The sequence below is a fragment of the Aphelocoma coerulescens genome, chromosome 1, assembly GCF_041296385.1.
Source record: "Aphelocoma coerulescens isolate FSJ_1873_10779 chromosome 1, UR_Acoe_1.0, whole genome shotgun sequence".
NCBI classification, from domain to species: Eukaryota; Metazoa; Chordata; class Aves; order Passeriformes; family Corvidae; genus Aphelocoma; species Aphelocoma coerulescens.
Window position 1 is genome coordinate 12,803,324 of NC_091013.1, and position 72,089 is coordinate 12,875,412.

Below are 72,089 nucleotides of genomic sequence, written 5' to 3' on the forward strand. Positions count from 1 at the left end.
TATTTACTTCCTTTCTTCCAATGTCTTTTATTCAATGAAAAGAAAGGGAAAGCTAAGGAGATAGTCTTAATCTTCTGCATATGAATAGCCTTATGCTTGTAAATAAGATAATTAGTGTTTGCTTTTCATATGTTTTACAATGCAAAAAGAACTATTAATGTTTAGAAAATAGTGTATTTAAAATCATTGGTTATTTCCTGTACAGATACTATTGATACTAATATTTGACATTACATTCATTCCCATGGCAATCAGTTGTTACAGCAATATATGTAGGCAACATAATCTCACCGAGAGAGAACTGGCAGAAATCCAATCAGCTCCTCTGCAAAGTGCAGAAATTGGTGAAGAAAAATAGCAATTCACCTTCTTGAATTTTTAGTTATGGAGTGCTATATGCCCTAAATCTTATCAGAAGATATTGATAAATATATATATATATATATCTGTGTACAACTGAACCATCAGATTTATACATACAACTGCTCGAATAACATAGCCAACAAGTGGCTTCAATTCATTTAACTGTGGCAGTGTCAAAAACAGGATCCTAAAGTATAAATTAGTTTGAAGACCTAGAAGAAGTGTTATGTTTTATTTAAATGGGAGCAGAATGTGGTGGCCAGTGGGCCTGTGGTACAAGGGACAAAGAGAGTCCACTGGTGGGACAGTCTCTAGTACCAAAAGATCCTCCCCAGGTTAGGGTGACAAAAGAGGCTTCCCCCAGAATGTTTTGTTTCGTAATGTTAATGTACCCCAGTTCCGCTTCCTTGGTTGGCCCGCTGACCTCCCTGCCCCTTGTTACCTTTTATGTCCCTGCCCTAGAAGGTTCTCCACTCCCTGTTCCCCCATTGGCCCTCACCCATCGCCACTCCCTCAGAGTTTCACCATTGGCTCCCATTCCCTAGTCCTGCCTGTGTACCGCCCCCGTGCCCTCAGATCACTGCTCTCTGATGCTCCTTCCGCTCCCGTATTTAAACCTGGACCCTCCAATGTTTTTTGTCTTCGTCCCTGGAACCCTTCATGCGTGTGGCTGCAATAAACCTCTCCCATGGAACTCTGTACGAAGACTCTTCCTGCATCTTTGCTGTCGACCCATTTTAAGGAGCTATCCGTGTGTGTGTGCATGTACGCGTGTGTGAGTGTGTGGTGGTTCTGATGGAGCGACTTCGCCTTGGAGACCCTTTTAGGAAGGACGTGGCACCTCACCATCCGGCACTGCCAAGCTGGAGACTGCAACAGCAGAACACAGAGATATACCCTCAAAACCAATTTTTAATCTGTTTTCAGGTGCCCAAGTGTAGTAAGCAAACAGTCGTAAACGGTCACATATCATTTGCTGAAAGTAATTTTCACCAACTCTTTGTACTTGAGACATTTTGTTCTGCTGTCATTGACGTGCTCATTCATACAGACTTTCGGCATCCAGACTACATGTGCACAGTAAGTTTATATGTGAAGTTATAAACCCTTGTAAAACTCTAAGAAATACAGATTTCTTCAAAACAGTGCAGATAGGAGGCAGATCACCAGCTGTTGTCACTGGATCAAGGTTTAAGACATCAGTCTTGACTTTCAAAGAATGAAACATCATTATAGCTGGATATCTATAAAACTCATCTAAAGTTTTAGGAACCAGGTCCTGACTTCTAACTCCCAAGCATTAAAAAGTTTATGGTGTTTAAATGGTATAAATGCTACTGCTCTGCTCCAAAATGGAGCAAAGATGTTTAAACAAGTTAATTACATTTCTTGGATTTGATTTGATTCTCTTTTAGAATTTCATTTCTATATGAAGCTGAAATTTAGTTTCAACATTCTGTTGGTTAACTTATTTATTTGAAGTATGGTGAGTCCACAATGATCTTAAAGTAGGGAATGAATAATGAATGAATGCAGATCAGTCTAATGTATTCTCTCAGTGGTATTGATGGAGGTAGCGAAACATTTATACCTTTGCAGGCATAAAATTCTTTTAGAGAACTGTTAATTCTTGCAGATTCTCTTTTTTTAAAAGTGCAGGTAATTTTAGGTATAACTGCTTTACACACATCTAGTTTTATCAAATGCCCTCCTATCTACTCCTGAAGGTGAGGGATTTATATTTTCATGCTGTAAAGCTGAACAATCTGCCAGCAATGGTGGAGATAATCAGCTGCTTCTCTGATAGCCACTGACATGCACTGAATTTTATTAATATGCCAAAGAAAAGGTATCTCCCTGTTCTGAGGAAAAGAGGTGAGTCTACTGATAAGTTAAATATGACTCCTTGAGCCTAATCTCTTTTACATAGAACTGTAGCCTAATATTGTAGTATAAAAAAAATCTCCCTTTCAAAATAGAAAATTTTGTTGGACTGGGAAATCATGGCAATGCACATTAGATTTTACAGCAGCGACTCCATGTCATGGGTTAGCAAAGCATAGTCTCGGAAGTGATGTCCTTGCAAAGGGGTGCTTACAGCTTCCTCTGTGACCTAACAGAACCTATCAGCTGGCCAGTTTGAATATGGACAATTCTTTCAGCCACTTAAAGTTGTGACCGCCTCTGTGATCCACACTTAAGAATAGACAAACCCCGGGCAGAGTCTCTCTCTCATTTCCAGCACTGGGACAGGTGGCTGCAGGCCCCATACGGGGGCCAGCGGGCCCAGCCCAGGCCCTGCTCGGGCCAGGCTGGGCTGGGCCACGGCCATCCTGGAGCTGATGGACCTGTTCCACCCACGGAACCCCTCCCACAGCCCTGCTCTGTGCACACAGAGTGGCCCAGCTCCCCCTCTCCAGTGTGGCTGAAGATTCAGCTGAAGCTGCACCACTGTCTGGCAAAAGATCATGTGACCAACAGCGATAAGCGACATTCCAGCTGCAAGGCCTGGGTGAGATTAACCCTTTTAGTGCTATGAAGAGCTGAAAACCTGAGGGAAGAGAGAGAGGAGATGCTTAAAGCTGAAATTCTGTTGTAAAGCTATGATGTATCAGAGTATCCCGTTGTAATTTCATGAAGGCATGGGGGGTGGAGCATTCAAACTGTACTTGAGAGCAAAAGAACCTGCGCTGAAATAGGCAGATGCTGAAGCAGCTGTAATTTCATGAGAAGTTTGAACAGGGAGAGATGGAACCGATGAGGACTTTTGCTCCAAATGGAAAAGGACAAAACCTCAGTTCCTAGAGATGCTCCCAGAGATAGTCCTAAAGATGAAGATGAGGAGGACCCTTTTGCTCCCAGGGAAGGAGAAGGGCCTCTGTTCTTAGAGATTAAATGTTCCCAGAGATGGGTGAAGAGAAATTTGTTTCTGAACGGCTCAACCTTAAAATTGTACCCCAGTAATTCAGGAGTGGACCCTTGAAAGCAGTTGTGGGGAAAGCTGCAAGTCGGGGAAGGGACTCGCATGCGAGCAGAGAACCAACCTGGGCGGCTGTCTCGTTGTGATAATGTTTTCATAGCATGGGCAAGAGAGACTCCTCTTCCTAAATGAACTGAACAAGGTTATTATGGAAGTGGTAAACAGACTTAACATCTCAAGGGTTGTATTTTTCCATTGTCAGTGGGAGAAGGGAGAAAGGTGGGGGGAGGAGAAGTGTTCTGAAGATGTGGTATGATTTTTTTTTTTTCCCCCTTTTCTTTTTCCTTATTTTAGGTCTGTTAATAAACTTCTGTATATTTTTTCAAGTTTGGTGCCTACTTTGCTTTTCTCCTAATTCATATCTCACAGAAGGTAAACAGTAATGAGTATTTTAGACCAAACCACTACAGTCCAGCATGCCAATGTTTTTTTGGAGGAAAGACAAGTAGCCATTGAATTTAATAATCACACCATCTGGAATCACATAGTCATGGAATATTCTGAGTTGGAAGAGATCCACAATGATCCTTGAAGTTCAAGTCCTGGCCCTGCACAAGATGATCCCCAAGAATCACACCATGTGCTAGAGAGCACTGCCCAAATATTTCTAGAACTCTGTCAGGCTTGGTCCTGTGACCACTTCCCTGGGGAGCCTGTTCCAGTGCCCAGCCACCCTCTGGGTGAAGAACCTCATAAGTGACCTAAACCTCCCCTGACACAACTTTGGGCCATTCCCTTGGGTCCTGTCACTGGTTATCACAGAGAAGAGATCAGTGCCTGCCCCTTCTCTTCCCCTACAAGGAAGTTGTAACTGCAATGAGGTTGTAATTCCCCTCAGTCTTCTCTTCTCCAGGAAGAATAGACCAGGTGACTTCAACAGCTCCTCAAACAGCTTCCCCTCCAGACCCTTCAGCATCACTATAAAATGAAATGAAGATGTACAGCAAAGAAGAGTGAATGGCACGAAAGACTACAAAAAGGGCAGATCTCATATTGTATATTAACACAATAAAGTCAATAAAAACAAAAACTTTTGGTTTCAATAGCAAATTATTATATCACATAAGACATCTATTTCCTCATGCTAGTTTATAACCTCTGTAAATATTTTCTTGCTTTTTTGTTTCATTTTTTTAACTATCCAAATAACCAATTATTGTCAAGAGGCCAGTTTAAGAAAAATTTACTTTTCAGTGTTCCTTAAGTTTCTTTTCATATTCAAACCCCTTCGTCCAGCTGAGGAAACACCACCTCTGTGTTCCTTCCACGTACTCAGAAAAGAATTTTGTCCAAATCAAAAATGGGTGCAGACTGACATAGCAGTATGGCACTTCACATAAATCTTTTAATTACATTTTTTTTTATTTATTCAGATTCATTGACTGAGTTTCTGCCTGATATCAGGTTTCCTGGTTTTCATTTAGAAATTCTTTCTCCAATACAGGAATTCAGTCTTCACCAAACCATCTAAGTGTTTTTCTCAAAGAAAATGTCATTATAAACATTTGTACCTGTGTTTTATAGACTACACACAAAGCTGGTGGTAACTCTTACTAAACATTTCTACTTGTAGAGCAGTACAAAGCCTGACAGATTCCCTTCACTGGGGTATACGAATATGGTATTTAGTTGTGATCCAGATAGGATGGCATCCCCAGAGCTTTACTACACTTCCTGGATTCAATAGAATGAAAGATATTATTGATCTGGAAATCTGTGCTTCCTGAGAACCTTGAATTTGTCCTGTCCAGGGAGAGCCTCAAGCATTTAAAGAGCTTCAGGACAAGATCTACAAATGTCATAATATAAGCACAACAGGATGAGTTATGTTATGCACAAATTTAGATGCTGCATTTTCAAGGATATGATGGTGACAATTTCTTCCATACCACAACACTACTCAGAAAGAATGTTTTTTCTTTATTGTTTTGTAAGAGTGGTAAAAGAAGGATTTTTTTTTTCATTTGTATAAGAGTCTTCTTTAATAATGAGCCTGTTTTCCTAAGTTCACTGATCTAATAAATCATGGTTAGAGAAAGAACTAAGTTCTAATCAACGAGAAACAATTTAGAAATACGAAATTATCATGTGATCCACCATTTAGAAAAAAACACACAGGTAAGCCACTAAGTAAGCAGTACAAATAGGAATGTTGGTCTTTTCACCAGCAGAGAGTACTACAGAACAGTGTGTACGATTCTGATATCATCAAAGGATACATGAACTCTCACAGTGATGTACTTCTAACTCTGCTAGCATGTTAAAATTTGGTGATCTCCATGTCTCTCCTCTTTTGCATACTTTGGACACATGCATATCCTTCAGAATTGAACTGTTCCCTATAGTGGCATAACATTGATCAGTACTCAAGCAAAACACATGCAGATAAGACACCCGCTTGTTTAGTATGTTTCAAGCAGTGCAAAACTGACTGCATCTGGATGAAGATGCTATACAAATATTTAAGCACACCCATTGAAAGAAATATATCTGTGAGTTCCCAGATTAAAACTGTTTAACCTTACTCCATTGAGTCTATTCAGAATAAAACTTGGTTCACACTCTTCCCCTCTTCTATTTCCTTGTTGTGCTGTCACCCACAACTAATGACAATGTGCCAGTCACAAATGAGACAAGGTTTGTGCCCAAACCAGGGCATTGTCTTTGCATTCCGCACAACAGCACTTGGAGGGTTATGTAATTATTAGGATGTTATCAAAAATTATCCCGTTACGTGTTACCTGTTACGTGGCTGAGAAAACTGCTGCCAGCCTGTCACAACACAGAGGCAGTCAATGACATGCACATTAATGTGAGTGCTGCACATCACAGATCTTCCTATCAGCCTAACATGGGAAAGGCAAAAGCAGAGAGTATTTGCTCCTTGGAGGATGGCAAGTCTAAGAGGAATTTTAAATCCAAGACAAACTTTTCCACATACTTCAAAGACGCTTACAGTTCATTTCAAATGCCACTTATGGGCATCTGAATTATACATCTATTATGCATAATTATTGCATGGGATATGCTATAGTTCCATTTATCTTTTAGCTACATTCAATTTTAAATCAGGTCATCTTATTTATTAATTTGTCAAAAGAATAATAATATTTTGTAAAGTAGTATGCACTGAATTAATTTTCTGCCATCATTTCTGTGCTCATATTTGGCCTTTCCTAGCTCTGTTCTAGACTCCACACTGGTGTGTAAGTGTCTTTTTTTGAAAGGTTGGAAGTTGCAGGATCTCTTAATTTTTAGGACCCTATCAAGGATTTTAAATTACAAAATCACTAAAGAGTGTACAGTTTCTTCTGAAGTCTTTGGATATCTTAATGTTCCATAGCTAGAATTGTATTAATGTTTTAAGAAAACCAAACTTTGGAAATGTCTATTAACTGGTTTTTTCTACTTTTGAGCCTTATATTTAATAAGCTTCAGCTTATTTTTCAGCAGCTAATAAGTATCTTGTTAAACCTGTGAGAACAAGAAATTTATAACAAATGTTTATTCTAAATAAAATAAGATGGTCACTGGTAAGGCAAATCTAATGAATGGTTGAAGCACAAACCACTTTCTGTGCTACATGTTCTTTGGATTGCTTCAGAGCCTCCCCACCAGTGTAAGGTGGAAACCCTCCCTTCTGCCAGGCAGGGTGAGTTGTGAAAGAATGTCACCTAAACCTGGGCTGAAGCAGTAGCTTGGTGAACTATATCCCCACTTTCTCCTAAACTCTCTCTGAGGTCTGTTTGACGGACACAGAAGTCAGGATGGTGTCTAAACTTACCCCATCTTGATAACCAAGGTGGGGGGAGGTATTTGGCAGCTGGAACTTCTCCCTCTGACAAAGATCATAGCTTGAAAAATTTGTTTCAGATGCCAAGTGATATACACCATGGTGTCATATCTTTTTATTGAGAGATGAGGTAATTTTACATACCGAGATAGTAATAAGGTTCAGTAAAAGCATCATTTCTTTTACACTCTGTCCCTCATAAGATTGGTAACTAGTTTATTTGACATTGCTGTTATGATGTCAGAGAACTAGATTCCATGACTCAGGAGATCCATTCCAGGCCTGTCTCCACTGATACAGATAGACTGTAACTGACTTTCAAACAGTAGGGTCACTACCTATTTATATTCTCCAGACCTCCTATTGCTTTAATTACATATGTGCTTAAAACATTAGCTCTCTTACCCACACATTGTCAGTATGCAGTTCAGAATCTACATATGAACAGGTTCAGTGACACAATCCCTCATTTCAAAGAAGAAATTTAACTTATTTTTTTGTGAATTCTGTATCTTTACAATATTTTAATAATACTTAAAAGCTCACGCAAATAGAATCATAGTCTTATCAGTATCAAATCTATAAAGTTATTTATACATTTGGTACTGGGATAGACAGACTGAATGCAGGCAGTTCACAGAAAATGAAACTCTTTTCTCCATCCACCCACTCACACCAACTATAATAAAATAAATAAAATGTTTTAAAAGAAAGAAAGGTACATAGTTTGCAACTCCTGAAACTTAATAGACAGACAGCTCTAGCAGCATATTAGTATTAGCTTCTTGTGGCAGTAGGATCCCTGGTATTATCAAACTGAGAAGCTGATAAATTTATGGGCCTCTGCATGTTTACTCTTTTATCTTATTCCATTACTACCTATTTGCTTTTATAACATGCACATACTCAGTTTTCCTCAGAGCAAGTAGGAATCCTACAGAGCTGTAACACAAAATTACAAAAAAAAATGCATCAAGAACCATTTAGAAGAGGCAAACATTTTGCTGCAGTCTGACAGGCAAGTGACCATACACAGCAAAGAGCTGGAGGTTTTCATGCCTGAATACCTGCTACCTAGAGCACTGCATGCTATCACGTACCACACAGTACGATTGCCATGCTGGTTTTAGGCTTTTATGAAAGAAGATGTTGCATTTGACATTGTACATTTAAACATGTCCAGAATACACAGTTTTTAACCTGTGTTGGGAATTAATTTTTCTACTTATTCCTACTGACAGGGAGCCACAGGCTGCTTTGTTGGGGAAGTGGAACAAGGGAGCAGGAGTAAGAGCAGGTACACTGGCCGCACTTCCATCCACCAGAGCTCAGCAAAGCCTGCACAGATTGGGGCTGCTGGGGCCAGCCCAGAGCCCAGAGCAAGTCCACAATGATGAGGCACATCCCAGGTCAGGCCAGGATGGCACATCTGTAGGTCACTTCAAAATCAACAGCATACCTGGCTAAGAATGACACAGTTGCACCACAGTTGCAATGTAGCTCTGGTGGGACTTGGGGGGAGGAGACGCTCCTTAAAAGTAGTTCCTAAGTGGAGATGGAGAGTTCCTGCTGAGACCTTACCAGCAGAATTTTCTTGAAGAGCGCTTTTCACAAATGGGACTCCCACACTATCATTTAAGTCTGCCCTGAAACTCCTGGAGGGGGCATGTGCTCAGGGCCCTGACATCTCTCTCTGCTCTGCACAGTTGCAAAAGACAGAAATTCAATGAGTGCTTCTTATTTCTTTCCGCTTTCCAATTCTTTGTGCTTTCCACACAACAGAGCATGGACTTCGGAAGATGTTGGTTTTCAGTCTCCTGAAATATAGTGAAGAAGATGCAACAAATTCTTCATCCTATCTATCCACTACTAGTTTAGATGTGGTGTTGCATTTCGCACTGATTCATTTATTAAATGCCTTTCACATTGTAACCTCCCCCCCCTTGCCCCTAACCCTGGCCACTCCCTTGGGTTCTCCCTATTGGTTCCTGTAGCCCAACTCCGCCCATGGACCGCCCCTGCGATCTGACAAAACCCCGGATGCCATCCGGATCACGAGGGCTCTCTGCCTCTGGGGATCACTGGGACAAGATATAAGATTAAAGATCCTCTTAAGCCCTTATGGAGATACCCTTCTCACCTCCTTTGCCATCACTGCTGTAAAGCTGATAGCTACCAGAGGCAAGAGTGCGGAGCCATCCAAAATGGACTACGGGAGGGCGAAAATGGTCGCACTGCCATAAGCAGCTCCTCTGAGCTCTCAGGGAAAGCTGCAGCTTGCTAAACTAAACCTAGCATTACAACAGTTTTTATCACACATATTTTTACATATCAGTTCACTAAAACAGGACATTCAGAAGTATTTCATGAAAAGATCTGGCACCTTCCCACTTTGAGGGAAATCTTTCTGATTAGGCTTATGAAACAGTCAGAAAGGAGATAACAGAGCAACAGATTTTTGGGAGAGATGGTTTAGAAAATTCATTTTCTAAACTAGAAAAGTTTATCAGTAGATTAGATTAGTTCGGCAAAGGCAAAGAATGGAATAAATGTTTGAGGTGTAACTAAAATGGTCTACAGGAACTCTTTGAAGTAAAACAGTAAAAATTGCAAAGTAAGCAACAAAGGCCATAGAAGCACATGGGTTGTTGACACTGTTGGGGCTGCCCGAGGCAGCACAGCATCCAGCTGCAGACGTCCTTGCCTTCTGCTGCTGCAGGCAGGGGTCAGCTACAGCAAGCAGGGAAAGCTGTGAGCTGCAGCAAGCAGGGAAAGCTGTGAGCTGCAGCCTGCAGGGAAAGCTGTCAGCTGCAGCCTGCAGGGAAAGCTGGCTCCTTCGCAAGGAGCGAGGCCCAAACAAAGGTGGTGTAAAAGCGTCGGCAGAGGCAAAGAGTGAGAGAGAAGTCTCTGTGTAGCTTCCGGCTGGTTTATTGCCAGTAGACAAAGACCAGGAACGAGGCGAAAGCACAGCCTTTTATACAGGGGTGGAACAAAGGGAAACAACCAATGGGGATAGACTGAGGAGGAGGAGATAACAGGGGAATAACCAATGGGGATAACCTAAGGGAGGGAATTCCATGAGTAGACCAATGGGGCATCGAAGAAGGGAGAACTTTCCAGAACTAATACATAGGCAACTAGGGGAAATACATAAACATTAACTTATACATAAAACTGGGTGGAGAACTCCTGAACCAATAAACTTAAAACATGTAAACTAAGAACCACTAGGAGCATGGGGATTCACCGTAACCACGGGGTGAGGATCAGACCTCTGTGTTCTGGAGGCCTGTCCACTCTGAATGGTCTGCTGCAGTGGCCACTGCCATCTGCACTGCAACAGGTTGTTACTCTGCTTCCTTGTGTCACAGCGGGAAAACTGGCTCAGGAGGAGGAATGACAAGAAGCAATGTGACTCTTTAGTGGTGAATTACCAGATCCTACAGCGCAATGCAAGGACTGTGTTTGCACACAGACACGCTTGCAGCTGTTCCTCTCCCACAGATAAAAAACTCACACACCTTCAAGTGAAGGAAGATGTCTGCAGACAATGCAGAACTTTGAACAATGGCAGTAGGGAAAAACAGCCAAATACTTGAACTATAACAGTAATAATAATGGGTCTGTAGGTTGGTTCTGACCCTCTTAAATCACTCTTGCGTCAGCAGGATCTGTAGGTTGATTTTTTTATATGGAACTCCTTCAAGAAGCTTTATTGTGGACTACAGCCTATCAGGTCCTGTGACTCTTAGTTGGAAAGTTTATTGTCCAGCCTTTAAGTAGATCAATTGCTTTTGGAAAGCTTTTCAAGACGTACGAACACAGGCCTCAGGAATCTTTTTTCCCTCAAATCCAGGAACTTCATTTCTGATTCATACAGTTTGTAAAGAGCAGCATAGCTTCTGATCTTACTTCTTATACAACTTAAAGTAACTCCAGACTCTTTAATGGGGTTACTTCAGATAGAAATTGCTGGCAGTAAGACTGAAAGGAAAATGTGTTATTATATTTCTTCCTTCATAAGGCAAAAGGAAAATACAAAACTGAACTTACACTGAAGTTTGCAGGTTCTGTTAAAAGTCCCTCAAGACAAGACTGTGTGTCCATTATTCCAGTTAAAAGTATTATCTATCTTACCATTGGGGGGAGGAAGTTCAGAAGGAAGCTAGACACTATGTGATCATGAAATGAACGTCTTCATCATTTTCTTCAGTTATATTGAAAAACTGTAAAGAGTTTATCTTTATAATAGTACATTCCTATACAGGAAATTAAGAACTTTTCTCTCCAGATTTTGCGTGAACATCTTCATTAAGGTAATTTTCAGAGAACTCAGCAGGCAGTCTATTTTAATGAGAGGGGGTCTAAAATAATGTTAACAGAATTAGTATAGCTACAAGACTAGTTATTAAAGTGCCTAAAACATATAAGATTTATGTAATATTTTAAGGTATTTTAAATATCAAAACAATAAAATACATTAAAAAAAGATTTTTTTCCTCTATATAGATAGTTATGCTGAAGTCTATAAAAACTCCTAATCCAAACCTCCAGAAACGGTGTCAGTAGCAATTTTTCAAGGAAAAGGTAGGATAAGGGTGTTATACACAGAATTACTAGCAAGAAACTATTTTAAAACTCTTTTGTCCTATGTCGCTGTGCATCACAGCTTTCTGTAAGCATCAGATTCATTATTTTACAGTAGCAGATGAGGTTCTCCTTTCTCATTTTGGGACACTTCAGTGGTCAGGTCTTGTGACTTTTCTCATTGTGACATGAAGTAGTACAAGAGTGTGCATCGGTTGTGTCAGCCAGAGACTCACTGCTGTGCATTCCCAGCAATTTCGTCCAACAGGTCTGCCTGAGAAGGACACCTGTGGTTCTTCCATCATAGGAGATATGCTCAGTTGCACACATACATCATACACCCAAAATACTTGAATGGAGAGTATTTTGGTTATTTCAAACTTAGTTTAGATAGCAATTTACTGACCATAGCACCTTGCTTTTGGGGGTTTTGGCTATGCAGTGCCCTTTCTTGAATGGTAAAATTATGGGCAAATTTTTTATAAAGATTATTCTTGCAGTTATTGAAAAATATCTGCAAGACAATGCAGTCATCAGTCACAGCCATCAAAGTCTGTCAAACAAAGCTATGAGGATGATGAAGGGCCTTTAGGGGGAGCCATATGAGCAGTGGCTGCGGTTACTTAGCCTGGAGGAGACTGAAGGAAGACCTCATTGCAGTTACAGCTTCCTCATGAGGGGAAGCAAAGGGACAGGCACCAATCTCTTCTCTCTGTGACCAGTGACAGGTGACAGGATCAGAGAGAATGGCATTAAGCTGTGTCTGGAAAGGTTGAGGTCAGAGAGTAGGAAAAGGTTCCTCTCCCAGAGGGTGGTTGGGCACTAGAACAGGCTCCCCAGGGAAGTGGTCACAGCACCAGCCCGACAGAGCTCAGGAAGTGTTTGGACACTGCTCTCTAGCACATGGTGTGACTCTTGGGGAGTTCTTGAGCAGGCCCAGAACTTGAACTTCAACGATCCTTGTGGGTCCCTTCAAACTCAGGACATCCTATGATTCAATTATTCTTTCCGCCAAACCATGAAGGATTTTAGCTTTTCACTTTTCACTGTAATTGAACCTGACAAAAAGCTATATGCTGTGTAGAAAACATTCAATTTGAAGCATAGGGGCCAGAATCAATAACACCAGATTACTGAACACAAAATACATAGAACAAATTCAGATTTTTTTCCAACCCTCTTTTGGTCAATGACTTTAAATAGATGAGGAGGCATTCTTGAACCACTGCATGGATCCTTACAGCTGGGTATTCATGCATTGTATCAGCTCTCTTCCCACATAATAACTAATCTTCAGTAATTGTAAATGCATGGAAAGAAGAAAATCCACAGATTATCAGGAAGAGGGCTTCTTCAGGGATAGAAAAACAAGAGAATTTATGTCTGAACATTCCATACTTCTTTCTATCAAGAATAGTATTTGCATTAATGAAATATTTTACCATCAGCAAAAGAGCTTCAGTTTTTGCCCCCTCAGCCTATCTTTTCCAGCTCCAAGGGCAGGCCAGACTTTCCTATTACTTCTCTGTGTCTGTCTCTGGCACTGTGCATCCCAGCTAACACAGAAGGAGATGCAGCAAATGCTCACTGTGCCAGAAGCCTCTCTGCTTGTGCCTTAATGTAAGGGTAAAATGAACTATGATTACCATGTGGGAATCCTTTGGCTAATGGACTCAGATAATGCTTAACCAGAATAAAACTAAGTAGTTATAAGGGACAAACAAGGAAAATAACAGAAAATTATGTGATATGTACAGATATTTTACTTTCTTTAGAAATTGCATGATGTGGATAGGAAGACCAGTGGGATCCACGAAATCCATTTCTTGTTTAAAAGTAAGCCTGTGTTACTTTGATTTATTATAGCACAGCAAACATCAACTAACTCAAAAAAAGGATGGATATTCTAGGAAAATCACTTATCATGCAAAGGAGTTAAGTACATAATAAGCTGTATGTCACGGGCATAAATATAACACCCCCACTGAAAAGTGAGCTTTATGGCTTGACTCTGCAAACACACTCATGATAACCTCATAGATATGCACAAATGTCAGCTTGTGACATATGGATTTATACATTCTGATTTACACAAGAATGGTGTAATTCCTCTATATAATTCCTCTATAACTGAGGAATCAAAAGTCAACTTTTGCAAGATGTGGTATCATGTATGTTGAAAAGTTTATCCATAGCTTTGATTAAAAACCTGTTTTCTAGAAAAATCAGAAACCAAGTTGTTACTTTGGAACAATTTCTCTCCTCTTTCCCAGCCTTCCCCCACAAATAAAGTGTCAGAAGAATTATTTAAATTCTTAGCCACCAAGCAGGAATTACAATTTCATCACAGTACCTCAGTAGTAGGCACAGCAGTTTTTCAGATGAACTCTGACTAGGGGAATCAGAATAGGTGTAGCATCCAAATTAATTTTGTTGATGCAGAAGTCCTTAATAAGTATGTCCAACTTGACTGAGATACCATATAATCAAGATAAAAAAAAAAAAAAATGTAAATCTACATTCACATATTGCTAGTCTGTTGTAATATATTTTCAGATTTCACTCAGTGAAAATCAGTGGGGTACTGGAGAAATTTTCTTGATCTGATGCCCAGTATTAAATTAGATCGAATACTCACTATCTAAATTTATTGCAACAGAAGACATTGTCAGCTATCCAATTATTTAGTATTATTTGGCACAATGTAATTTATAAAAAAACCATTGTATGCAGACAAAGCAGTTAATAATTCCCCATCAAATTAATCCTTTTGATGCAATACTCAAAGGCATGAGTATAGAAAAAAGCATCCTCTTTCAGATCAGCATGACATTGCAGCAAGTACCAAGTATTCTTTGCCCTGTTGATACCAGTGACTTCTTTTTTCTTGACATTCACCTTACTGCATACAAAATGGATTACATTGCTTCTGTACAATGCTGTTGGTAATGCTTAACATCAGCTGTTTGAAAGACCAGGCCCCACTTTTCTGTTAAAAACATATATTTAAGCTACCCAGCTTCCTGCACAGTAAGAGGGAAGTCCAGGAGACACTTAGAAAGCTCATGCTAACATGGCCAATATCTGTACAACTTGCCATGCTCCTCGTGCAGCAGGAAGTGAAGTGGCCAAGGCAGCATTTTTTTGGTAAATCTTAAAAGCCGTGCAGCCTACATAAAAAGCTTTATGAACCTGAGAAGCTAAGAGGGGAAAACGTAGACTATAACAGCCCCCACAGAAAAATTCGTGTTTGAAAAACATTGAGTCAGAGCTGGCAAAGCCTTCTTAAGCTACCATAAAAGTAATCAAATGCCTAGCAAGGATAATAAATGGAAGAAAAACTGACTGTCCTGGGATTTCTATTAAAACAGATCAATATAGCATATGGACATAAAATAAGTCTTTTATATTTCAGGATGAAAGCAGAGATTTCTCAGAAGCCTTCTGAATAAGAGAGCAAGCCTGTCCAGTACCAGAAATCATTCTGCCTGAAGATGTCTGCATGTTTAAAGACATAAGCCATAAATAATTAGGAAAGTGTCTGTGCAAATGACCAAATTTCATAATCTAAAAAATAGACTCAGTAATATTTAGAACACCTGCAGTTGTGACCTCTGCTGTGGATGCAGGGTGTGATTCTCCTACAGGATGTCCAAATTGAGATGACTCAGCTCTAAGAAAGCATGAAGATGACATCCAAAGGATAGACATCAAAAGATGGTGTACAGTGGTGCATTAAAAATATACCTCTAAAACTTGTGATTAATTATTTATTTCAGTCTACAAGAGTTCCACCATGAATTTGGGGTGGGAAATATAATTCATCAGTCATGTCCTGTAGTTGAGTTATATTTGCTATATCAGCTCTAACTGGGAACTACAGATAAAGCTAAAAGTTTGTGGTGAAAATTAATAACTGGTGATAAGCATCACAGGCTTCTCCTCTTGGGTAATAACCCAATTAGTTTCTTAATCACTTCCTAACAGTAATTCCGCTGGAAGGTGCAAATATGCATGCATGCTTACAGATAGCCACTGAAGCACGTGAGTGACACCTGACCGGCCCTAGGCAGCATGTCAAGAAAGATGTAGTTAGAAGAAGGCTGAAAATTATTATATGTTGTATTGTCAAAGTAGGAGTATTTGTGTTTATGTCCCATGGTGTTGTGACTCAAACTCGCCAGGAATTTAGGAATTTATCTTTAGTTCCTGCATTTAGTAGAGAGGGAAATTCATATCATCAATTTTGTTGCACGCCCCGCCGGTTATCTATAGAGAAGCAAACATTCAAAAGGATCAGGGAGGTTCTGAGTATGCTGCAGTTACTCCATGATTTTCTGTCCCCTTTTCTTTCCACCACCTTTACTACTGAAGGGTGTGAACACCATTTACACCATCCAAACTCAGTACTGATCTCTTTCATATAAACACCCCCACAGCTGGATTACATATCTCTGTTCTGTGAGAACCAGATTACCGCCCAAATGGCCCTGTGCTGGGCCATCCAAGTGCTCTGGGTTTGTATCAGGTCACTGTCATTTCTCTTTTTCATTGTCATTGCCACTGCCATGACACATCACAGATACTAACTTTAAGGAATCAAATTTCTCCTTAGTGTAACATTAATAACAATCCTAAATCCCTCTTTTTTCTGCAAGTGTTTTGTGACTGTGACTGCTTACAAGGGGTAAATCAAACAACATTTTACCAGAGTCTCTTTCCTTTAGTTAAGTGTCAGAATTCCTCAGGAGGAATCTCAGTTTAAAATGTAGTTACCCATTTTGTTTTACAGTTTGATTGTTCTCCCAGGGGAAAACTAGAAAGTAAAAGTAAAGCACTAGAAAGACTTAACTTCACCTTAGTGAAATTTCAAATGGCACTAAATTAGTGGGAGTTGGAAAAAGCAATGAAAACTGACAAATAGCAAGGTAGGTATTACTGAAACTAAGTACATTATTCTTTTTTGAATTATATTTGGTTTGGCTAAATGTGAGCTACATCAATGTGGCATGAATACTTTCCACTGCTTTTACTGTATTGTTATATTTTATCACAGATAAATGTTGTACCATATATTGCACCGCAGCACAGAAATTGCTGATCTATGCATGCTACATACAATAATTTTAAATACTTAGAACAAAGAAATTTTGAAAGCTGCTGGATTGAAGGGGACCTAGGAATGAGATTGGACAAAAAATTAGGCATTAGTTTTCAATGAACTATGGCTGCCAGAGAAGCCACTTTGGGGCCACTTATGTTTCATGCTAGAAACAATGGAAAGGAAATTCTCTTTCTAAATGACTCTCTTATTTGGATTTTCAGCCTGATGGTTGTGAACAGACCTAAGACTCATGGCCTCTTTAACCTTCCCTTTATCATAAATAAGCAGGAGGTAGCACCTAGATGCACATATACGTGAGGGGGGTTCAGTATGGAAAGGAAAATAGTGATAAAGGAAAGAAAAGGAGCATTGTTGTACATATTTATATGGACTATCTGCAAAGTAACATTGCCCAAACAAGAAAATAAATGCAAAGAGTCAAAGTAACTGCAGATATGCTAAAATTTACTCTATTATGGAATAATCATTTGACAAAAGTTAAAACTGAACCAATCTACTGAGGGGAACACTACTGTTCTAGGATTTCTGAAGAGAAGGCTGAGTTCAAAGTGTTATTCAGTGCTGGCCATGGCTGTCCAAGTGGGATGTTAGCATGTGGCTCTGATGCCAGAGACATCACACAGAACAAGTCACGGAGCAGTGTCACCACATGCCCCATCTGGCAGTGCTGGCTCGGACCAGCAGTGAGTGGGGCAGGCAGGGGGAAGGCTGGACTGAGTGAGGGCCAGGCCAGAAGTTCTGTGGGTGTTTCTTAGGTTGAGGGGAGGGTGAGAGGCTCTGGGGAGTACCCTGGTCAGGGCAGGTATTGCCCTCAGAGCTGCGTGGAAAGGTGCCTGGAGCTCTCAGCCATGGCAAGTGTCCAAGGGACTGTGGGGATGTGGTCCCATCCCCACAGGGCTCACCAACCTTGCCCTTGATATCTCTGACCTCCCTCATCCTCTCTCCCACACACTCCCAGGTATCTGTGTCTCCAGCCCCTACTGTCCCAGCTGCCTTCTCCCTGCCACCCAGCTCTGCTCCTCCTCCTCCTCCAGGCCATGGCTGGGAGCATCACCCAAATCCTGATGGTGCTGAGCATCCTGCATCAACTACTGGGGGTGGGTGACCAGAAAGAAGATGTCACGCAAGAGCTCTTGCAGTAGCATGAGCAGCAAACCCAGGAGATGGCTTGGCTCCTGGAGGAGCAGAGGAGCCAGGAGCCACCTGGACTCAGCCAGGGAAGCGTGCTTCTCTCTGCCTGCCAGCATTGGTGGTTCTGGGCCTCTGCTGAAATCCTCCTCGTGCTCTTTGGGCTCTACTGGCTGCCCAGGCAGTGCAGAGCTGATTCTGACAGCGGCAGCCAGGGGGGACCTTCCAGCAGAGCTGAGGAGGAGAGGGAGGGGGAAGGAAATGAGCAGCAGGGCACTGTCAGCTGGACAGTGGAATGGATCTGCTGAGGAGACGCTCCTACATCCATGCTGGAGAACATGCTGTGATTCCTCCTCTCTCATGTGACAAACTCAACAGAAGTCAGATCCCTGCTTCCTGCACAGTGCTCCCAGCTGTGATGTTCCTCCTGCCAGTAGGTGCAGGAGGGATCTACCCCTTTGTAAATACATTAATATAAATATGCTTGGTTTTAAAAATACTGCTTCTGTGAGTGTTTAGGCAAGACTTTATTGGGAAACCATCTCCCTCTGTCACAAAGAGATGAAGCTTGTGCTCAAATTTATATTGGCAGTGGTTACACTGATGCTAAGATATTCAGCACCTCCTCCTTATGTTCTCTCTTTTCCCCATTTTTCATGGAAAGTGATATTCCTGGAATGAGGATCTTTGTTGAAGTAAAAGTGAATTTTCACTTTCTTGACCTTCTCATGCTTTATCATCATGAGTAGCTGTTAAATTTTATAATGTGTGCAGTATAAATTTAGAACTATTTGCAATTACAAAATCCAGAAGTTTTGCAGTCCTTGGAAATCATCAAGAGTCTCTTCATTCGTGCTCAGATTTCCATACAGGTGAGCGGAACCCTTCTTTGCCTACAGAACAGCTATCACTTTTGTGTAAAAGAGATGATGATGCAGCATCTCTACAGAGCATAGGCAAGAAAACCAGTAAAGAGATGATGTTTCCTCAGGAGAAAACTGTTTTCTTCAAAGCGGCAGGAGTGGTATCTTTCCCGGTGAGGAGTTTCAGTGCACTGCTCCTGCTGGGTGCAGGGAGAATGGCCCAGCCCCAAGAGCCTCAGGGCTGCAGCCAGGTCACCAGACTGTTCTCACTGCCCCCTGCCCCTCCTGTCACTGCCCTTTAGGCAGCATCACCACCGGGTCTGGCTGCCATCCCCAGCAGCAGTCACAGCCTTCAGGCTCCATCCCAAGGATCCAGTAGTAGACTGGAGGAGACAGCATCCCCTGGGCTTGGGCCAGCCTGCTGCCCTCCTGTTGAACTAGGCTGGTTAAGGAATAATAAATAGCAAGGCTAAAAAAAAAAAAAAAATTAAACCAACTTCAAATATTGTGTCCTGTTTTTTGTGGAATCTCTCCAAGCTAGAGAGGAAGAAAAAGGTGCTTGATAGGCAGTGCATTCTGTTCATAGGGAACTTCTGACCACAAATTGTCTATTAGGGCAAGAGACCTTTGCTTTCCTGAAGTCATTCTGAATTGGGTTTGGAGACCTATCTAGTCAAGCATTATTTTTCTGCCTGGTTTAAGTAGCCAAGGATGATTACCGTCCTGCTGCTATTTACCTGACTTTTTTGAGGTTGTACTTCTGTGTCAAAGGTTATCTCAGCTTATTTCTTCTGCTGACTGCTTTTACTGAGGACTACGTCTCATGACATTAAGTGAAAAGCCATGCAGTAGAAGGAACATCAGCAATTGCAGAGTATTAACTTCTAATATGGCACTGAGCAGCTTTTATGAAATATGGGCAGCTGATTCCAGTGTTAATTATTCTTGTTTCAGATAAAATTAAAGCTAACAAAGTAACAATGCTATTTTATGGCTGTTACAAGTAGCATGAAAAGATCATTCTTTCATAAAAGATAACAGATAAATAAAATGAACATGTGCAGCAGGCAAACAACACTGTTGAAGGAAACCTATTTAACCTAATTTTCTTTAAAAGTCACCTTTCATCTACTCCCAATCCACAGTACTTAGATTTTTTTTTTTAATCCATCATGTATGTGCTATTTTGATTTTCTGTACATTCTCCTTTCCTGTTGCCTCAAGTTCATCATTAGTAAAGTCACCTCTCTGTAGAAAATCTGCTTTTGTGGGGTTATAGCATAAATCCTGTCCTATTCAAGTATAAAATAGCCTTGCATCTCACAGGATCAGTAGTCACTGAAATATTATCTGAACATGGTCTAAAAATTATGCTACATGGAGCAAGAGGAGTGGGAGAAAGAAAAGAAAACAAAACAGGATGGCACCTGAAAAAATTTACAGAAAAAATGCTTTTTTAAACAACTGAAGTCCAGAAAATATTAACTAGAATTAAAGTTTATTGCAGAAAAATAATAGACTACTCAACAATATTTAGTAATTCCTTTGGTTTTCATTACATGGTACTAATTTAATTGGAAATTATTTAAAATAATCTGCTGTAACAAAGCATTTTTGAATATGCCTTGTTGAATGTTAATTTTTGAAAACTATTAATTTGTGATTCTCACAAAAATATATTTAATTCTGAATGTATTCTTATAATGATTTTTTTTTTATTTTCTCCCATTGAAAGCTTTCAAACTAAAAGAAAATATTTTTTCTAAATTGTAAAAATTTGGGGAAAAGTTTGTTTCTCCAAAAAGATATTTTCTCAGTTTTGATGTAACTGAAATATAGTTCCTTGTTCTGAGTGACCACAGACTATAAAACTATAGCTACAATGATAAAGGTGCATATCATGACAACATATAAACATAGGGAATAATAAACATTACTGTTTAATTAAAAAAAAAAAAACCAAAAAACAAATAACAAAGAGAATACTGCAGAAACAGCTATGTACTGCATCAATTGCAATATATTACTTTTTCTTCCAGTTTTTATTGTGCTGTCAGTAGGTACCATGAGTATTTCAGGATTTTCATAAATTAAGTGATTGTGGTTTAGTGACTGACTTTTTAAAAATTCCATTTTGAACACTGGGGTCTGCAGCTTTAAAGCAGATGCCTGCTATCTTTAAGCAGTGTCTTGGGGTGACGTTATGATATGTATCCCATATCGCTGCCTATGCCCAGAAATTAATTTTGTGCCTTTCTATGCCTCTAAACTGAGCCTGAGAGGGAGAAGAAAAAACTGAGCAAAACTTTCTCAAAGCAGTTTGCAGCTTGTTCAAGGTCACATAAAGATAGGAGGTTTTTTTTTTTTTTCCCTTCCCAGCCGCGGCAGGGGAGCGAGGAAGCACCCGGCTTGCTGTGTTCCAGTCAGCTTTTGGCCAGTTGATTCAGTTTCTGGTTCTCCGGAGAGAGACTGAGAGTTGGACTTTGCTTTTTCCCTTCTCTAGAATTCCGGATTTTTTCTCCCTTTGCTACTGGACTGCTTTTCAACCTCAGAGCACATCGGGAGGACTTTTCGTCGGGCACAGAGGGCCTGGCCCTGGGCCAAGCCCCAGCGCCGAGGAGACCAAAGGGAGGACTCTAACGCTTTCCCAGGTTTTTTTCCTCCACAGCAAAAGATTTTACCATTTAACCTCATTTTCCTTTCCCGTGTGTTTGTTAAATAAATTGTTTTATCTTCTTCACTTTCCTTCGAGGAAAATTTATTTTTTTTTTCCCGAACCTGGTGGGGGAGGGGTGGTTGTGCCTTCTCTCAGAGTATATATTTCTAAATTTGGCCAAACCGGTACAAATTTAGTGGCGCCCAACTGTGTGGCTCGAAGGAAAGTGAAAACCTGTGCTAATTACATTTTGGTTTGAATTTACTTATTCTGTGCTGGAGTAAAATAGTCATCATGTTGGTTGAGTTCATAACATTTCTCTGGCTTGATATATTCATGTATTTCTGGTCTGTAGGCTTGTTTAAGGTACTAGTGCCTTTCTGGTCCCTAGGCTTATTTGCCTATCCACAACTTGGTCCGATCTTATCCTTGATAAGGAATTTTTGCAGAGCAGGGACACGAATTCGGATTTCTATTTTGCTGTGCTCGGTGATAATGATTTATAAGAAGTTGACAGAGGTACAGGCCTCTGTTCAAAGTGTGTATGATAAATGGTTTCTCCCTCCTAACCCCAGCCCTAGCTTCAGTAGCCTGTTTTGGGAATTTATTAGTAACTGCACCCAGATTGTTAGAGGAGGAGGAGATGGGGTTTCCCTTCCCTTTAAATTTGATAGGTTTTCTTTTGAGAGTGTTCAGTTTCCCCTGGATATTAAAGAGACCACCCTCCTGGTATTTAACCTGGTAATCTTCCTCTATATGATTCACAACTTCTCTAGAATGAGAGCTCAGATTTCCCGGGTGACTGCCGAGACACCTGACCCAGAGGTGGAACATCCTGAGTGGTGTGGGGAATGGGAGGATATAGGCCAAATCCTGAAGAAATTCTCTGACCCAATGGTTTGCAATTTTTCCCCTGAACAAGTTCAGAAACCAGCTGAGGTGGCGAAATATCTGAAAGAGAAATACAATGACAATTCCAATGAGAACAAGCTCCTTGCAATATGTTGGGTCTTGGCATATGCCTATCGCACACTGCAGCCGGTAAGGGTAGAGAGGCAGGAAGATCAATCAGCAAAGCCTGCAGATATCCCAGTCACTCAGGCTGCAGATAAACCAGACAGCAAGCCCAAGCCAGATGGAGAGTCTAAGCCACTGACAGTGGCTCCTGTTACAAGGAAAAAGCACATAACCAAAACTGATCGCCCAGTGAAAGATGAGGATAATGGAGGGGAAGGAACCTCAAAAGATGCAGGGGAAGGGACCTCAAAACCACCAACTGACTCAGGCACAGAAACCATTACTGAGTCCATGTCCATAAAGGACCTTCACAGCCTAAGAAAGGATTACACCCGACGGTCCGATGAATCCATAATAAGTTGGATGGTCCGTATTTGGGATGCGGCAGGTGATGATGTGATGCTGGACGGTGCTGAAGCGAGGCATTTGGGATCCCTGTCACATGATCCAGTGATCGACCAAGCGATGAAAAGGGGGACTGACTCTACCAGTGTCTGGAGACGAGTTTTGACAGGCGTGATTGAAAGATATATGTGTGGAGATGATCTCTACATGCAGCAAACCCCGTGGAAGACCATAGAACAAGGGATCCAACGCCTGAGAGAACTAGGGGTGGTAGAGGTTGTCTTCGCAAATGACCCAGGATTGAGGAGTCCAGACCGGGCCAGAGTTATTCCATACATGTGGCGAAAACTCATACAACTTGGGCCACCAGAATACGCTTCTGCTTTAGCAATAATGAAACCAGACTACGGTGCAAATGAGACTGTGAAGGATATGGCAGTGAAGCTCCGAGCATATGCAGACTCTGTGCATGGCCCAACACATGCAAGGATCGCAGCTGTGGAAACACATGTGAAGAGAATGGAAGATAAGATGGAGAAGAGTCTCCAGGAGATTAAAGAGTGCCTTCTCCGCGGACGTTCCCCAGAGAGAAGGCACATCCCACGAAGTGAGCTGTGGGATTTCCTGTGTGACAGTGGGGAAAACATGAGGAAGTGGGGTGGACAACCCAATTCTGCTCTGGCAGCACGAGTGCGTGAATTGAAGGAGCGCAAGTCTCAGAAAGGAGGATCTACCAAAAAGGAAGTAGCACCAGTTGCCTGTAGCCAAACTGCCGGAAATGATGGAAAAGAGGATGACATGTCCAATTCCCATGAAGGAACCTCTAAGATACAGGCCCAGGGAAAGAAAGATAACCAGGCATAGAGGGGCCCTGCCTCTAGCCAGGTAGAGGTCAGGGAAAACCGTGTTTTTTGGACTGTGTGGATTCGTTGGCCTGGTACATCAGAACCACAAAAATATGATGCCTTGGTTGACACTGGTGCACAGTGTACAATAATTCCATCGCAGCATGTGGGGGTAGAATCTGTTTCTATTTCTGGTGTAACGGGTGGATCACAAAATTTGACCTTGGTGGAAGCTGAGGTGAGCCTGACTGGAACTGAGTGGAAGAAGCATCTCATTGTGACTGGCCCAGAGGCCCCGTGCATTTTAGGCATAGACTTCCTCCGGAACGGGTATTTTAGAGACCCAAAGGGACTCAAGTGGGCTTTTGGAATAGCTGCTGTGGAGACAGAGGGCAGTAAGCAATTGAACACTTTGCCTGGGCTATCAGAAAACCCGTCTGCAGTCGGCCTTCTGAAGGTGGAAGAACAAAGAGTACCAATTGCTACCTCGACAGTGCATCGCCGACAGTACCGGACAACTCGAGATGCTGTGATTCCCATCCACAAGATGATTCGTGAGCTGGAGAGCCAAGGGGTGGTCAGCAAGACCCACTCACCCTTCAACAGCCCCATTTGGCCTGTGCGCAAATCTGAAGGAGAATGGAGATTGACTGTGGACTATCGTGGCTTGAATGAAGTGACTCCACCACTGAGCGCTGCTGTGCCGGACATGTTGGAGCTCCAGTATGAGCTGGAGTCCAAAGCAGCAAAGTGGTACGCCACTATTGACATTGCTAATGCATTTTTCTCCATCCCCCTGGCAGCAGAGTGCAGGCCTCAGTTTGCTTTCACCTGGAGAGGTGTGCAGTACACCTGGAACCGACTGCCCCAGGGGTGGAAGCACAGTCCCACCATCTGCCATGGACTAATCCAGACTGCACTAGAAAAGGGTGAGGCTCCAGAACATCTGCAGTACATTGATGACATCATTGTGTGGGGGAACACTGCAGCAGAAGTGTTTGAGAAAGGAGAGAAAGTTATCCGGATTCTCCTGGAAGCTGGTTTCGCCATCAAGAAGAGTAAAGTCAAGGGACCTGCCCGAGAGATCCAGTTCCTGGGAGTGAAGTGGCAAGATGGACGACGTCAGATTCCCACTGAGGTCATCAATAAGATCACTGCAATGTCTCCACCAACCAACAAGAAGGAAACACAAGCTTTCCTAGGTGCCATAGGCTTTTGGAGGATGCACATTCCTGAGTACAGCCAGATTGTGAGCCCTCTCTACCTGGTTACCCGCAAGAAGAACGATTTCCATTGGGGCCCCGAACAGCAACAAGCTTTCACCCAAATCAAGCAGGAAATCGCTCATGCGGTAGCCCTTGGCCCAGTTAGGACAGGACCCGAAGTGAAGAACGTGCTCTACTCTGCAGCTGGGAGCCATGGCCTGTCCTGGAGCCTCTGGCAGAAGGTGTCTGGTGAGACTCGTGGTCGACCACTGGGGTTTTGGAGCCGAAGCTACAGAGGGTCTGAAGCTAACTACACTCCCACAGAGAAGGAAATCCTGGCAGCCTATGAAGGAATCAAAGCCGCCTCAGAGGTAATTGGAACTGAGGCACAACTCCTCTTGGCACCCCGACTACCAGTGCTGGGGTGGATGTTCAAAGCAGAGGTTCCCTCTACCCACCACGCCACCAATGCCACATGGAGCAAATGGATTGCTCTCATCACACAGCGCGCCTGTATTGGAAAACTGAATCGCCCTGGGATTTTGGAAATAATCACAAATTGGCCTGAAGGTGAAAACTTTGGTCTCGCTGATGAAGAAGAACAAGTGACACGTGCTGAAGAAGCTCCACCGTACAACCAACTGCCATCAGAAGACACACGCTACGCTCTTTTCACCGACGGTTCTTGTCGCATCGTAGGGATGAAACGAAAGTGGAAAGCAGCCGTATGGAGTCCCACACGACGGGTTGCAGAAGCTACTGAGGGAGAAGGTGGATCAAGCCAACTCGCTGAACTCAAAGCTGTTCAACTAGCCCTGGACATTGCTGAAAGAGAGAAGTGGCCAAAGCTCTACCTCTACACTGATTCATGGATGGTAGCCAATGCTCTGTGGGGATGGTTAGAGAAGTGGGAAAAAGCTAATTGGCAGCGTAGGGGAAAACCAATCTGGGCTGCTGAAGAGTGGAAAAACATCACTGCCCGAGTGAGAAAGCTGGTTGTGAAAGTCCGCCATGTAGATGCCCATGTCCCCAAGAGTAGGGCTAATGAAGAACACCAAAACAACAAGCAGGTAGATCAGGCTGCAAAGATAGAAGTGTCACAGGTAGACTTGGACTGGAAACACAAGGGAGAGTTGTTCCTAGCTCGATGGGCCCATGATGCCTCAGGCCATCAGGGCAGAGATGCCACCTATAAGTGGGCACGAGATCGAGGGGTGGATCTGACCATGGACAGTATCTCCCAGGTGATCCATGACTGTGAGACATGTGCTGCGATCAAGCAAGCCAAGCGGGTGAAGCCCCTGTGGTATGGTGGGCGGTGGTCCAAATACAAGTATGGGGAGGCCTGGCAGGTTGATTACATCACACTGCCTCAAACCCGCCAAGGCAAGCGCCATGTGCTCACAATGGTAGAAGCCACCACAGGATGGTTGGAGACCTACCCCGTGCCTCACGCTACTGCCCGGAACACCATCCTGGGCCTTGAAAAGCAAGTCCTTTGGAGGCATGGTACCCCTGAGAGAATTGAATCTGATAATGGGACTCATTTTAAGAACAGCCTTATTAACACCTGGGCTAGAGAACATGGCATTGAGTGGGTGTACCACATCCCTTACCATGCACCAGCTGCAGGCAAAGTGGAACGGTGTAATGGATTGTTGAAAACCACTTTGAAGGCACTAGGTGGGGGAACTTTCAAAAATTGGGAACAGCATCTAGCAAAGGCCACCTGGTTAGTTAACACCCGAGGTTCCACCAATAGAGCTGGTCCAGCCCAATCTGAATCCCTGCATACAACAGATGGAGATAAGGTCCCAGTAGTGCATGTCAGAGGTCTGTTAGGAAAGACTGTGTGGGTAAAATCTGCCTCGAGTACAGACAAACCCACCCGTGGGGTTGTCTTCGCCCAGGGACCTGGTTGCACATGGTGGGTAATGCAGAAAGATGGAACAACACGTTGTGTACCACAGGGAGATCTGATTGTAGTGTGAAATGCTTGTATACCCCTGCTTGCTGATTGTCACTGTCACTGTTCGTATATAGCTGTGCACATATATATATATATGTATATATATATGTATTAATGTGTGTGTAGAATTAGAATATCTCATTTTGGGCATTGAGCCAACAATATGGGATAAGGGGTGGAATGTCTTGGGGTGACGTTATGATATGTATCCCATATCGCTGCCTATGCCCAGAAATTAATTTTGTGCCTTTCTATGCCTCTAAACTGAGCCTGAGAGGGAGAAGAAAAAACTGAGCAAAACTTTCTCAAAGCAGTTTGCAGCTTGTTCAAGGTCACATAAAGATAGGAGGTTTTTTTTTTTTTTCCCTTCCCAGCCGCGGCAGGGGAGCGAGGAAGCACCCGGCTTGCTGTGTTCCAGTCAGCTTTTGGCCAGTTGATTCAGTTTCTGGTTCTCCGGAGAGAGACTGAGAGTTGGACTTTGCTTTTTCCCTTCTCTAGAATTCCGGATTTTTTCTCCCTTTGCTACTGGACTGCTTTTCAACCTCAGAGCACATCGGGAGGACTTTTCGTCGGGCACAGAGGGCCTGGCCCTGGGCCAAGCCCCAGCGCCGAGGAGACCAAAGGGAGGACTCTAACGCTTTCCCAGGTTTTTTTCCTCCACAGCAAAAGATTTTACCATTTAACCTCATTTTCCTTTCCCGTGTGTTTGTTAAATAAATTGTTTTATCTTCTTCACTTTCCTTCGAGGAAAATTTATTTTTTTTTTCCCGAACCTGGTGGGGGAGGGGTGGTTGTGCCTTCTCTCAGAGTATATATTTCTAAATTTGGCCAAACCGGTACAAGCAGGTAACAAGGGAAAAAATATGTCCAGGTCATTTGATTCAGTGAATTAGGGCAGTATTCTTAATGATAATATATCATGACTTGGAGAGAAACTTTTTTACAAGAGCAGATGGTAATAAGGGTGAATGACTTAAAACTGAAAGAGGGCAGGTTTGGATTAGTCATTGGGAAGAAACTCTTTTCTTTGAGGGTGATGAGGCACATGAACAGGTTGCACAGGGAAGCTGTGGATGCCCCATCCCTGGAAGTGTTCAAGGCCAGGCTGGGTGAAGCTCTGAGCAACCTGCTCTAGTGATAGGTGTCCCTGTTCATGGCAGTGGGGTTGTAACTAAATGGTCTTTAAGGTTCCTTCTAACCCAAATAATTCTATGATTTTATTATTTAATTCATATGAATTTTAAAAATCTTTCTCTGATGGGAAGCATTTAATAGTCTTCAAGAACTAATTCTACAATAAATACAATATACTATAGTCATTGAAATAACAAATCTAACTATGAGTGATGAAATCTGGCACCACTGGACAAAATCCTTGTGGGGGGAAAAAAAAAATAAGAAAATGCCACCTTTAGGAGACCTTATATGATATATAGTACACCACGTAGTAAGTACATGTTAATGTTACTGCTATGGATTTATATTTCTAGTGAGTGCTAAAATGCTGCATGGAGATTTAAAACATCAATACAAAATAAAATGGTTTGTGGAGGAAATTTACAGCTCACTTTAAGATTCAATCCAAATAATTTTTTCAATAATATATTTTCCTGGAGCAAGTGTTCCAGTGTCCCATTAATTTTTATCCTTACATTCTTTCACTTTATAGGATTTTTATCAAAAAGCTTGGTTTGACAATCCAAACATATAATATTTTATTTATGAATAACCATAACATGGAATGAACAAAATATTGATGCAACAGTTTCATTTTAAGATATTTTGACTATGTATTATCTAACTACAGTATATCTTACGGGGTTGAATTTGCTCATTAAATATAAAGCAGGATTTGCCTTGAAAATTAGGGCAAGGAATCCACTTTGCTTGACTTTCTATGATCAGCTGCATCAGATTTTTAGGTATCTAAGACTACCCTGATCTCAGTGAATGTACCATAGGAATGAATTAAGCTTGCAGCCAGGTTTTCTCCACCATGAATCATGAATCTGTAGAAATGGATTGGAAGTGCTTGACAAAGGAAAGTCCAAGAGGGCCATAACATTATCAGCCTCTTTGATACATTAGTTTAACAACAATTTGGAGGGGAAAGGAGGAAGTCAATACAGCTATTGGAGGTTATCAGAAATTACTTAATGTAACTTCACAGAGTAGTAAGGACAGTTCCCATCAGATTTGTTTGGCTTTTTGTTCAGTTCTAGTTTCTAAAAGCTTCAAGATTATGATGTATTAGAAGGCTCAGATAACATTTCTCTCTGTTCTTCTTTTTTTCATAGATGTTTTAATGTAGCTGAGGTTATAGTAGTAGTAGTAGTAGTAGTAGTAGTAGTAGTAGTAGTAGTAGTAGTAGTAGTAGTAATAATAAATGGTGGAATGAAACTTTTATTTAAAAATACTTTTTCAGGGCTTCAGAATTTGAAGGTATACTCTTTTTGCCTGAATACAGTTCATCTCCTCTCAGAAGAGTTTTTCTTCTTTATTTTTTTTTTTAATTAAAATGGTCAGTTCAACCTTTCTTGCCCTGTGTATCTTTTTAAAAAGCAACACAACCCTTCCTTTTTGTGTGTCTGTCAGTAATTATAAAATACAAGTATATGCAATTAATATATATTCTGATGAAATTACACATAATTTCTGTATGCTTTTAGAATATTTTAAGATTCTCTCCTTGTATCCTTCCATGTTTTGAAGAAAATGCAGTAAGTCCCTTACATTATCTTCATGAGTATGACAAGAGGACAACTACTCTGCTGATAAAAGTGAAATTCTCACCATGTCCCCAGTGAGTGTCTATTTGACTCTCAAGCAAAAGGCCAAATCTGCTTCAGAGACAGTAAATCTTCCACACAGAAACCTTGGGCTTTGGGACAAATATAAAGTCTAGGTCCTGAAATGGCAACGCAGACAGCCCAAACATTTGAGTATATATACAAGAGGTTATGATGAGTCAGAGTATTCAGGAACAGAATAACAAACACAGCACAAACACAAAACTAGGTGAGTTCAAATCTGGCTTGTGCCAAAAAAAAAGTGTTCTTGCTATTAATTTTGGTCAGATTCTCTGTCATGTTTCTGTCTCATGGTTGCATCAAATTTAGAACGATTTTTTGCACCAAAGGGTAATGCCATTGATGTTACAAATCTGTCATGAATCACAGTGGCATTATAGTTTCTTCTAGAGCCCTGAAACCCAAGCTTTAAATTTTACTGCCAGAGATCAGTAGGTTATGCAATGCCATGAGTATGTACTTAATGAGCTTCCAATGTCCTTTCTTTTTTCCTTGTGCATGCATTAGGGAATCATTAAACTTCCCATACCATTGGCCCAGAATTGCATATGGAGAAAGCATCCCAGCTTCAAAAACTCTAGAGGCACCTTACAAGCAGTGTACAAGAGAGAAAATCACTGTGAGCTCTGTGTAGACTGTACAAGAAAATCCAGTAAACTTGTGTACAAGCTGTGCACTACCTGGGTTTCTGTTATTTTCATGCTGGTTAAAATGGCTGATTTTACATTGGTATTGCTGTCTATTCAAGGTTCCACTTCCAAAATTTACGTTTCTTCCTTCATGAAACAGTCAGTTGTTAACCTAGGGAAAAAATTGTCACAATTCTTCTCTGTTAGAGAAGTTTTGAATAATTAAAATTTTAATTAGAGGAGTCTCAGGTACTTTAATGTCTTTGCCTCTTTGAGGGGAGAGGGGAGAGAGAGAGAGAGAGAGAGAGAGAGATGTTTCTAATAGTTAAAAATTAAGAAAGTGGGTTTGAGGAAAAGAAACTTCAAAGTGTGCAACCTAGCCCAAAGACCCAGTTCTGATTTGTCAAATCAAAATTAGCAGAGAACATGTTACTTTTACATTTAATACTCTTCGAGGGCAATATTTCCAAGTTTGCCTCTGCAGTGAGAAGGCACCAGTGGCATTCCTATCAGGGCTGAACACTCTGCTCTTTACCCATCCATCTCTCTGGAAATGCTTTCTTCTCGTGAAAGAAAGCTTTAAAATATATTTGCAGTAATACAACCTACACATAATTTTTATGTCTGCAGTTGCCTTTTTTTATAGATTACCAGTCCTTCAGGGCAATCCTTCTACATATTGCAGTCAAATCCAATGCTGTATCTGTAATATCACTGCCTCTTTCACAGCTATTCTAGGTTCTCCTGTGCCCCTTCCATTATTGCTCAGCCTTAAAGCTGCTTCAACACCAGGATGAATTTATCCTTATATTACTAGACAAAACTGCTGCTATTCTTTCCATTATTTGAACAGCTATTCAGCTGCACAAATGTCATCAACTATGGTTCAACCGATAAACCACAAACTTGAAAATATTAAGCACTGCTAAATATACTCTGGTACATTTGAAGGTACTGTTTCAGTAGTTGTGCCTTATTAAGCATGAGAGCACCTTTCTATTGTTGCCTTGAATTTCAGCAAATGTATAATCTCCTCAGTCCATCCAAGACTCTTCACCTGGGATTTATTTCTAGAAAATCTTCAGAGCTGAGTTCATTTATGTGAGAATCTGTGTTTATTTAATTTTGTTGTCCAGTGACTGTTTTAAAACCTAAACTTTCAATTTCTTAAGCATGTTCACAAATACTAAAATAGTTATTTAGAAAGATAAGCCCACAATCTGCTGCTGAAAGGTGACCTTTTCAACATCAGTCCAAATTGTCTACTCTCGTTCATCAGATCCCTGCCTCAGATGAAAAAATTTTAACAAAAGCAGACAAATATGACAGAAACCCTTGGAAGGATTATTCTTGACCTTAGCCTAAATCTGAGAATTTTTATTTAATATTAGTGCCACTCTTAATCCTTTGCTATTTTCCCTGTATTTTTCACTCACTATATTCATTAGAGAAGTTGTTTGGTCTAGGTGTTTCAGAAGCACCAGTGAACATGATATGCCACTTTTCAAAGACCAAATTTATATCTTCTCTTGGGAAAATTCTTACTAAAGGATGCATGAATATTAAGCATCTTAATACAAAAATGGGGGTTCCCTTTTTTACACTTCAGATAAATAAACAAAAAACAAAACAAAACAAAACAAAACAAGAACCAAACAAACAACATCAGGAGCAACTGCTATAGCTGTTAGTTCTTATTTCACTGTTCTGAATTGGGCATATTATAGAAGTAGTTAATGCTACCCACACACAAAGGTATTTGTACAGACCTGTGAGTAGAAGTGGTGATGGGTATGGGCAGCATGGGCAGGCACAGGTTTCAGGCAGCCTTAGGCTGCTTCTTCTATTTGAACACACAACTTTACTCAGCCTTCCTCATGTCTCTCTTTTCATCTGGCATCAAGTCCATCAGCCAGCTGGGGAGTGGGGCAAACAAGTTCAGTTCTCCTGGGTGGTGTTTCAGGAGGTCCCATGCTTTAGAGTAATTTCTTAGAGTGGAAAGTTTACACAACTTAAGACAGTGAGCTAGAGATCTCCATTCACAGTCTTAGGACTGCTCACCACCCTGCCACAGATCCCTTCTCCACCACCACAGCAAAAGTGAATATTGCTCTCATCAGTCAAGAAACCAAAAGGCATTTTGTTCCTCCTGTTTTGTTTCTTCAACAGCAAAATCTGGGACAGGTCATTTCAGTTTTGTCCAGCCTTTTAAGAGGTTCTCTGTATCTTACGTTCTTTGAATTGTCTTCCTCCACAGAACACTTTGATATAGAAGGTCAGCAGTGACATTATCAATCAAGTTTCCTTAATGTGATCTCAGGTTGGAATTAGAAACGCTTGAACAAACTCAGCATTCTTCTACGGGGAGACACAATGATCACTGACATGAGGACCCCAATGGCAACTACTTTTTTAGGCATAATTTTATTTAAAAGCCAAAACATTCATTCTTATTCCAAGGCTAATTTTTTATATCCAGTTTATAAAAAGTTTCTACATATTTTTAGATCATTTCTCAAGATTCATAGCAAATAACTTTTTTTCCCAAGCCAAATAAGCATGAAATGAGATGACTGTAAATGTTCAGACTTATATTTAAGTGTAAGTTGACATTTAAGTATTCTCCAATTATGCTGCTGAAAGGGCAAGGACAAAAATGTATTCAACATCAAATGCAAGTTTTGATTTGCCAGACACCATAAATCATATCAGCTATGAACAGTTCATTTGTCATCAACAACTATCATATCAAAATACCTGTTTCTTTTGTGAAAAGCATTTTGAAAGGTCTGCACTGAGCGATCAATGTATTTAATATTAGAATTGAAATTTGCCTTACACAGACGCCCACACCCAGTGCATTAACACAGCTGCCTTCATTATCTGTCATGTCCTGTAGGTCTGGGTGTCATAATGATGTAGCACTATAAGAACTGCAGTATAGTAATACTTTCCTGTTCCATTTCTCATCTAAAGGAATTTCATCTCTCTCTCTCATGAATAATCTGATCTAGGTTGTATGGCATTCTTCTACCAGTCATAAGTATAAGATGAGAATTCTGAGCCATCAGCAAATTTTTGATGTAAATCAATGGTCACAAGAGAATTAAGTAGGAGGCAGAGTATAATAATGGAACAATCAGCTTATCAAAAAACCCACTTTTCAAAACCAGCTAACTTTTAGCAAAGCACTTCCTAATTCAACTGTCAAGAGTCAGCATTTATCAAAGGATACAGAAGAACCTTTGAAATTGCTGTGTGTGATAATTAATATAGATTTAAAATGGAGAGGTATTATTACTAGATAACTATTATTTTAGGATCACTAAAATTCATTTAGGAAGGGTATTTGTACAGAACATTTCCAGCTGGACTAAATATCTTTAAAATATGAATGTGTTTTTTTTTTCCTTTTGGAATGTACCAAGAACAGAACAGAATTCGGTTTTCTGGTCTTCATGATAGATGATTGTACAGGGACCATGGACAAATCCTGAGGCATGTTTTCATATAACAATTCTCTCCCAAAAGAGAATTAATTAGGGGAATTATTTTGCTAGTCTTAACAATTTTTGAGTCATCATTTTCTTATATCATTTGACCTTAGATAATTTGGATAAAAAGGAAAATAAAACAACTGAGTTATAAATTGTATGTGGGAATGATTTATAACACTAAATCATACAAAGTATTGGAACTGATAATGATTGGAAAATCTATTTTTTGGTCCTCCCACAACTAGCTTTAAAGACCTTACCTCTACTACGTGGAGTCTTCACTATAAGCAAAATATTTTCTATAATTTACTCATTTTTTGTATAAACTTTCTTTTACCATTTTTTTTCTGTATTTTATACGTTGAACATTATAGTGCTAGAGGTCAGTGAAGTATTTAAATAAAGGACAATGCATATTGATTACAAATTAAGCCACACTTGTGCACTTCTCAAATACCATGAGCTGAGCATGTGCTATTGTGTGTTTTCAGAGTTCTTTGCCACCTTTGTATTTGTCAATCAGTAGATGCAGAATCTTATCAATCACATCATCTACCTGGACTTCTGATCCAGGTAAAAGATGTCCCTGCGCATGCCACGGGTTTGGACCATAGGACCTTTAAATGTCCCTTTCACCCAAAGCATTCTATAATTCTGTGATTCTGTCAAGCCCTTGATATGTGCCTTACTCTTCTTGTTTCATTCTGTCCCATTCTTCTCCATCCCCTTGTCCAGATCCTTGATAAAGATGTTAGACAGGACCAGCCCCAGTGCTGAGCCCTGGGGAACACCACTGGTGACGGGTCAGCAGCTGCATTAATCCCATTCCCCACCACTCTCTAGGCCTGGCCATCCAGATAAGTTTTTACCATGTGAAGAGTGCACCTGTCAAAGCCATGAGCAGTCAATTTCTCCAGGAGGATGCTGTAGGAAACATTCTCAAAGCTTTACTAAACTCCAGGTAGACCACACCCACACCCTCCCCTCATCCAGTCAGTGGGTCATCCCATAGTAGATCAGATCAGTCAAGCAGGACTTTCATTACATACCTAGCTTCCACCTCCACCTGCTTTGTCATTATGTTTGCTGTTATATTCAGTAAAGTATGAAGATTCTTCTTAACCATCCTTTTGTTTCTATAATATTTATAGAAATATTTTTATTGTCTTTACAGCACTAGTCAGATTAATTTTTATTTGGATTTCAGCCCCTCTGATTTTCTCCCTACGTAAGCTCATGACATCGTTTTAGTCCTCCTGAGTTGCATGCACCTTTTTTCAAAGATCATATACTCTCCTTTATTCCTGAGTTCCAGTCAAAACTCTCGGACCAGCCGGGCCAGTCTTCTCCGACATTTTGTCTTGCAGACTGTGGGGATGCACTGCTCCTGAGCCTTTAAGATTTCCTTCTTGGAGAATATCCAGCCTTCCTCGACTCATCTTTTCTCTGAGACTGGTCAGGGAGATGGATCTCAAATAATGAAGATGAGGACATGAAATATACTTACCAGTAAAAGTAAATATAAATACAACAAAACTGATCAAGTATATTTGTGGTACAGATTACAAACAAAAACAATATACCAGTAAACAATGTAAAATATCCTATTCATGAGACATTAATAGCAAGCTAACATCACATTAATTATATTTTAATCAAGCTTGTTTGGAATAATGGATGTAATATGCCATAATGCAGTGCAGTGCAGATTGAATTGGCTTTGTCTTCTTTGTCGAGAATACCAAAAGGAAGCATAATTATTCTGCTGCAGCATGCCAGCTTCTATTTATGGACTGTCATTTTATTTTTCTAGCAGTTCATCTAAAGATGTGTCATATGAGACCTTCCCAGATGCATACTCACTCTTTCAAAAAATGTGTTGTCTCTTCCACAACATTGTTTCAAAAGATGTGGAGTGGTGCTAAATAACATAACATATAAAAAAATGTTATCTGATTTAAACATTTTTACCTAAACTGGCAGTAAAGCCCAGTGCTTGCAGACAAAGATTTTTATTTGTTGACTTCAGTGTGCACTTAATCAGTCCTTTTAAAATTCTAAATTAGAATTGGTTGTTTCATAAAGAATGTATTTATATACTAAGAAATACAGTAGTTATGATTAAATTGCAGGTTGGCTCTTGCAAAAACATCTTTGCTGTAAAATACTACAGCTTAATGATATAGTGCACCATGCAGGTCATATATATTTTATAGGAAGCTATCCAAAACACACCATTAAAATAAACTTACAGATTTCTTTTGCACATTAATTCTTAAGAGACAGCAAGAAGAGACACCCAGTATTCTAACCCCTCCTGCATCTTTTTCAAGGCTGTAATTACCTGTGTTCAGACCTGACTTTACAGAAATAACTAGATTGCTCCTTTTACATATTTTGTACTTTACCATTTGCATACTCAATAATTTTTTAATCACTTAAAATATTTCATAAAACATATTTTTTTGTCACAAGGTTTCAGTGTAAATAGAAATATGGTTTAAGTCTTCATGGCATGTATCAAAATGCTTAGTTTTTAGGAACAAGCCTTAAATGAAAACAAAGGAGGGGTGGGGCACTCATCGTAGCCCCATTGAAATAAAAAAAAAATAAAAAAAAAAAAAGGGATGGAGACATCACAGAATCGTTAAGGTTGGAAAAAACCTCCAAGATTACTAAGTCCAACCTTTGGCCAAACACCTCCATGTCAACTAAACCATAGCACTGAGTGCCACGTCCAGTTATTTCTTGAACACTTCTAGGAACAGTAGCTCTACCACTTGTCAGGGCAGCCCATTCCAGTGCCTAACCACCCTTTCAGTGAAGAAATTCTTTCTGATGTCCAACTTGAGCTCCCCTGGTGTATCCTGAGGTTATTTCCTCTTGTCCTGTCACAGTTTCCTGGAAAAAGAGGCCGATCCCTTCCTTGCTGCTGTTGCCTGGATTCAAAAGACAAAATTTGCAACAGTGTTCAAGTGGTAAGATAAAAAAAGCAGTTTTTTAATGAAAGCTTTCAGGTGCACAAATATATCTCTTCAAATGCATGATACAGGAGTTTTACAATTTTTAGAAGGTTAATTAATTAGTATATCTAGCAGGTACATCCCACAGGAGATCAGTTGCCCCAGTAACCCACCCTTGCGTCTGCCCCTTGGAGTTGGTCCAGAGGCTTCTTTGCCATATATCTTGTTATGTCTCTTAAGTCCTGGTGGAAATCAAGATGACCTTGTCAGGAATTCTCTTATTGAGAATAAGACTGAACAGACAAGAATGTGTTAGTAAGGGTTAGCTTATTGTAAGGAAGGGCAGGAAAAGTACTAGAAATCATAAAGTTATATATTAAAAATCTACAAGGCTACAAATATATAAAAAATATATAAAAAGAAGAGAAAACCTTTAGGCATCACTACCACCCCCTTTCAGGTAGTTGTAGAGGACAATGAGGTCTTCCTTGAGCCTCTTTACTCCAGGCTAAACACTCCCACCTCCCCCAGCTGCTCCTCATAGTGAGAAGTTTCTGACCTAAAGTAGCTTTGGTAATATTATTGTTTTTCTAAACTAGAAGCTGGTTATCTTACATGGTTTGTCATAAAATATATGACATTGCTGACTATCTTCCTGGAACTCCTCTCCACACTCCAATTGACCATTTTCCCCGCTGGGTATGAATTCCCATCAGGAACCAGCTGTGGTCTGTGACAGGAAATGTGTACATCTACAGGGCATGGCCTTTTCATTTCATTGGGTTCTAAAATACATATTTTGAAGGACTAAATTCCTGGTCCAAAAACCCTCTCTGTTTCTCAGCAAAGTAATATACTCAACAGTCTCCATTTCCCTAACTCATGGCTCACTGTTGGCATACACATTAAAATAAAATTGTGTTTCATACTGCTCTGTGTTCTCTCTGGCTTTGCTGTTCACTCTGTGACACAGACACACACACACAGAAGAAGCTTTGTTCACAACGGTAAGCAGGATTCACACCTCGGGAGCTTCTAACTCTTGACCTTATAAAACATTTAACATTTGGCCTTTTGCAACCTCAGTAAATGCCTTTAAGCACTTTCATTGAAGCTTGGGCTTTCCTCTTTTACTCATAACTACTGTATGAGTAGGTGTGGGGTGGAAAGAGGGAAGATAGTTCTTTGATTAGGAAGGTAATTCAGGCCCCACTGGGGAGACAGGAAAGGAGGAGGCATAGTCCAGGCCAAAACTAGGAGCCAGAAGGGAAAAGAACTCCAGAACCTCTTTCCCCATCTTCCTAAGGCAAGAAGGTTGGTTTTTGTTTTTACTCTGATTCAGAGTAAAACTTTCTGTGGCAGGTAGTCTCCAGACAGTCTTGTCTTTGATTATTTCTTAAAAAAATCAGAAGAAAGAGAAAGACCCTGCCACAAGGATAAAGCAAAATATATTGATGCAATGAAACTGAAGAGAGGCAGTGTAATTTCTGATGTCTGTAAAATTCTAATTCAGGACATTTTTCTGTAACATAGATGATGCAGGACCATTACAGGGAAAATCAGGTAGGGTCTAACAAGAAAGCAGACACAAACAGAACTCAAAATAGCAGGAAAATTGTTAACACAACAAATCTTTGACAGGGAAAAAATCCTACAGAATAGAGGCATTACCCATCTTAACCCCTTCATATAGGTTTTTTATCTTCCTTATGAGATGGTAGCATATGCCTCAAACACCTGTGATCAAAAAAAGTGTGGTGGCACCTGAAATTAATGAAGAAATAAAAAGAAGAAATTAGAAAGATTAGAGGGAGCTTTTTTTAAAAAAATGCTTGAATTACAGAAAAACTAAAGAATGAAAGAACAAAATAAATTATTGTTTAAGTTTTTATGACTTTGTTTATGTAAGACTAATCTTGTGAGGAACATATAGATACTCTTTTATAAGTAAAAAATGAGGAATTCAAAAGGCTTTGGGAGATGTGAATCAGAAGCAGTACTGCTTGCAAGCAACACAGAGGAAGACTAGAGCTCTTACTCAGTCTTTGCTTGTTAAGTAGCTCCCAATAGCACATTCCTTAATCAGAGATATTGCTGTTTCTTTCAACTCAGGTTTAAAAAACCCTAAAATCCCCCTTGGAAGTGGAAAACACTGCAAGAAATGAAAATAGAAAGTGAAGGAACACTTCAGACATATTGCTTCAGCTATAAATTTGTATTCTTGATATTTATGCTATTGCACAGCTCATGATTAGCCTTGAAATTGGCACTTGAGAGATCTCACAAGCAATTATTCTCTGAATATTGTTGAAGAAAAAGGGACTAAATATTCAGGAAAAATGCATCTTGCTACCCTTTAGCTCAGCATTGTTCATGCCATCAAAAATAGTCGCAAGCCATCTTAATAGGAGAATTATATATATTTCCCACAGCATGCAAAGAAAATCAGTAAAATTTTTTACATGATGAGTTGTGCGTAAAACTGTCATTAGAGCATGATTTATTCAAGTTTCAGAGGCTCTTGAAAAGGTTTTATATTAAAGTAGATGCTACAGCTGGACTAGTAGATTGCATCTTCTTGTTAGGCTTTTAAAATTTACTCCCAGAAACTGTAGCTTTTCCTCAACATCCCAAGAGCTGCTGTATTTGTCTATTATCTATTGATGTGAATGGAAGTACATGGAATCATAGAACCATAGAACGGTTTGGGTTGGAAGAGACCTCAAAGATCATCTTGTACCAACTCCCCTGCCATGGGGAAACCAGGTTGCTCAGATCAAGTTGCTCAGAGATCCACCCAGCATGACCTTGAACATCTCCAGAGATGGGACATCCACAGCCTCTCTGGGCAACCTGTGCCAGTGTCTCACCACCTAAACTGCAAAGAACTTACCTCCTCCAAATATCTGACTTAAACCTACTCTCTTTTAGGTGTAATCCACTCCCCTTGTCCTGTGACTACACATTCTTGTAAAAAGTCCCTCTTTATCTTTTTTGTAATTTCACTTCAGGTCCTTTATGGCTACAATTAGGTCACCTTGAAGTCTTCTCTTTTCCAGGCTTCATTCTCTCAGCCTATCCTCATACAAGAGGTCTAAATATATTGGTGGCCCTCCTCTGGACTTGCTCCAACTTGTTGGTGTTTTTCTTGTGCTGAGGATCTCAGAGCTGGATAGAGTACTCTAAGTGGGATCTCACCAGAGAGGAGCTGTAGCGTATTGACCCTGGATAGATTCCAGGCACCCACCAAAACCACTCTATCATTCCCCTCCACAGCTGGACAGAGGAGAGAAAATATAACCAAGGGTTCATGAGTTGAGATAAGAACTGTGACAGATCACTCACCAAACCATCATGGGCAAAACAGGCTTTAATTATAGATATTAATTGAATTTATTGCTAACAAAATCAGATCAGGATAACAAGAAGTAAAATCAGACCCCACAGGTCCAAAAGTCCTACCAGGAAAGCTGCTCCAGTGTGGGCTCCTCCCTCCTTGGGTCTACAGGTCCCTTCCAGGAGCCTGTTCCAGCATGGGCCTCCCACAGACTCTCAGCCTCCTCTCAGGCATCCACCTGCTCCAGCCTGGGTCTCCTCCCTTGGCTGCAGGAGCACAGCTGCTTCACCATGGGCTGCAGGGGAATCTTGGCTCCGGTGCCTGGAGCACTTCCTGCCCCTCCTTCTCTGCTGACCTTGGTGTCAGAGTTGTTCCTTTCACGTGTTCTCACCCTGCTTTTATCTGCCCACAATTACATCTGTGCGATAACTCTTTTTCTTTCTCAATTCTGTTATCACAGAGGCATTCCCACCATCTCTAATTGGCCCAGCCTTGGCCAGCAGCACGTGTGTCTTAGAGCCATCTGGCATTGGCTCTGCCAGACATGGAGGAAGCTTCTGGCAGATTCTCACAGAAGCCATCCCTGCAGCTCCCCCGTTGCCAAAGCCTGGCCATGCAGAATCACCTCCCTCAATCTGCTGGCCTCTCTACTTTTGATGAAGCCCAAGACAGATAAAAGATGAAAGGAAATTACTCCTGCTGAAGACAGCTTCAGGGATGGGTTGGGGCATGCAGTGAGGTTAAAAAAAAAGGAAAAAAATGCTGTAGAAGATTTGATCAATGGTAGCAGAAGAACTTCAGGTTTATTTAGCAAAACCAAAGAAAGCTCCTGTTGTCAAGGTGTGAAAATTGTTGTACTCCTTCTTGCACAAGTGCCACTTCTGAAGTACTTTAGCAGAATTATACAGACAGATATGTGCCCCTGAGAGCTTGATGGATGATGGTGGACAAATTTGGTTAGGACCTTGTTTCAGATTTCAATGAGCAGTTAAGACCTCAGGGAAAGAAGGAAAGTTAGTGGGAAGTCACACTGAAATGCAGTACCAAAATTGCTGAAGTTTGTGTGCTTTGCTTTTTTCTATTTTTTGATGGAAGTAGAAGGGTGATGATACTCCCATGTGAAGAGCAGGAATAGGCAACTCAAGAGATTACTAAATCAGAGCCAATGCTGTTATTGCAAGCCATGAGAAAAATGTTTCATGAAGTCTGCACGCTCTTTAACTACCTCCAAAGACTTCCTCCTTTGCAAGTATCTATATATTTTTAATCTAATATTACCTAGCCTAACAGCAATTTTTTTTCTCCAAATTCAATTATGGCATCGATCCCTGTTGCAAATAGACTAGTGCTATGAAGCTTATTTTCACTGCAGGTTACATGATGTTTTTATAACTCAACATATCAGATTTGTTGTGCTTCTGAATGTGCTTTAATATTTTTTTGTTAATGTTACAGAGAAGTTTTACTTTCATTAGAATAACAATATAACAATAGTATTGCATATTTAGGGTAGGTGGCAGTGTAGGTTGAGAGGTGTCTATTATGTCATACAGTAATACAGTCTTTTGTGGTTCATTACAATACACTCTACGAATTATGAGTCATCTACTTCCTATCAAATGAAATTTGTTTTCAAAATTTTGTTCAAGCATAATTTTACAGGGAATAGGCATAGAATAGAAAAGATACAAGTTTTAAAAAGAGCTGTTTGTTTCACAGAGTGTTTGACATATTTCACTAAACATTCTAAAAATGGCAGAAGTCATACATGACAGTAAAGCAAAATAGTCTGTGTTTCCCTAATTACTTTTCTATTCTAGTGCAGAATGTTTTCTCAGAGTCAGTGTGTATGTGGCAGCTAGGGATGGGATTGAGATTAATCCTGAAACTTAATCAATTTTGGTTCTCTCATCTTGATAAGGACAGATCATGAAATAAAGTTACTCTGTTTTACTTGTGAGGCTTAGATCATGCATCAAGTTGCAATAAATATGTAGCACTTGAATGAATCGATAAAAAATACCCACCTAGAAAATAACTAAGAAACAAGTACTTTTTTTCCTATTTTTCCTTGTCTTTTCCCTTGGAGAGGGATACCGGAGATACATTAAGACTGGGATACCTGACAGAAGGTAATATTAGAAATTTAGGGTTTAAATACAACATCAATTAATTTAAGTGGTTGAACAGCTCTCTAATTTCCTATTTTCAAGGAAACTCTGTAGATAACTAATTAATGGGGACTAATCCAAGTGGATCCCAGCCTGGCTTTAGTCAGGACACTAGCACAGCCTGCATAAAAACCTCCCAATTATTTTATTTAACCTACCTCTTTCTCTAAGGATTAAGATAGATACAGATTTTTGATTTTTTTTTTCTTTTGGGGGAGAGGGGAAAGAGTGGGTTTTGGTGAGTTTTCTGTTATGTATCCAAAGCTTATTTGCAGGAAGTAGAAAAGAACTTTTGATGCTGTAGATGAACTTTAGTCTGATAGGAAAGCCTCAGACTACACTATACAAGCCTCTGAAGCTGCTTCTCTTTTTTCAACTGTGCTGAAATACACATGGGAGTCTCCAAACCTGTGTTACAAATGCCCACAGTAAATATAAAATCATTGCTTTCAAGCCAGAAATAGCTTTTGAAATCATAATATTGATTTTTCAGGAAGCAGCAGGGAAGTTGCAAGTCCAAGGGCAATCAAGAGAAACTTCCAGGTTCTTGGGATGATTGGTTAAGGGATTAGGAGTACAAGTAATGTCCTTCTCTATTCTTCCAGTTGCAGGGAATGATGAGGGAAGAAGCAAGAAGAGCCATCAGAGCTATACATGATCAACTCTATTAGCAATATTGTAGCCAGCAGGATCTGTGTTAATTCTCTATTTTCCTGTCCTCAGCAGTGCAATAGGGATAAAATAAGTGGAATGGCAGGAAGAATCTAAAAGGAGGAAAAAGTCTGAACTATGCTGGGTATTGAGAGATAGAGGAGGTAGTGTGTGTGCCTGTGCATGAGAGAGGAGGTGGGGAAAGGGTAAGAAAAGAGAAAGAATATCCTACACACCTCTGTTCCCCATCAATGTGCTCTTAGTGCTGCCTTGATCCAGGCTTTTAGTCACTCAATTCATTCCTCAAAGCTGTAAAGAAATAAACAAATTCCTTTCACAAGCTCAGCAATATTTTTTTCTGTTTAAACATCATTTGGAGAAACAGACAGAGTGACTGCTCTTATCTTCCTGTATTTTGTGCTTCATCTGACAGTTAAGGTCTCTTTAGCCGTGTCTGCAAGCAAAACACATCCCGTTACATTTCCGGAGGGTCTCGTGTCACTGTAACGATGCACGGCTTCCTGTTAAAGCCTTCACATTAAACACAGAACTGAGGGCAATCTGAGCTGTATTCCTGGGGTGACTACAGAGATTGAAATACTGAAGATTACTGAAAGCAATGAATCAATATGACTACAAGCTGGCTCAGCAGAAGAGGCATATGAATAAAAGTGTGCCAGATCTTCTACTTTGCATGCTCTGTAGCCATTTACAGCATTACAAAGTGGGACAGTGTCATTTCTATTCAGGAATAATAACATTTGGACAATCTGGCCTCCTGAACTCTGTTCAAAAGCAGATACTCACCGTTTGCCCAATTAGAGATATTATTATCCTGTTACATGCCAGGAACTTCAGATTCTATAGACCTATCCTGTACATCTATTTTCTGTGTATGTCTCAAAGTTCCTATAGAATGAAGGAAATAAAATGTATTGCAGAATGAGCCATTTGACCACATTTCACTCATTAAATGTCTGGTTTAGAGTGGAATTAATATGGTTTTAGATAGACTTATTTCTGTCCTTTGATCATTAAATGATTTAAGAGTTTTTTGCACCAGCAGTGTCATCAATATTTGACCACATCTGTTGTCACATTGACAGAATTAGCCAATATTCTTGTTAGAAACAAGTGATTAATCAAATGTCAGCACAAAGCTTAACAGATTCTTCACAAAAATTCTACAGCCTGAAATATCTCATGTAAATTAGTCAGTGAGTACTTTTAAAGAAAAACCACTTTTACATAAGCTGGATTGATTCATGTCTTAAAGCAGAGATGCAGGAGAGCCCTAACATTTACCAGAAAAAGAGTATGTTAGTTCAGCTATATTTAGAAATGAGGAATTTCTAAGGAAAAAGTCTCCCTGAAGAAAAAAGAGCTCATTAATATTGTCTCTTTTTTTTTAATTAAGTATGCAGGTTAAATAGGTACAGGAGTTTGTACTTGACTCTTTGACAAATAAGAAGTGTTAAGGACACAAAAGAGCCTCAGACATCAGGCATTTAGCAACCTGAAGAATTGTGCACAGGTTAGCATTGATTCTCAGTTTTCTCTGATAAAGTAAAGCCTGTGGATCTGCATATGTTTGTAGTTATAGGAGTTTGATTTATGTTTCTTAGGCATACTAGATCTGAAAATGATGGGCAAAATTTCTTTCTTTTTTTTTCGTTTGCTTGAGGCTTTAGAAATGGCAAAAGAAATGGCCGGTTTCTCTATGCTGGTTTGCACCTGAATCACAGAATCACAAAATCTTTGGTTGGAAAAGTCCTCTAAGATTATTGTGTTCAGCCATAAACCCAGCTCTGCCAAGTCCACTGAACCATGTCCCTAAGTGCCACATCTACATGTAGCAATGCTACATCGTAGCATTTCATCAGTCTAAGGAGGGGCAGTTTTGCGAGTCCTCTCTCTAATGTCTTTAAGGACCTAAAACTTGAATTTTTGTAGGAGATTTTAAAAATCTCTGGACTCATCCATTTTCCTAAAGATCAGTCGCTTTGGACAGTGCCTGTTGGTATGTAATGCAGTCAGCACTGCTTCTAAAGGGAAAATTAAGTTCCTTACTCATTGTATCATCTTCCCAGCATTTGTGACTCAGTAGCAGATCATCAGCTTACTGCTTCCTCCTCATCCATGAGCTGGAAAGAGGAACAGTTTTCTACTGTCATTTCAAACTCAGCCATGCACATAACAGGTCAGTATTTCTTTCTGGCATCTGTCTTTTCAGCTTCAACATTTAGATTCTGGCTAAATTTGTTGATTTGTTCCTCCTTTTCAAAACTCCTCAAAAGCATAATATCTAGGTTCAAGATAATAATTTGGTGTAGTAGGTGGTTACTGGACCAACATTAGAACATTAGAAAAGCTTCTATTATGTCATGTATCCCTTCTGAAACCAATGTGATGGGTATACTTGGAAAGAGTCTGAATTCCTACAATCCCTTAGGGTAAGATGAACAGTGTGTAGTTCAGAGCAGTCACTGACTTGTGCCACACAGTTGTGCTCACAGAGATTGTTCTCAGGTTGAAAGAAGGTAGATCTGTCTTAAGTGTGCTCTGATGCACCCCAGGTGTTCAGTGGTACAGTGAGTTCCCTCTCCCACTCCGTATCTGTCTTCCCAGGTGGCTGTCACCTTCCTGAAGATCATCTTTAACACAAGAACAGATGAAATCTGGGGTCTGATTTTGTAGGCAGCTTGTCATCTGTGGGTTATTAAATACAGTTCTTTACTCCAGGAAGTACAAGCTCCTAACTTTAGCCAGAAAACTGTAAGCATGAATATGTATGTGCTTACTCAGGTGTTCATACCCTTCATGGAAGATGTAACCATCAGGAATACCAGTGATGAGAGGCAACAAAGTTAATAAATCACAAGTAATCTTTCCTTTTTTTCCCCCTTTCCACTGTATTTAGCCTTTGCAGATGTACCCTGGTTACGTTCTATTTCTAAAAAATAAGCAGTGCGGACCACCATGATATTTCTGTAGTCTTAGCTGTTATATCCATGTGAGAATAGCAAATTACAGGGAGCTGAGTCATTTTGCTTAACAAAATTCATTTGGCTAAGCCACACATCACAAAATCACAGCAGTGTTTCGCCAGAAACAGTTTCCCAGGAAAGGTGTTACAGGTAAGAAATAAATGTTCCTTCCTAATCTCCTGGACGGAGAGAGAGGTGTTCTGGGAAGTAGCACTTAGGTTACGGTGCATAACTGCTGCCAAGTTTTCAGCTGCCCTTTCTCACCCTATTTATGGTCTATGTACCCATGCCCACTCAAGTAGAGCTTTATATCCCTGTGTGAGTAAGCACCGAGGTTTAAGAAATCACACAATGCTTATATAAATAGAATACAAATGCAGTCTCAATGAATAGAGCACATTGGCCGTTGTGCTCATGAAGCAGAGGGTAATTATGCTGCTTCAGAGTAAAATGAAATACAATTTTATCTTCTAAGGGAGACGAAGTGAACATCAGATCAAGTTAAACAGTACATGCTGTGACTCTCTACAGAGGAAAAACAGTGTCAAAAACCTTAGCCAGAGGTTAATTGATAATCGGTTTAATTACTCATTTGTTATTAATGATTACTAATGAGAAACATTAGAATAATCAATGTTCCAGCCCAGTGCTTTACCAGATGTCATGTTAATTACAACTGAAGATAGCAGTAGCTTAGCAAAATACAGAAACAATTAGCGTGATTGACTCAAAGCCACCTCACACCTCTCTGGAGCATTGTTCTAGCAGCACTACAGAGCACTACAGAGCAGTATAAAATTCTCTGGGTTTGCAGAGTGGGAAAAGAACAATCCTAATAGCCTTTGATATAACCCAGATTTGTCTCATAAAAGGTAGGAATTACAGTAAGTCTGACACAAGCAAATATATTTGCTCGGAGAGATCACAATCACAGGCTAATAAGAGAGGAACTACAAAATAACCTACAGTGAATAAAATGCTAACACCACTAATGGCTAATTGAAATTAAAATCTACTCTTTCCCCCATGAAAAATGTGTTGAGCTTTAATATTCCCAATGAAATTTCACTTTTAAATTATGCTTTATGACCTGAAACAATCACAAACCACTAAAGTACCATGTTGTTATTCAAAATATGCAAAGTAGCTTCTTAAACTACAGGTATTGTAAAATGCTGAGAAATAAAATTTTATTCTATACAGAGGTAAGGTTTCATTCCATAATTGAAACAGGAGCTTTCATCTGGTTTAGATGCATAAGCTGCAGGACTGGATGAAACCAGAGGAGGATATGTATGTCAAATACATCTTGCCATCACATAACAGAGTTCTCTGTGTCTCTCCATGCCCAATTTAATCCTCAGCTGCAAGATGAAAACTAGAATGTCTGTCTCCACATCAGGGAACCCAGGTGGCTCTGTTTGAACCCCAGACTTGCTTCCATTATTCAGTGTCTCCAGGACATAGGCTTTAGGATCAGACAGTTCAGAGCAGTGGTGCCAACACACACCAAAGAAGGAATTGGGAATGGCATGTACAACACCAGTCCATGAAAATCTGAACGAGGTTCCTGAAAGTTAAGCAAATGCTGAGTCTACCTAATGAATGTTTCTGAGCAGCCTATCAGGTTTTCAGTCAGCCATGAGCAATAGAGTACCATACAATCTGGTGTAATCAAGATTATAATCTTGAGTGACTGGGGTGTATTAACACAAAACTATTCTTTAATTTACTCTGACACTGAAAATAGGATTAATTTTTGATTCCTGTTGGAAAAGATGGTTAAAAGCACACACCTGCCTTGCTGATCACTGTGTCCAATCCTGTGCATGAACCACAGTTCCTAATCACAAAATTCTGTGTGACAATCAAAACTCAGCAGTCATTCTGTCTGCTTTATCTGATTAGAATGTGGTGAAGGTGAGAAGCTTCCTCACTGAAAGTTGTCTTGTGCCTGAGGGGGCTAGGCGAGACCCCTGGCATGCTCTCAAGGAACTAAGGTAGTAAGGTAACATGACCTGCACTGAAGCTGCAAGGAAGGAAGGACATTGATCAAAGGGAAGATTCTGCTACAAACATCCACTTCTGGAATGTCTTGGATACCCACTGATGTAAAGCTGGTACCTGCTGCTGAAGCTTAGTTCTTAAGTTATAATATATTATTTATCTAGACAGAGGAAAGGTTTGTCAGTGCCTTAGCCATATATCAAACACTGCTGTGCTGCTTTCAGCAGAGGAACATGGGAAAATGCTACATAGCAGGTCTAGAAAAAAAGGATTCTGACAGGTGTTTATGAGGTTTCTGACTGTTGTCATTGTGACGTGTAATCAAAAGTCTTGGGCATTAGGGCAAAAATTTTGGGCATTGCCCTAAAATTCATGAGGCTGAGCTGGTAAAGACAGAAGAGAGGCAGGAGTTTGCAATAGTTTCATTATAAGCACAAAACCCAGTATTATGGTTGTTTCTTTTTCATATATATATATATATTCAGTTTGTTGTATTATATCTGCAGTATCTGGGGATTGCTTTTTATAATCAGTCAGGATATCTGCAGTATAAGATACAAACATTTTTTGACTTTAAAATAACAAAATGAAATTGGTGAGTGGAGTCATAAAATAATGGAGAAGCTGTTCTTCAAGCACTAACACAAATCCCTTCAGGCATTTCACTCTACCCCAGAGAACTTAGAAGCGCTCATCTAAGAATTAAAATAACACAAAACATGTTTATTTTTTGACCCTTTCTTTGGCTTTTCTTCCATGATACATCTTCTGGAATTTTCTGTACCAGTTCACTTTATGCAGAGAGTTTCATTTTTGCCTCTCAGTGATGTTTCTTCTTGGTTTGTTTGGGATTTTTAATCTGGAAATTTGGTTGTGAAAATCTGCTCACTCCCTGCTTTGCAACATACTGGCTTTCACATGAGAATCTGTACACTCAGCAAGAACCTTATCACTTTGATGGATTTGGTCACATAATTATCAATGTTTCACGTTTATGGGAACAGCTTGAAATAATTTAAATGTGTTCCAATTGTTGCATGTAGATTACAGCATTAAAATTTTACTGAACATTTAATTTCCTTTTGATAGCAGCAAAAATCACAGAAATCAGCAGGTAGCAGCTATTAGTTAAAAGTGAAAAGAGAGTAAGGAAACACTCACATGAATGTCTTTGAAAATCAGAGCTCAACCATACTGCTGAGTGAGTTTCCAAATAGGACTAGAAGGGACCTTGAAAGACTGATTTATATGTCTTGGATATATAAACTACATGTTTTTCTAATCTATTTTTAAAAGACCTCCAAAAGAAAGCAATTCACAATGTCACTATTTCATTTCTAGTACTTCTCCAAGAATTAGACAGTTGAGGTTTTTTGCTTAACTGACTTAATTTCATTTGAGGATCAGTGAGCAGATTTTTATCATCTATTTTTATTATACATGGAGAAACAATTGATAATGATTCTCTTCAGAAAAAAAAAAAAAAAAGTAAATAACTTCAAAACTTCCCTTTGATGAAGACCTCACATATCCAAAATCCAATCCTCTTTTCCAGCAGTTGGTTTAGCAGAAGACATTTTTCTTTTCTAAAAATCTGACATTTTCTCATGCATTTAGTTTTGCTGCTGAGTTTTCACTATTTTACACCAATTGATAAGTTTTCTTTACAAATATTTTAATGTCAATAAACCTTCCAGGATTTTTGGTTCCTTTTCATCAATTGCAAGTTCCTCCTGCAGTCCCTCAACCATCATTTCTTCCTTTTCCTATCCAAGATACTGCTTTTCTCTTACACATTCTGAGTGCGACTTCTTTACTACCTCCTTGTGGGAGACAGAGGAGTAGAAACTCCTGCAATTAACGGAGGCTTTGATTTACAACCCTGGAAGAGACTAGGTCTGGCTTAATTGATAGAGATTTATAGATCTTAAGCAAAAGGATTACAAGCCTGTGTTCCTATAGTTATAAGTAAAATTGCACACTGGGTGTTCTGGTGGAGGGTTTTAAATATAATAGTGTGATTTTATATAGTTTAAGTTAAGAATGTAGATGGTATAATAGAGACATCTGTGTGTACGTGACATGAGAAGTTATTGGTCAAGACAGAGCTGCATTGCAGCGAGAAGTGCCACAGGTGATAGGTCATAAATCCAAAACAAAGTGTCGTTTTAAGTGCCTATTGGATTAGAAAGTTATAAATTATGATGTAACTCTAAATCTTGTGACTAGTTGCCATTATTTGGAGGTGTTGTAAAATCTCATGCCTCGACTGATGTGTTTTGTTATTTTAAACAATAAATTCCTGTAATTGCAAAGTCCCATCCCTGAAAGTTATTTCCTCCAACAAGTAAACACGTGGGAAATTCGACACCTCCTGATACTTATGGTTTACTAGATGTCATATTAAGACTCTTTCCAGCATGTATAATATCTTGTTTCCCAGGAACTTTCCCAAAACCTCAACAGCATGCTCTCATTTAGATTCAGGCTATGTCCACACTGTCCCTGGGAACACAAGGCATGGAGCAGATGAAGTGCATCCTATTTTCTGACTCAGCTGTATGCCTGCCACCGCTGAGCACAGGAGGCCTGAAGCTTAGCACTGCATGGCTAAAGTGCCACAAATGCAGGCTGAGCTCAGGCTGCTCACAGACCGGCTTCTCCCTCTGGCACTCTGTGTCAGGCCCTTCTGCAAAAGACCCCTGTCAGCCTACATGCATCTGTGCACATTTTAAATACACCAGGAGAGAGCTTGTTGGGCTTGGTTCTCTGTTACCTTTTACATGAGAGAGCATTTGGCACTGCATCCACATTTAATACCTTTCCATGAGGATTCTTCACCAGCAAAAAGCAATGAGTGAGTTGCTTTGAATGAGGGCTGGGAGATTTCCATAGAATCCCATCTTTGGAACCCATCTTTGTTGTTGGCTTTACTGAGACAATTTTGTGCTCTGCATTTTTGAGGTCTGTGCCTCAATGTGTATTGAGATGTTAACAGTTACCTTGCAAACACAGCCACCACAAGAAAATTAGTTCAAGTAAAATACATTACAAAACATTTTATTATTTTAACTAAATGAAGCATAGCAATAATATATGTTACACTTTGGGTCATTGGGAATCATTAGTATATATGTTATACTTTGGGTCATTGGGAATCATTAATATTAACTTTTCAGTCTTTTCATGTGTATTGATAAAGTAAAAACAAGGTAGCTAAGAGTAGTATTTTCTCATTTTAAGAGCACTTTGTCTGACAATGTAGCTTAAAAAGATGTCATAATAAATTAACTTATGGCTGTTTTAAAGTTTTTGTCCTGCACAGTTTCAAACACACAGACTACAGTAAATTACCATAGATAGTTTTTTTCTTTAGTATTTTGAGGGATTGTTCAACTTCGGGGCATAAATCAGAAATTACAGGCATTCATATGCCAATTTGGGAAGTCACCAAAACCTTTCAAATGTAGATTTGTCAAATCTCTTCAGTGTAGGAGTACCTATTTAAAATTAAAATTAATATAGTGCCAGAAATAGCCTGGTTTGGAAAAGATTTTTTGACAAATTTATGAACTATGAACATGTTGGATATCACCATCACTGTGCATCTCAGTCTGTTAATGAGTCATTACTGTTTTAGCAGAAAATGTATGTCACTTTAAAGCAAAGACAGAGGTCACGATTTGGCCAACAGAGCATTTCCTTAATTTCCACGCGATTTTGCCAGAGGCAAGATACCACAAGTGAAGTTAAGTAAAGGTTACTGGCAATTGAAGAAGTTGTTACAGATGGTGAGAGCTAACTCATTTGTGATTTCATACCAAACTGCTGTCCTTAATATTCCTTGTTCTATTTAATCTGCTATGCATTTATATGACAGCAGGTCTTGGACACACATCAGTAGACATGTATCTTCCATTATCCAAGGATGAACAGCACAGAGTTTACACAAGGCAGTAGCAGGTTTTACTAAAATGAAGGGAACTAAATGAAGATTACTTTGATAGACACCCCTGTCTGTGTGCAGCTGTGGGATTCAGTCCAGATGGGCACATATTGCCTGCAAGGGAGAAGTCAAACACGTTCTAGGTCTCCTCTTGCCCTGCCAGCCCTTCTCCATTTCCCTATCCAGGCTCACTGCAGGTTAGCACCAGAGTGAGAACCAACAAATGGACACAGAGGATACCCAGGGATTTTAGCCTACAGCCAACATGAAAACAGCTCCAACAACTAAAGCCTGGGATTCAGGTTTTCTAACAGTGCATTCCTTAGGTGTAGCATAAAATTAACGTTTTTTTCTCATATCTCCTCACGTAAGAAACAGTTTGGCATAAAATTCATTTATGGAATGAAACCTAAAATGAACTAACGTTGTTATTCTAGGATCCTTCCATATGGTTCAAACGGATTTGGTTTTGAGCAGACTAAGAAGCACACGCCACATATTTTTAAAATCATAATAAATGTGAAGTAATGCCATATGTGCTGAAAAGTCAGGGCACAGCAGGAAAAGGGTCAGTCTCTGTTCAACCTAATGACTCTGCTGGCTTCTGCTGCAGAACAATGCTCTGGAACTATAAGGGATTTTTTCAGTTTTAAAACAAATAAGATGACACAATGAGAGACAGGTAAAACTGCTGCCTTTCTTTTCTCCTGGGCCTTATTATAACAGCAGGTGAAACAATATAAAGGGCTCAAGTCTAATTTGGTAAGTGAAAACTACCTACCAACACAGCTGTTTTATTTATGAGAGGTGGCAGGGTTGGAAAGAAATCCTTATATAAAAAATAGCAAGGAAATTTGTGAGCAACAACAGAAAAAGTAATTGTGTATGCAGTGGTTTTTTATGTGTGAATAGGAAACTGATACTTGGTTTGATATTGATTTTTCTCTATGCAACATGCTGTTATTTACAACTGTGGATGTATATTTCTCAGATATTCAGTGCTGCATGATTTATGCTGTGTCTCAATCACTGCATTATGTTTTGAAAGGCACCAGCTGAATCCTGAGATGAGTCAGCTGCCAAATATTGTACTAAAAAGCTATTGTTTCATAATGAATCAACAGGCTTTGAAGTAATTAAATCCCTCATTGTTTAGTTTAATACAAGCTATTTCAAAATGTAATAAAACATATTTTGGAAGTGAGTCTTACCAGGTCCCATTATAATAGCGTTTAGCTTCTTTCAGTCACCAGTAAGACACAACTGCCAATCTAATAAGATTTATAACCATTAATGTTTCATTTACTTAGCAAGTAAGAGCTAGCAAGGCTTATTCTACATGCCAGCCATTTGTAATTGTGACCTGTAACTCAAATTTGCTTTTGTTCCACAGATTTGATGCTTCTTATCATTATTCACCACTTCCATGTGCTGCCAAAACTCTGCAGGCTTTCAGAGAGTTAAGAATGTCTCATGACTGTGACCGTGGTGTAAACTGGCACAGAAAAGACATCCATCCCCAAAAGAGATCTTGCTCTATATGTAACCATTCATAAGCACTCTGTTTATGACAGTGATAACACTTCAGTGTCAAATGATGACAGAACAAGGCCTGCCCAGCCAACTCACCAGGGAGTGACAAGAGTGGGCTGCATCTTTCTCCTTTTGGAGGAGGGGTTTACACCAGACTGCATGACTTGTATGACTTGTATGACACCTGTTAATTCTCTTGTGACAACACCATGTACAGAATGACAGCTTGGATGGTTAGGATGTTTTGTGCTGGGGAAAAGTACTTTTAATTTTATTAATTTTGCAGTGTATTTACAGTAGAAGAGACAAAGTCAGAGTAGTACCTTATTCTGGGACCAGAGACCCAGAATGAATTTTGTAATGATTCTTAGCTATGAGAAAAAAGTTATTCTACAGTCCTGCACCACAGTGATAGAAGATATAAAACTCTTGGCCAGAGTGTTTGTACTGGAGCTTCGAGGACTCCAGGTATCTTCAGATTTGTGCATGAGTGCTACGCAAGCATGGGTAGACTTTGATCTGAATTCAATATTCTCTGTGCAGTCAGTTTTGATGTGCTCTTGGCCACCACCATGGAGAAGATCTGATATCACAGCCTGTGATTGCTACGATCTCCTACTCATCTAAGCACTCATGACTTGGTAGGACACATCACTGCAGTCTGCTAAGTGAGTCACCAGCCAGAATCAGGATGGATGTGTGCTAGCTGCTCCCAGGCCATCCCACCCACAGACATCAAACATGACAGAGAAGATGAAAATGAGAATGGATATTTGCATGTCTCCACGTTCACTAGAAAGATAAGAGTTAGCCATTGGTGCTCCTGCCTTGCATCACACAGTTGAGACAGTCAAAATCAGTGAAGTATGTAGATGTTCTGAACTCCTTTATGCCCAAACATACCAGTCTCTGAGAGCACTGGGATGCTACAGGTTCATAGGTGTTTACAAAATCGGTCCACTTCGGGTCTGACCTTTTGTGATCTCTTAATCCCAATGTATGGGATCTGTTAGAATGTCGGAAGACAGTGAGCCAGGAAGTTTTGGCCCTTCTCATGATACATGGGATACCAAGAACAATAAAGGATGTTTCTTACTGAGTTTAGGAAGACGTCAGTGAGGTCCTGTATTAACTTTTATTCAGTGCTGAAAACTGAAATAAGCAGAAAGAACTTTGTAAGCACCAAATTTTGTATTTCCATTGAACTATGAAAAGCTAATGCTTTAGCTTGCCATACCCCTGGCATGGCTTCTTGTTTGCACAGAGATGAAGCAAGGCCATGCCCTTTTGTCATGAGTCTGAAGTCTGTAAAGTGCCATGCAGGTCTGAAGGGGATGAATCTCACCCATTCACAGCCACAGAGTCTTGCATTCATCCAGGTCCTGACATTACAAACCAGCAAGTGATTTAACCAAATGGTGTTACAAGATTTTACACTGATTGTGTCCCAGATTTTACACTGACCATTTTCAACTTTACTGCAAGTCATTTGTACTGTTTCCAGCCCATGTCTGGGTAAGACGTTGATGTTGTTTGCAGTCTGATATCTACTTTCTTGTGCTGCCTACCTGCTTCTTTAAACAAATTCTCAGCCTGTGATGGATTAAATGTCGGATTGCATCACAAAGGCTTTTACCTTCATGACTGAAATTAATGAAGATCTCATCCTTTACTCTGCTGAGCACATGAGTTGTTCCCTGCTTCCTCTGGACAATTTTTTTTAATTTTTTGTTTTAATAATAACAGCTGTATGGAAGTCACTCATTTCCTGCCACTGCCTTGATCTAGGCAGTGCAAAGTGCCAGCACAGATGAATACTCTAATGTTCTGTGAGTTAACAAACAACTGAAGAACCACTTGGACATATGGAAATATCACCATTTATTTAAACTAATAAAGTCATAATTAAAAATGTAATTATGTAAACAGCCTCCCAAGATCCCTGGGTTTTTTTAAAGAATAACAAACAGCCTGCAGCACATGAAGAAGGCACTAGGGAGTTGTAGTCAAGGGTGTTTAGTTTATTATTTCTTAGTGTATAATTATTTCATTTTTCTAGCTTTAAATATCTTTTTTTACTTTACAGGCAGTTTTGCACATACAACTCTGAGTTGAATGTGGCATTTCCTGTCAATATTAGGTTTTTATCAAAAGCAAACAAGCATATGAAAAAAAGACATTATATTAAAGAGCTAAGCAATTCCATTGCATTTTTAATTAGACATTTCAGAATGATGCTATCCCAAAAAATTGACTATTCTGTCCTGATTGGGTTTCAAAAGAATTAGAGACCTATATGTGACAAAATGAAAAATTTGGTATCCAAGCCACTAATGAGGGAAGAGAAAAAAGTGAGTAACATTTAGTGAATGACACTTTTTTTGGTAGAAAATAATTTGTGATATTTAAAACTTACAAACTTTAAAAATTGTTTTGGGCTGTCCATTTATTTGGATTGATAGATTTTAAGTTGCTTCCTTGCCTTAAAAATATCATTAATTAACTTTACCAGAGAAGTTGTTCATTAATCAAATCTCTATACTTATTTATTTTATATTTTATTATAATTTAAAAAAACACCATACAGAGTTATAGTCTATATCATGAGCTGCTTTAATCAGACAAGCCCCCAGAGTCACTGAAATTATAGGTAAATCTAATTATAGGCATAGCTAATAAAAAATTGGCTATTACAACTGTAGTTTAGAACCATCCTCAATAATTTTGTGAAGTTTCACTTTTTCTTTCTTGTTTCTGTTTTTAAGGCAATTATTTTATTAATCTGTTTGGCTTTCAGAGCATAACATACTGAATACAACATCTTTATTTTACAGCTTACAATTCTCCATGTTCTGTGGAGAGCTAAGTGAAATCATTATCTAGATCTAAGAAGAGTGATTACTTACAGAATTACTTACATTGGGGAAGTTAACCACCTATCATTCTGTAGTTCTAGGACTAAAATGACTAATATATATTAGAAAACAAACAAACAAACAAAACACAAAAGATAAAGCAAAGTCAAAATATGCCAAAAAAGAAAATCCCCACAATTTTTTGTGACTAAGCATTCTGATCAAAGGTTAAATTTTTGGGAAAAGAGGAAGCTCTAGGATGCCTAGAGTGTACGCACAGAAGTTTAAAAAGCTGATGCCACAATAAACAAAATTTGACCCAAACTTTCTGCAACCTTGCAGTCTTTTTCTTTCTCCAAATCAATTTATTTCACAGGCATTATAAAGGTGTACTTTTCCAAAGCTGATTTAATTTATACCTTTGACTTTCCATTCTTTCTTTTGATATGTTCCCCTCTCTGTCCTTACACTATCTGTGATTCTTTTCAGAACATTTACCTCAGAGTTCTAGCTCTGAAGTCATAATTTTTCCACAGTGTACCAGCCCTTCAGGGGCAGTCAGTCCTTCCTTTATAGATTTTTTGCTGACCTTTTCCACAAAATAGTGTAGATATTAATGGAAGACAAAATTACTGTCATTTATGGCCACTGTTTGCTTCTGATGCTATGAATGATATTATGTTCCCCTGTTTCCCTAGCTTCTGATGCAAATTTTAAATACTTGAAATTTTAACCCAGACTTTCTACTAATTAAACTGTGCTTAAACATGTTTAAGTGTACAGTAATTCCTTGAATGCATAATTGAATGAATGTATCAGAATATAGTAATGACTTAGGTCAAAGCAGATTCAGACATTCTTAGATTTTGACTGGATCATGGTAGATTCAATGACATAAAACCTGCAGACTGATATCACACTTCCATTTGTTTTTGCTTTTTTTCTACACATTCCTTACCTTAAATATTTATATGTTTGAATCCACATCTGTTCATATATTCAACATCAGAGTCATCTGCTGTAAGGTACATTTGAATTCTATGAGAAATTCTCCTGTCTAGTTTATTTATCCTGTGCTTCCAAAATCTGAACACCGAGATTCAACAGACTTTCCATTCCAAGTTAATCACTTGAGTTAGGAAATGTTTTATTTAGAGAAACACAGACACACACACACACACACCAAAAAACGCCACAACTTCTTTCATTTAAGCCTATTGCTGTAGAATACAAACAAGGCTGTTTGTTTATCTGTAGTCCTGTGTAAGCATAACTGCCACTGATTTTTCCAATTTGCATATCAGTCCCATTCTGCTTTAAGCTTTCATTTGGAAATGCACTACTTCAGGCAATCAGTATGGTCTGCAGAGCTTAAGTTTCTGTGATGTCAAAGGCACATTCCAGAGTTTTTCTATGGAAATGCAATTAAATAGGACAATACAAAGAAAATCCTATTCTTTAAAACTGCTTTGATTCCAGTTTCCAGTTTTTTCTTCATTCTACAAAGTCCTTTTCTGATCAGTGTGGGGTCACATGAAGACAATAAAAAGAACGAGGAGGGAAAATTCAATTTCAACAGGCTTAATTTTGGCATTTGCATTATTGCAGTTCTTGAGAAAGCCCTGTGAAGACTGAAACAAAACTTCTGATAAAATCCATATGCTCATCCCCAAGCACACAGCATTTTAATCTGAAACCTGTGGCATTCCTGTTAGAATTTCTGAACTCTTGATGATGAAAATACCAGAAGAAGCACAAATCAGAGTTAGAGAAAAAAAATGTTTATTGTAGACCTTATGTTTAAGCTTATGGCATGATTATCTTTAAATGTGTTTTTTCCTCAGGCCTTTATCACGCCAGACTATCTAGGCATTCAAGTTTTGACAGGTGGAAGGATGTATATGTCAAATAAATAAAAAAAAAATTTAAAAATATGTGAAGTAGACTTGGACTATTCAGAAGCAAGAGTAAAGAAGAAAAATAACAAGTACAGATGCCAAAGCTTGTAAACTCACAAAGGCTGACAGGGAGCAGAGATCAAAATTCCAAAATACTGCCAAAAGTTTATTTGACAAGTGTTCAGTGATTTGCAGCATGGTGTTTGTTTGGGGGTTTTGTTTGTTTGTCTGTTTGGGGGTTTTGTTTGTTTGTTTGTTTGTTGGTTTGCTTTTAACAGAGGATTGATTTCCTGATTTGGAAAGGGAATTCATTCTCTTTCCAATTTGCTGTGCTTTTCTGTGCTAGCACTGTTTCCTTTTTTAGATATATTTTCAAGTGTTTCTTTGTAAGCTCAACACCTCTAATACACACAAGTTTTCACTGAGAGAAGCAAGAGAAAAAAATTAAAAATGCCACTGAAAAAATCTGAGAAGCCTTAGAGTGTGTTTGTGTGCATGTTCATGCTTCCTTTTTCTTTGCTGTACAGAATTAATGGAATAGATTCAAAGTGTAATGGAGATTTTGCTTTACCAAGCATCTCCTAGACAGATGCACTGAAGGAACTCCCACATTGCCCTCTAAAATTTGTAAGTTTAAGAACTGGAAAGGAACACAATAACCAATCAAAGTTCAGATGTTAAGAGGCAAAGTTTTGTTACCTCTCTCTGGTATCAATCATTCCATAATTTTTCTTCTTTTACATATCTTTTCCTTTTCCCTAATCACTGAAAATTTGTCCCCACCCTTCCTCTTGCTCTTATCAACTTTTTTTTTATCTTTCTGACATAAAACACAAAGAGAAAGCCTTCCCAAAACCAGGTTCATTCTTCCTCCTCCTCAGTGTATCAATTGTAGAGAAATATAATCAGAAACTAAAGCCTTCTCTTTGTGGTATTTCTTGTTGATACTGTATTTGTTAACTTTACATGACGCTGTCCAAATTTTCCAAAATCTAAGATATACAGTGTACCAAAGTTCAAGGATGCAGTGTAATCCTTTCATGAACCAAATGGGTGCCATGTTACAGCAGCCATAAGCCAGTGAATGCCTTCAGTACTCACACTATTGAAGTAGACTATGCCAGCACAAACAGATTTAGGCCAAGAAAAAGATCAAAAACTTTGTTTTGCTTTGAGAAAATAATTAGTTGCATTTAATATTTGTCCAATTCCAGAGTTACCTCACAAGCCTATATACAGTTGTGCAGAAGCCACAAGACGCTCAGGGCACATAGGAACTGAATTAGACACATCTCCCTGTCCAGATCTCACTTATTAAAGCTAAATGTGCACAACTCCATGAAGGCCAGAATCCTATTCTTTCCTTCAAATTCCAGTGGTGAAAGATATTATTAGTACTTCGTACTCTTCTACATCTGCAAAAGAAGTTATCTCATAAGTTATAAATATGAGGAAAGCAGAGATAAGAGTGACAGCTCAGCCTTAGCTCTCTCCTGGCATTGAACATTTGCTATCTCAGCTGGATTTGTGTGTATTTGGACTCCTGGTGCCATACTGTATACAGCATGACATCAAAACAATCCATAAAACATGTGATGACAGTACCTTAAGCAATCTGCAATGTGCCCTTTTCCCCTCAAGACAGCAGTTAAAAACATTATAGAAGAAAAGTTGCCTAAACACTGGCTTTTGTATTTGACTACAGAATTTTCTGTACAACAGAAAGAGACATGAGAGGGGAAGGAGACATGATAGAAAGTTACAGCTGCAGCCTGCAGCAAATATTGCTAATTTTTATAGTGATTTATTTTTTTCTGTGTTTCAGAAGGCATGGAGCCAAGGTTACAGGAAACCAATAGTTCTCTTGGGAATCAAAACTTACAAGGAAAATGGTGTTACTCGCTAAAACTATTTTGTTCATTACTTCTATTTTTTTGTAGAGTAAAAGCAATGTGCATTGATACATTCACTGTAGTTCATATCAGATCCCCTATTACAGCAGAGAACAGCCCCATTTGTAGCTATAGCACGTCCTTAAAAAAAAGAAATCTCACTTTTGTTCAGCAATGGAATATTTCAGAAGCCTTATGGTCTCTAAAACAACTACCATTTAAGGATGTTTTCATTTTTTCAGTTACAATATATGTCAAAAGTTGTATGTTTTCTACTTCTTTGCCATTTTATAGGTCAATGAAGGCTGAGCCAAAATCCAAAGAAGTTTCTCCCTCAGGAAGCTTCTGTTGTAGTTCTGCATAGCCTGAGTACTAAGCTGGAACCCAGTCACCAACAGAGTTAGTACAGAGATGTCTGCAGAAATAGTTCATCAAAACAAAACATTCTGTAGAACAAAGAATGTTTGACTTGTCTCAGCTTGTCATGGTGGTTTTTGCTTTCCTGCTTGTGCTACAGACCTGTTGCTCTTCCTGGCTCAATGTACTCTGTGGTTGTAAACCCGAACTCAACATCACTTTTCTGCCAAAGGGCACCTGCTGAACAAAGGGAATGAGAGCTCCCCAGCTGTGGATGCTAAAAGGCAGGAGCAGAGAAATTTTCCAGCTCTGTAGCATTTGTGAAGTTTTTCCTTTCTCATGCTTTAGCTGAGAAACAGAGAAATCCAGCTTCTCACAGTTTCTCTGTGAGAGCTTTCATTCTCATGAGAACTGGATGGACAACAGTTTGTAAGAATGCAAACCATTTTTGCACTTGCAAGTCGTTGTGGAAACTGTAGAATTGTTTTCAGTCTTGTGAGAAGAATATTTGGAAATGGGTGTCTTACTGCTCAGCCTGTCACCTTGAGAGGAGGTGAGTGAATAAGCCAATCATGTAATTTCTTTATTGCAAACTACCCTATAAAAGATGAGCAATCCATTAAACGTGGTCTTAGCTCTGCTTTGGCCATTTCTTTTAACCTGGACCTAAGTCGTGATTTCTCTGTTCTCTGGGGATAACAGCAACACCCAGCCACTGCCTTTAACACAATGACATCTTCAGAAAATATGACCAAATACATTGGTCCTAGGGTGACAATAACCTTCTTTCTTTCATGGGGATTTCTCCTAGTAAACAACAACATGTTTATAATAAATTTCAGCTTTTCAGTACACAGATGTGTTAAATCTGTATTTCATTTGGTAAATTACAACTTCCATTAGAACTCCTGATTTACTAATTCATACCTATTATTAAAAAATAATTGATGGGCTTTATTCACTGAACATTTACTTTCTAATTTCCATCAATTTACAATCATCCTATGCTTTGGCTGTTTTGTTTTTCACTGATCAAAACACAGGAAATGCAAAAATATCTTAATTTTCTACGTACTCACTCCTTTCTGGCAATGGAGCATAAAAGGTGGACTTTACAATGATAAATGCTTATAAGTCACTGGCCCTGAACTAAAGAAGTCCTGAAAGTCTGGAAAATCCCAAAGAGGAAGTTTGTCAGCACTTCTCTCTCCTTTCTACCTAAAACCTCTAGCTTGGCAGTGCCTGCTGGACCCTGTTGCAGTATCAAAAAGGGAAGGGGATAAATTCTGAAGAAAAGGTCTACGTTTAGAAAAGCTGAATAAAATTTCAAATATTTAAATAACTTCATGCCTTCAAAATTTCAAATTTGCAAATCATATGACAGCATTTACCTTCCTTTAAGTTAATGGTTCACGATACATTGTCATTAAGGGTTTTACCAGGAAGTAAGATCAGACCCATTAAAGGATTTACTTACATACAACTGGAGGCTAAACTTAATTCAGTGTACACCTGACAGCTCTGCCTGTGCTTCAAACCAGCTTTGATCCAGGGCTCGCTCAGAAGCTGCAGCACTTCACTGTGTTCACAGTATTTAATTCTGCCTCTCCAGCAGTCATATGAGCACAGGCATAATTCTGTATCATCTCACAACTTTGTGGCTCCTAGACATGACCTGGTTCACACCTCTGTCATTCAGAACATAAGTGAGGGCTCTCAACAGCTGCCTGTCTGCCTTCAACCCTTTACAGCTTTCTCTGAAGCTGGCCCTCACACCTCAAGTGATTTACCAAAGACTGCATAATTAGCCAGTGACTTAAGTTTGTGTTGGAACAGAAAAAATGTCATTTTCACTCCCTTTGTTTAACCATCAATACTATCCCTGAAGTTTCTGATTGAGAAGAAGATAAATTTGAATGTACAAAATACAATTGCCAAGCAGACCATGGGCCTTGTCCATCCACTTGACCACCAACTTTCATAACTATTTCATGACTATCTATTTGTTATATGTACTTCTCTGGGATTGCTATGAGATGAAATGAAGTACACAGCAGTTAATGAAGTATAACCATTAATTGCCTTGGATTTTCCTCTAAAAGCATCATGAAGTGTGAATGCAGAGCTATGGCCTCAGTGATGCAGAAATTTCTTATGCCTTAAATGGTTTCCCACAGGTCTTTAATAGCATTAAGCTTCTTATCAATTTCCCATTACTGCCTGTTCAGCAGTTAAAGCAGTGGGATTAACTATCCCTCCTGAGCACATGTAGCAGTACGTGACTGTGACTTTATGATGATGTGTGCTGTGAGTGGGACATGGTTTGAGCACAGCAGAGCCACACACTGGTGTGTCTAAGAGAGCTCAGACCCTCAGCAGGTCACTGACAGCACAGCGGGACAAAGGCTGAGAGCTCTGCTGACAGCCAGCAATGCCATTTTTGGAACTTCATCTTCTGGAATTCTCTTTCTTTTTCAAAATTGTCTAAGAAGCTCCTGTCTTCAGGAAATTCTCTGTCCTTTTTCTTAAATCCTGGTTCATTTTGCTTATCTAATCCTCATCCTCTCTAATCCAAAACCACTCCACCTAAGATGAACACTATGAGAGAAATGGATCACAGGTGGAAAAATACAGACAATTATCTAGCCAAAAACATAAGAGAATAGTAAAATATCCTTGATAATTCCTCAGAGGGTTTTTCACCTATTCTTTATCCCCTAATTTATTCCTAAAACACAGAATTTTTAAATTCTCTGCTTCTTGCAGACTTTCTCCTGACTTTCTCCAGGGATATTACCAAGATCTCACACATCTAAAGCTTCCATTTATATTGGTAGAGAGCCAAGAGCAGCTGAGAAGGTTAAGGTTCATCAGCCTCTACAAGTGGGGGCCAGTTCCCTGAGCACACCACAGGGTTTCATCTTCCACATTTTCATTAAAATCATAAAGAACACAATGGCGAAGGCAAGATTTGAGGTTAAAACAAATCAAAGGATAATTTACATTAAGTGTATGAGATTTACAGCAGCTGCAGGAAAATTTCAATCATAAATTATTGCTGCTGTAAAAATGGAGTTACTGAGAAGAGAAATTTAGCATGGTTTTAATAATTAAGGAAAAAAACCAACAAAGTGGAAATTAACTGGTCAGACACTAGTGTCTCACAGGCAGAATTGACTATCTGCTGAGTGAATATTAGCTGGTCAAGGGATTACTGGACAAAAGCAGCCCTGTTTACAAAGAATTAAGGCATATGGCTCCAAAACAAGGTGAGAAAACAGGAGATAAATCATTCTCTTGAATCTGAGATGAGGTAGACCTTACCTTTGGAAGGATGTTTAGTTTTAATCACTGAGATTTAAAATAGGTGGAGAAAGAAAGGAGCATATAGTGATCTTAGTGGAAAATTTTAAAATTTAATTTTAGAAAAATGTCTAAAATTAGGTAATTTGCATGTGATAAATAGGTGTTACACATAGCAATCTTCTGAAAAAATTGATTTACTGAGCATTTTTTTTTCTAATTTTGAAAAAAACAGTAATTTTTCCTTTGGAGAATATGAAACATTAATTTGACCAATAAAAAAAGATTACTTGGATTAAATATATTCACTAAATTTGCTCATCTGTAACAACAATAGTGTTATTACTATATATTGTAGGCATTGGGGTTTAAAAATACAAAGGAGAACACTGGAAGAAGAGAGAAAATAATGAGAGAAAACAATCCCAGTAGGACAGCAAAAAGCCTGAAAACATATTTTAAAGACCATTTATTCCTATGCTTTTTCTTCCTTCATTTCTAAATATAAGTGGAAATGAAAATCAGAAATTAAGTGATTTGAGATCCATCTTCACAGAGAAATCACCTGTGCTATAGCACAATGCATGGATGAAAAACTAATCAATTCTTTTACAACAAAACACTGTATTACCACTAGTAGGGTGATCTCTCAGATAATTCAGAATGCCTATCTACAGGGTATGAAATGATTTAAGGTCATGGAAAAATAAACCAACAAACCCCACACAACTCAAGGGCAAGTGAAAATTCAGCAGGATTATGGAGAGGAACACACAAGAAGTGTGAAGAGTAAGAAAGAGTAAGGAAAGTGAGAAGAATCAAAGGAGCAGAGAAAGGACATTTACACAATATGCAGAACTGTTGATAAAGCCTAAAAGACAGTGAGAGAAAGCGTGAACTCTCTGAAGAGAAGTTAACACAGCTGACCTGCTGAACAGCATGTGATTCCCGGCAAAATTTTAGTTTCTATGTCATGCACCAAATGGCACATCAGGCAAAATATTTTTATTTTCTTTTTTTTTTTCACAGAATCACAGAATATGCTGAATTGGAAGGGGCCCAACAGGATCATTGAGTCTAACTCCTGGCCCTGCACAGGACTGTCCTCAAGAGTCACACCATGTGCCGGAGAGCATTGTTCAAAAATTTCCTGAGCTCTGTCCAGCACTTCCCTGGGGAGCCTGTTCCAGTGCCCAGCCACCCTCTGGGTGAAGAACTTTTTCCTGATATCCAACCTAAACCTGCCCTGATACAACCTCAGGCCATTCCCTTGGGTGCTGTCACTGATGACCACAGAGAGAAGATCAGTTCCTGTCCCTCCTCTTCCCCTCATGAGGAAGTTGTAACTGCAATGAGGTCTCCCCTCAGTCTCCTCCAGGCTGAACAGACCAAGTGCCCTCAGCCACTCCTCGTATGGCTTCTCCTCAAGGTCCTTCACCATCTTTGCTGCCCTCCTTTGCACACTCCCCAACAGCTTAATGTCTTTCTTATATTGTGGTGCCCAAAACTGCCCACAATATTCAAGGCGAGGCCACCCCAGTGTAGAGCAGAAAGAACTTCAGATTGAGATGTGTTGCTAAAATTCTACATCTAAGAGATGTATTTAGACAGAGTCTAAGGAGATTTATGTTGCCCTTAAAGAGCAACTTTCAAGGAAGAGCCTTTTCAAACACTCTCAGATATATTACTCATTTGTTTGCAGTTCTTAGACTTCAAGTCTTTTCTGTATCTTTCATGTTGAGAGGCTTCTTCAAGCATAATGGAAAAGGGAGGCAACACAAAACCAGGGTGAGTATCTAACAGTGTTGTTACAGGAGCAAACTGTCATCTTCCCGTTCCCACTGGGACTCTGTGAAAACGGTCCTCATTAAATTCTGAAATAGCACTGGATATTCACAATGACCTTTATGGCTCTTAAAAAAAAAGGTCATTCTATCTTATTTCTGCCAGTACTAGTTAATTGAGATGTGAATGTTGTGCCTGGGCTGCACTGTAGTAATTTCAAGAGGGGCACTAAGCAGCCATCACCTTCTAATAACATTTGGCCATTCTCACTGTGAACCTGTACACAAGTTTTGAAGAAGTGTTTGAGAGGAAAGGCATTGCCTGCCATTGTCTTATTCCCAGATGCTGAAATTCTACACTGCTAAAGCCTAGCAACACTACATTTTTATATAAAAAACAGAGATTTACTGGTTCTAGACAAAATACAACTGTGGAAATTTTATAATGGGCATAATAATATACTTGCCAGAGAACACCAATTTAAATCTATTTTTCATACTGAAATAGGATTGATATCTTTCACAATATTTCATGTATATTACTCTTACTCTATTTAGAAGCTGCTTAACCGGCAGAACCCCTGTGGAAACAGAAAAACATTTCAGCTTCTTGAACTCACAGTCCCTATTAATAATGGTGTTGAGATAAAACTGCTGTTATTTCTTGAACCCCTGTATATTCCAAGTGTACACCAACCAAAATACAGCATTTAACAGTTGCAACAAAGAAAGGAATTCATATAAAGTGGGAAAGGGTCAATTAGCTGGGAAAGCACTGAGATGAACACCAAGTCATAGCCACTAGCAACAGTGAGCAGGTTTGCTAGTATCAGGTGCACCAGATTAATGGTTGATTAATCCTATTATCAAACTATTTCTTAGTTTGCATCAAATTAAGTACCATATTTAGAAGAAAATGCATGATCCAAACTGATTGTTAAAGGCAGTGGAAAAGTTTTTGCCATGCCAAATAATACTTTGTCAAACTGACATGTAAAACAGAAGAGACTAAATGTTTTAGAGTTTATTGTAATTTCCACCTGTTAAGGTGTAGTATTTTCTACTGAGTTACTGGTCAGTAACACTAAAGTTTGCGAAGCATTGTTAGTCACTAAAAGTAAATGGGTTTTTTGCAGAAAAATACATGGAATCTTAGCATCATAGAATTGTTTAGCTTGGAAAAGACCTCTAAGAAAGAATTACGTCCAACCATTAACCAAGCATTACCAAGTCCACCACTACATTCTGTAATGTCACATCTGCATGTCTTAAATACCCCCAGGGACAGTGAATCCAGCACCTCCCTGGGCAGCCTGCTCCAATGTTTTACAACCTTTTCAGTGAAGAAATTTTTTCTAATATCCAATCTAATCCTCCCAAGGTGCACCTTGAAGTAATTTCCTCATCCTGTCATTTGTTACCTGGTAGAAATGACCAACCCCTCTTTGCTACAATCTCCTTTCAGGCAGCTGCAGAGAGGGATGAGATCTCCCCTGAGCATCCTTTTCTCCAGTCTAAACAGCCCCAGTTCCCTCAGCCATTTCTCGTATGACTGACTCTCCAGACCCTTCCCCAGCTCCATTGACCTTCTCTGCACTCACTCCAGCTTCTCAAAGCCTTTCTTGTAGTGAGGTGCCCAAAACTGAACACAGGATTTGAGGTGTGGCCTCACCTGTGCCGAGTACAGGGGGACAATCACTGCCCTGGTCCTGCTGCCACACTACTGCTGATCCAGGCCAGGTGCCTTTGGCCTTCCTGGACCCTGGGCAGACCTGGCTCATGTTCAGCTGCTGTCAAACAGCACCCACAGGCCCTTTACTAAAGGGCAGTCTTCTGCCTCAAGCCTGCAGCACTGCATAGACTTGTTGTGACCCAAATTCAAGACCCTCTCTTCACCCTGAAGATTTTACATCTTGCCTTACAGTCTGCAACTGCTTGATGATAAATCACATTCAAGGAATTTCCTCTAGCAAAATCATAATACAATTTAAAGTAAAATGACTAGACAATGATTTGAGAGACTGTGACTCAAAGGCACAACAGTTTAGAAGTTTGCATGCATGCAAGTACTCTGTATGCTTTGTACTTCTCTGTATACCTGCCTTAGGAGAACTGGAACTTTACTAGTTCCAATTACTAGTAGAAAAATTGGGCTTTTTCTTTACTCTTGCTCATATAAGGAAAAGGGAAGATGTTGAACTAGGTTAATTCTCCCCCAACTTCAACGTAGCAGGTGCACCAAACTTTCAGTCTGGTACTACTTCGTTATGTAAATCAGTTACTGCCATTCCAGCCTTGCCTGCTGTAGGCATAACAGCAGTTTGTACCCATGTTTTAAAGTTGAAAATTCATTTTAATAGTTCTTTTCTGAGAGGAAGTAATGAAATAATTATTACTTCATGGAAATGCAGATTTACTTCTGTAAACCACCCACATTTAATGATTCATTTGAGAAACTGACCTCAAATACTGAAAAAAAATCTCTGATTATAATATATATTTTCTTTTAGACTCCAGGCAAACTTTATTGATAATTCTGGAAAGCACTATCTTCATGAGCAAAACTCATCAATTCTTGTTTATTTCCACCACAATGTGAGCCACAAACAGCACTGTCCAATGTTCCATTTCTTTTCCTGTACGGTAGGTTATTCACTTTTCTAGTTTGTTTATCTTCAGTTTCATGAATTTGTTTTTGAAATCTGTCCACTTAGGCTGTGACATTAGAAGCAGGGAAATGTTATCTGTTGCCTATAAGAAGGTTCTTTCTCTGTCTTATTTAAATAAGTTGTATTAACAGCTGTCAGAGTTCAAAAGGAACAAACCTTAAATGTAACTCTTTATTATTGCTTTAATATGCTAGACCCTTTCCTGTTTTCTAAGCTAAGACTTTGTCTAGTTCATTTTAAGGTTAATTATTTTTGCTGATGCTGCAAGCATTCAGGCTTTATTGAATTCAAGAGTGACATATGACTGCAATGGGTTTAATTTTCAGTTCACATTTAAAATTAAGCCAATTGTTGAGAATAAAATTTAAAAAAATAATGTGGATTGTGGATGGAAGACAGTTACTGACATGTATAACTGCAGTACTAAAATTGCACTACAGGTTCCTTCCACCTCTGGAGATGCCAAAAATCAATAAACAGGATGCTATTATTTGAGGGGTTTACTGTAAAATTATCTACTCAGCAGTGTTTCTGCTTCTGGTCTTCTGCACAAACACCTCAGTGAGATTATTGCTGAGTAGCTCATTGCCTACTTGAAAGTAAATGTGTTTCTACCCAGATTTCCCAGTGGAAGGATGTTTATCACACCACAGTTTGGTAGGTGTTCTGTAACACACCACCTCCACACAGCGTCAGCTTTAAATATATAGCACTGCTTCTTTGTATTTCTTTTAAGGTTGAGAGCAAGTATCCAGGGTATCTTACATCATCAGTGTACACCAAGACAAATATCTTAGCTTTGTTCCAAAGACTGGCTAAGACTCCTGCTTTAAAAAATGCAGGGTGCATTACTGCCTATCACTCCTTTTCTTGCAGAAAATGGGCACATTTCTTCTATGTTTAAATACACATTCAAGGGTGAACTGAGCCTCACGCCTCTCCAGTGACTACAGGGACATCCTAAGTGATTAACTTAATGTATTTAATACTGAGACAGATTAAGGGCAGTAATGTAAGTGCTGCTTCTTTCTCAGATTTTGTCAGGCCCTCTGGACATGCAACTGCAGAGTCATGGGTTCCTCTGTCCTTGAGCACCATTGTTTCTCCAGAAGAAGGAGAGGAGAAGGAGGGTTTTCTATTCCACAATCACTGTTCTCTCTCCTTCACACACTCAGGATCACAAACAGTATTCCCGGTTTCTTTTTCTACCAACAGCACAGTCTTTGCCACTCTCTGCCTGCTCTTGTCCCTAGCCAAAGATGCAAGAGCTGAGCAGCCATGAGCTGGCTGCCCTGTGCCCCCCAGCACACAGGAGGAACCTTTCCCTGCAGTCCTGGGATGGTTTCCGAGGCAGCTGAGAGGCAGCCGCTGCTGCCCCTGATCAACGCTGTGCCAAAGCCAAGAGACTGCAGCAAAGCAATCCCTCATTTCTGCTGTGATGCAGGTCAAAAGTATTGCTCCTTGCATTGAACCCAGCCTTTAAATTGCCCTACACTGCACACACCTGGTCAAAGAATAGGGAACAGCCTGGGGAAGGGGCTGTACTCCAGAAAGTCAAGTGGTGGAACAATGTGGAAAGTGATTTTTCTGTACAAATTTTTCTGAAAATGGGTATTGATAATTAATCCTGTTCCTACTGCAACCAAAGGGAATAAGGTCCAAAGGTCTCTCCAATTTCACTTTTTACTTCAACTTTTTACTTCAACTTTAACTCAAACTGACCCTGAATGAGCATTAAAATGAAGGTGGCAACTGAAAACTTAATGCTACTCTGGATAAAGCAAAAAAATAAATATTAAAAATTATGCCCAACTGTGAAAAATAAAGGGAAGCAAAAATTATCAGTTATGTTCATGAATACTGTAAATAGATGAGAATAGTCAGAGCTATTAATGTTAAGATTAACTAGTTAAGAGCTAGTTAATGCTGGAATAACACATAGGTGCCTGCTATTGTTGCTTTTGCAAAGGGCAATTAATATATATTTTTGAATACTTCTATATTTGTGCCAGAATTTTAGTACAACAAGAAAAATATCTGAAAATTTACATTTTTTATCCAGAAATAACTATGTGGGGATTTATTTGAAAGAACTGAAGTAAATTTTTTCCTTTTTTAAATTACATTTGTAGCTTCTTCTTTGAAGATATAGGAAAAGTATTTTTAGCTTCATCTAAATCTTGCTGAAGTTGACAGAAAATCTCCCACTGAGTTCAATGGGCTTTGGATCAAATGCTTGGTATCCTCAGGCATGATTTCTCTGGTCTGCTCTGGTCTAGTCATGTTTTGAGAGAGGTATCCCACATTTTCCTATTTTAATTAATTAGCAAAAAATATAAGAAAACATATTTGGGATTTTTTCCATATGTAAAATGAAAATATGATCTAATGGTAAATACCTTGTGCTCCACTAATCTAAATAGTATTTATGTGTATATGTATATGTATATGTATATGTATATGTATGTCTCATCATTATTTCTCCTTATTTCTGTATCTTTTTATCCATCAGTAAAGACACTGGTTATGAGAATTTTAAATACATTTAATAAGTAAAAGTTATATCATGTAACTCATCCCACCAGTTGTGCCATGGAAAACGCATTTATTCATACAGCTTATAGCCCCAGTCTGGGCCCTACTGAACTCAAAAATTAAAAATCAGATGAGCAATTTAATGTCTGCAAGTTTGGAGATCCATCCCAAGTGTCAGGTCTTGTCATTTCAGAAGAAGGTTCCCCCAGCATTTCTTGATTTTCTTTGATGATTTTTGATTCAAAACCAGAATCAAGAGTCTGTCAAATGCTTGCAGAGCAGCTTCTTTAATAGCCAGGCTGCCAAGCTGGCTGACTTTTTCAACAGCTCAGACCACCATTCAATTATTGCTTTAATTGAGTTAATCAATTGTTTAATATTCATTACATTATTCACCAAGCTACTTGCCAATATCCTAACAATATTTTACAGGATTTTATTTTCATGATTCATGCTGACAACTTTAAAGCAAAATTTCCACTATGCCTTCTGGTCCCCACTATGAAAAGCAGATTCATTAATTTAACATCTTCTAAAAGGAGTACATTTCCCTGCCTGTGATGAAAATTCATATGATAGAGAGCAGAATCCTTAATATATTCTTTTTTTATAGTAGTGTTACTTTGAACATATGTACTTATATTTGTGTGTACGTGTAACTATAAATGTGCATATATAAATATATATATATATAAATTATTTTATACCTGCAGGCTCCTTCACAATCTTTGCTCTGCTCCTCCTACAAAACTGTTTTGCCTCATTGATTTTCAATTACTCTAAAAATACTTTTGTATAATGACTGCTCAGGATTGTGCATAATTGGCTAGGGATTTAGATTCAGAATTCAATGAATTTGATTAAAGACAAAACACAATATATCTAGTCCTTTGAAATAATAGTCTGTAATAAAGTATAACATTGAACAAATCTGATATAAAAAGCGATACTTTCTAGAACAGCTGTGTTACAGTGGGGATTACTGTAACAGCTGTTTTGCTAATCAGTTCATGTCACACTGTTCCTTCTAAATTTCTGTATTTTTTGTTGTTCCAAGGATTTATTTGCTATATTGCAATCACCAACAGAACAGAAACCCAGATATTCAAAATCAGAAAATATTTAGAATATGTCATTTTGAATACAGTATATTCTTCCAAAAGTAAAAATAGAAGGTTAAGACAAAATGTGGAAGTGGAAAACAAGTACTTCAGAGGTCTTCTTCTGACTTTTCCTGTCCATCCTTAACTATGGTCATTTAGATACTAGTTCACATCTGCCAGTACTGTGGTTCAGCTTGTGAAACTACCATGGTTTGTCATTATTTCCAAACCCAAACAAAATGCTATTGATACAACTAATAATAATATGTCCTAAAACCACCAGCGT